At 37.0% G+C, this 60,500-nt stretch overlaps 4 protein-coding genes across 4 annotated transcripts in view; all 4 read right to left on the bottom strand.

Moving 5' to 3' along the window:
- Positions 1–11,761: 11,761 nt before the first annotated feature.
- LOC121249240 lies at positions 11,762–12,325 on the bottom strand. The gene has a single exon (XM_041147954.1). The coding sequence runs from the start codon at positions 12,323–12,325 to the stop codon at positions 11,762–11,764; it is 564 nt and encodes a 187-aa protein (XP_041003888.1).
- Positions 12,326–13,647: 1,322 nt separating this feature from the next.
- On the bottom strand, positions 13,648–18,126 carry LOC121249239 (wall-associated receptor kinase-like 3). Its single transcript, XM_041147953.1, has 3 exons — positions 17,077–18,126; positions 15,981–16,112; positions 13,648–14,834 (listed from the first exon to the last, which is right to left on the bottom strand). The coding sequence occupies exons 1-3, from the start codon at positions 17,960–17,962 to the stop codon at positions 13,648–13,650; spliced, it is 2,205 nt and encodes a 734-aa protein (XP_041003887.1). The 5' UTR covers positions 17,963–18,126.
- Positions 18,127–39,603: 21,477 nt separating this feature from the next.
- On the bottom strand, positions 39,604–42,128 carry LOC121249238 (wall-associated receptor kinase-like 10). Its single transcript, XM_041147952.1, has 2 exons — positions 41,798–42,128; positions 39,604–40,739 (listed from the first exon to the last, which is right to left on the bottom strand). Exons 1-2 carry the CDS (start codon positions 42,126–42,128, stop codon positions 39,604–39,606), a joined length of 1,467 nt encoding a protein of 488 aa, XP_041003886.1.
- Positions 42,129–59,077: 16,949 nt separating this feature from the next.
- LOC121249236 (wall-associated receptor kinase-like 8) overlaps positions 59,078–60,500 on the bottom strand; it is a 3,049-nt gene continuing 1,626 nt past the window's right edge. The window contains exon 3 of the mRNA XM_041147951.1: positions 59,078–60,282. Within this exon, the coding sequence (XP_041003885.1) occupies positions 59,078–60,282 (1,205 nt within the window). The remainder of the gene's footprint in view (positions 60,283–60,500) is intronic.

The following is a 60,500-nucleotide window of genomic DNA, read 5'->3' as shown; positions in this document are numbered from 1 at the left end:
TACCTCCTTTAAGTTTTTTGCTTCCCTATGCATCCACCCGAGTACCAAGATCAGAGTCAAAATCTTTGCCCTTGTCCCCTTCCACATCATCGTTGCCTTCCGACATGACCTCAAATCGATTAATACAGGGAACAAGATCCTAATCATCTTCTCGATTTGGCACCAGGCTATTAACTAAAGGGCTCCTTCCAGAACCAAAACCTGGTTGCTCCCCTTCTAGGGTCACTATATCATTACAAGCTGGTTCCATAACCTCCCCATCTTCAATCTCAGTCACCAAAATCCTCTCTACACAACCCCCTAACGCCTCGCCAGTTTGCTCCCTTTCCAGGGTCACTAGAGCATTACAAACAGGTTGGTGCCCTGAACCAATCGACTCCTTAGGTTCAACAACCAGCACCTGCTTTCCTTTATCACAATCTATTCCCCCATCTGACACAATCTTTGATCAAAATAGGATTTTCAGTCTCAATGTCAACCACAGCTGGAATTGAACTCTTCTCCATCTGCACCTTCTTCCTTCCAACCTCCTTCCAACTCTGATCATCCCCCTTTTTCTTTGTCGCACGTTCTCCCCTTCTGACTACCTGGCTCCCTCTCTCCCCTGCACGGGACACAACATCCACGTGACCCTGCCGAAAACACTTCTTACAGTAAAATCCAGGCTTCTCATATACAACCTCTTGCCAATAATGAGATTGTCTGACCACCACAGGAAAACCTTTAACTGGTTCCTCCTGTAAATCAATCTCAACACGGAGACTCGCCCTAGTGGCCCTGGTTCGGTATAGAGTCGCATTGTCAGTGCCCAAGTATCTCCCATATCCGGAAGCACAACTTTGGAGATACTCCACCCGATAGAGATGAAGCGGAAAACCCTGAAGGAAAATCCATTGTGGAGCAACAGACGATTCCTTAGCCGTGTTGAAATCCACAGTCCAGTTAAATAGCCAAAAATTGCATCCCGCCACCACCCTTCCTTCTCGCGCCCAAGCATGGATGTAATCCTTCTCATTAGCCAGATTGAACAAAACATGATGCTCATCCATGAAGCTGATCATACGGACCTCTGAGAAACCCCAGGTCTTAATAATTTGCAACCTCAACACGTCAAGGGATGGCCGGCTCGAAACAAATTTCAAGACCAGAGCAAACTTTAGATGCTCCCTAACCCTTTCCATTTCTGCCACCGTGAAAACGAACCCTAACTCACCTTGAATCAATTCCAGCTTACGCAACGGCAACCGAAATTTAGACTAGGGTAGAGGACGCTTCAATGCATCAGCAAAAGAACGCCTCTCCAGACCACTCGCCCCTTTCACCTTACGATCTGTATCAACGCCCCCATCAACAACCTTCTGTTTCCCAAAAGAATCCATCCCGCCGACAACAGGGGTTACTGGAGGGCCACCCAAAGAGGAAGGAACAACGAAACGCACCGTATCAAACCCTAGCAGAGCTCTAAGCGTCGTATCTTGGTTATTGTATATTTCTAAACCTATACAATCTATCACTTGTATTTCTATTTAAGCATGTTATTATCATCGATCAATAAAAAAAAATAGAATATTTATTTTCACAAAAACAACATTTAACGTCTGAGGTGTTTTTATATTTCCATTCAAAAGTCCTAGGTAAGAGCTCTGGGATTCTTCTAAATTTCTTTCAATTTTCTAATTCATTATGTGCAGAGTCGTAAAAGTTGGTATTAGAGCCACTCGATTTCGGATGGGATGATTGAATAAGGTTACACCAAGCTTAAGCTCTATTTGAAGAATAATTACCATCTTGCGATGGAGAATGAATATTTCTAATCTGTTAACAAAACAGTTCCCATCGTGAATTATTTAAGAGAGGTAAAGGTTAAAAAAGTTTGGTTCAACCAGCTTCCTATACCATATTTTTTTTAATTTTTTTTTAATTTTATGTGAAGCTAAGGTGATTGAAGATGGATATTTCGTTATGTTGCTTAATTGACACGTACGAGTGAGGGTTTAATCGCAATTGAAAAGAAGCACAAAACGTTGTTGGTTAAGCTTTGACAGACATAGAGACAAACTAGGAACATATATAGAAACACAAAACCATCGTAGATTCCCTGATTCAAAAGGATGAAAGATGACCAAAGCAAAATCACGTCTTACCAACACGCACTGGTGTTGGATCACTTTGTGTTTTGCATCCTGAAATCGATGTCAAACCACTATTACTTTTGTTTGTTTAATCAAGGATGCGTAATTGCATTTATAAATTTAGTGGTGTCACTAAATTAGGGATAGCTTGCACCCACCAAATGAAAATGAGTCATCAGAGTACCAAAATTGGCAGAGTTGATTGTTTTTTGACTCAGTGTGAACTAATATTATTATATAGACAAATAATATTTGCAATCGTTGAACGTGCAAGTGTTGTGCAATCTCTCTGAAAAATGTGATTGAATACGGACCCACATAATAAAAAACTAATTTTTTTTAATATTGACCGATACTATTTTTCAAAACAATTGTGTGGCGTTTGAGTACTTTACGACTATATGTAGTATTACTCATATATATATATATATATATCAATAGTTGCATGAGAACTATGCCAGCTTCTAATATTGAATCTCCAACATCTCCAGGTCGATCTCTTGAAAATTGTTTTGAAGAGCCCAAAAAGCCACTGCAATCGTTAATGTGGTAAATGCCAACTCCTACTTCGAAAGGGTAAGATATGCTAACATTGCACATGATTGTGCTTGATAATTAGTTCTGGAAGTATAAAAAAGTGATTTGAAGATAATTACTAATCAATCGATTCTTAAATGGAATAGATAATAACAAGAATAATTTTATTTGAAAACCTTTACATCACACACAATTTATGTAGCATAATTTGATTTATAAGATAAATTCTAACATTTGAGTCTTACAAATCAAATTATTCAATATGGATAGTATGTGCTGTAAAGCCTTTTCACATAATATTACTCTAATTTGATTTGTACTACTAATTGAAAACCTTTACACCACACACCATGCACATGGAATAATTTGATTGTAAGACTCAAGTGTTAAAATTTTTCTTTAATTTAACACCAGCCGCCCTTTTTATTTTTCACACCACACATTGGTCTAACTTTTCCAACTCACGATTCGGTTTCAAACAAAAACGCAAGAACTTGCCCCCACCCCTCCCCCCCCCGCCCCCGCCCCCCCCAAGATACAGATGATCAAACTTTTTCCAATTTCCTACATTTCATCGTTATCCAAACACCACCACCACAAACCCATGAATTTGCTAAAGCGAAAGAAAATAATAGAAACACTGTATTTCTAAGAAAGCAAAGAAGTAACCAAGTCAATTTTTTCTCTCCACCATAAATGCGCCAAAACTTTGGTGGGTGGAAAAGGAAGTGAAAGGGTCTCTAAGTTGCTGGGTTGCTTAAAAAAACTTAAATATTTTTAGGTTGCATACTAGCACTTTCTAGTGGGTTAGACTTGCTAAAGTTTCACCATTAGCTGTCTTTTTCTGGAGCTTAGCCTGGGATAGTACCAAAAAGGGGCCAATGGAAGATGGAGGGTGAGAAGAAGATTTGGGGAGAAGGATGCGGTGGAATGTGTGCGTTTTACTTTGGAAAGAAAAACTACACACTCGGGGGAGATAAGGGAGAGGTGGGGGAAGGGGGATTTGTGTCTTGAAGTAAAAGGATCTGAGATGTAGGTCATTCGCGCTGCGGTTTTGATTAAAAAGAAAAAAGAAAAAAGAAAATCCTCGCTGGAAGGAGTGTGTAGTGTAAGGGTTGCTAAGTAGAATTACTCATAAGAGTGCTATCCATCAACCCTTGAATTTATTAAAATAAAAAAATAATATATAATATATAGCTAGATGATCTAGTACTGATTAGGGATGCTCTTTTGAATTAGCAGCATCGAAATTTATGTTCCAAGTAGCAAAGGGTGGAGAGTTCTAGGTTTGATTTAGTGACATTAATCGATGCATTTTTGAACACCCATGGCTTGTCATCGTTGTTGCCAACTTGATTTACCTGGTGGGAGGGATTAGTATGCATGATCATTTTCTTAGCTAGGTTTGCCCGTAAAAGTCCTTTTTTCTTGCTATAAGGTCAATGATATTGGTTGCAAACTGATAAGGTCAATCATGAAAATGAATAGCCCTTGCATCATGCAAGGTTTCTGTATTAATTTATATAGAACTTTACATATGACAATACTAGCTATTTGCAACTAAGGTGACTGAAACAATGTTGTACATTACAGTAAGACAATGCTATACATGGAAATAAATTGCTACAATCACGTAGAGGAAAATATGGAGCAAAACATGATGCAATGATTCACGACAGTAATAGAGTAAATTTGTCTCTGCATTCCCCTAGAACTCAAGGCGGGATAGTTCCAGCACAAAACTTGTTTCGAAGAAGTGTGAATTTTGGACTGCATAGAGGCTTTGTAAATACGTTTACAATCTGGTCTTGACCAGATATGTGTTCAAGAAGAACAATCCAATAAGCTACTTGTTCCCTAACAAAATGAATATAAATTTCAATGTGCTTCATCTTGTGATGGAAAACTGGATTTTTAGCGATATTTATGGCGCTTATATTATCGCAACGCAGCATAGGAGGAGGTAAGTCATAACCCAGGTTGTGAAGAAGGTTTCTAAACCACATAAGTTTCGCTGTTGTGACTGCAAGTGTTCTGTATTCCGCTTCTATTGTTGAGCGAAAAACTGTGGTCTGCTTTTTGGCACCACGTGATAACAAATTGGTGCCCATAAAAATAACAAAACCCAATGGTGGAGCGATGATCATCCCTCGATCCCATCCAGTCAGCATTGCAAAAACCAGATAGTGCTAAGAGAGGAGTTTTGCTAAAATGGAGACCAAGATTAATGGTTCCCTTCAAATACCGAAAAATGCGTTTGACTGTTGAAGATGAGCGTCTGTAGGGTGTGCATGAACTGGCAAACAAAGTGGACAACATAAGCAATGTCTGGACGGATCATCGTTAGATATTGGAGTTAGCCCACCATTTGCCTGTACAATATCAGTTCAGATAGGAGAGAACCATCTTTTGCAGATAACCAAGCACTGGATACCAAATGTAAGATCTGGGCCGAGTAGGAAATTCGCGTCCGAATTTTTTTTATGGATGAAAAGCCCACTTGGACTTTAACGGGTAGTTTTGAGAATAGGTTTCGGTTCCCAAATATTTACTTTGGCGATTTATGAGTTTTTTTTAGATTGTTAATTAGGTTATTTTCAACTAATATTTTATGGACCAAGGATGTTTTATTTTATTTAGTTTTGGCCCGACAAGTTGTGTAAAATTTTTTTGGATGAGTGGAGACCCAAAACTTAGAGGAAAAAAAAAAAACCTATGCTTTAATCCCATGCTCGTGGAAACAATACTCCTAAACTCCTCACACGCACAATTTCACGTCTGTTTTTCCCGCACGTCTCTCTTTCTTTATTTTTCTCTAGGGTTTTATCTGTTGTTTCCTATATATATTTACACGTTCATCGTCCTCAGCCAAAATCGAGAATAGCCGTTTCTCTCGGTTTACCACTGCCGCCGCACCAAACCTTCAAGCAACCATACATAGAGTGAACCTTGCACCCCAGTTTACCATCCAACACCATCACGGAAGCCCAAAACGACGTGCATCCTTGCCGAAACCGTAAGCCAAACCACCGTGAACCACTCCCACTGCCTAGCACTTCCACTCCGCAACCCACACGACTGGCCCCTTGTACGACAGAAAACACTAGCCCGAAGCAGAACCAACCACTGCAAGCCTCCACCGGCAGCCGCACGAGCCGCAAATAAACCCTAAAAGAAGCCAAAACTACTCTGTTTTTGCATCAAGAAACAAAATACTTCCATAGCCAGACTCTCTTTCCCAAGCACGCGTTCAGCCACTGTCCTCGACGGAAGCGGCCATAACCTGGTCTTGCTACGCCCTGCACCACCTTGCTACACTGCAGCCGGCTCAAACCACCACCCTCTCTCTCGGTAACACCTCCATGCACACGTCGTGTGTCACCCTTTATAGCATGACTTGTCCCTCTCTCACCGTGTTTCTCTCTCACCTTCTCTCTCTTCTAGTGCTCCATCGAGATCACCACTGCTACGTCGCACACTACGTCGCTAAGCTCTAGCCCCTTGCTGCATCGCACGCTGCCGAGTGATTTTTCCTCCTTGTGTAAGCCCTGCCATGCAGTTTGAATTGTTTTACGCAAGTTTTGTTGGTTTGCAGAATTAAATGAAATTACCGTAATACCCTTTAACATGCTATTTAAGTAAAGATTTATTTTAATTAGTATTAGTACACTCTTATATAATTAGGATTACAGAAAATCACTTAAGTGTTTTAACATGCTATTTCAGTAAAGATTTATTTTAAGAGCAAATAATACTGGTGTAATGTTGTTTTTACACTTTAGATATGATTTAGTCTATTTAAAAATAGTTATGGTTTATTTTAAAATATTTTGGGATAATTATATTATCTAGTATTAAACTTTATAAATTGTTTTCAATAATAAATAGGTCATACTTTTAAATATTTTAGTCAAGTTATTAAATCAATATTGATGATTTTAGAAAGTGATGATTTGTAAATTTTAGATTTTGAGGAATTAAATAGGTTATTTTAGAAGTTTAGGATTAAATATCGAAACACGTGATTAATTGGAAATTTACGAGAATTACGTGGTTATTTTATAGGTGACGCTTAATTATTGTTCGACATTTTTTGAGAAAAATTTCGAAAAAGCTAAGAAGTCCAGGTAAGCGGGGTTTCTATGCTAGACTTTGCGTTAAAATAAAATGAGCTGAGGTTGACTTTTTGAAAAATATACATATTTGGTTAAGAAAAGAAATTTGAACTACCTCAGTTATTTGTTCTGCATTATTCATGAGATTCTGTTTAAGAAGAAAGTATTTTCCATCATGACTGGTGTAGACATGAGCTTATTTTTGACATTCTATTTCTGATCTATGCAAAAAGAGCGAATATGAAAATTTGTGCATAATTATGTAAATATGCTTTGGAACTGATTTGATTGTAACGATGATATGATTTTGTTCAGTACTCTGTTTGGATAAGATGTGATTTCTGAAAACCTTTGGCATGACTCTTTGATTCTGAATTTGATTATGTTTCCGCTCTGTTCAGTTACGGCCCTACCACGGATTATAATAGTGGATACGGCCTAACCACGAGTTACAATAGTGGATACAGTCTAACCACAAGTTACAATAGTGGATACGGCCCAACCACGAGTTATAGTAGTGGATACGGCCCTGCCACGTGTTATAGTAGTGGTATCTGTTTTGAGTGCATACCTTGGTGACAGAGTGGTTTATGTTCTGCTTGGCTATTTGCAGATGCACAACCCTACCACGGGAGTTATACATGACTTCTGTTTTGATATGATGTTCTGATGATGATCATCATCATTTATCCTATGCCAAAGGATATTTTTGAATGAAATTATTTCTAAATCTTTGCTCTGATATTTTGATAATATGTTTTGCTTCCACACTCCGAAAATGAAAATGTTTTGTTCTGCATTCTGATCTCTGCAAATGCTCATGTTTACACACTGGTATATGTTCTCTGCTTACTGAGTTTTTGATAACTCACCCCTTATCTTTAAACATTTTTCAGATAATCTTGATGGTTTTACTGGAGAGCATGAGTAGGCAGTATTAGAGAGATTTGATGTTTGCAGAGGAATAAGTACCCGAGGGTACAAGTATTTATTTTAGAGTCTTAGTTAGTAATTTGGTTATTTTCAGTTATTTTGATTTGATGAGTTAAGAATATTATCGAGTCTTTTGGAGAGTTTCAATTTATTTTATTAAGAATTTATGTATTGTCCTTATGAAGGAACATAGATATTTGGTTTGAGTAAATGGATTAACATTTTATGGAGTTTTCTGGATTTTATAGTTGTGTTATTGAAGTTGATATTAATATTAAGAGCTAACTCTCTGGAGCTTCGGGATCGGGGCGTTGCACCAAAGGTGTTGATGTAGGTTTAGCACCATCAAACCCAAAACACTGAAGAAGGGATAAAAGGTAGCGTGTTTGTTTGAGTGTGAGATTGGCGTCATCTGGGTAACTTGTAAGCCTAGAAAATAGTGGAGATGACCGAGTGTTGTCTTGGGTCCTTGTAATCATGAGATGAGTGTGAGTTACTGCTGGAGGAATATTGGACAGAGGTGTAGGTTGTGTGATGGGATGTTAACCAGAGGATGGTTCCAAGTTCAGCAGGGGTGCATTTTGAGCCATAGGCAATGACTCTGAAACAGAATTCCAGTTGCTTGAAGGAACCTCTGGCTGAGAGCATAAGGTGTCTGAGACAACAGCATGCTTGAGTGAATGAGGAAGTGAGCGAGTTTGAAACTGTATGAGAGACTCTTTCAGGTGTTCCTATTGACGAGCAAAAGGAAATGTAAGTTTATAAAAAAGAACAAATATAGACATATAAACTTGGCATGTGGGAACATGTAGACATCGATAACCCTTATGTTGAGTAGAGTAGCTGTGTAACACCCCGTATTTTAGTATATTTTTATTAATTCAAAAATTTATTCTCTTGTTTTAAATTTATTGGATATTTTAGATGGTTTATTTTATGATCTTTAAATTGTGAAAATTAATTTGAGATGTTTTCTTAATATTTATTATTGTGATGCATTTAAATTGTTCTTCTTTTAAATTAATTGATTGTTGGATTTAAATATTTTATTTTCATTTTATTATTACGTTTAAATTATTTTAATTGAGATGCAGTTTTGAAATAATTTTCGTTGGATCATTTTTGTGACCCAAGATGTGAGGATTGGATTTCATTTCTTTCCCTCCAATTTTCTTTTTCCTCCTTTTTCTTTTCTTCTTTTCTTTCTTTACTTTTCTCTCCTTCTCTCTCTTCTCTCCCGCGGAAGCTCTCCTCTCTCTCTCTCCCCGCGTCCGCGTCTTCCTCACCCAGCCCACCACCTTCGCGCCGCCGTGGCCGACACCGCCCAGCCCATCGCCTTCCCCTCCCTTCAATCTCAGCCTCCCTCGCGCCGCCGGTAGCCTCTAAGAATCGCCCAAAGCCGCGGCCTTCTCTTCGTTCCAGCGCCGCCGTCGCACCACCTCCAGCCACCATTTCTTCACCACTTCATCCTTGACCATCTAGCAACCCAATAGATCCAACCCCAGCTCCGATCCGTCACCGGTGAAGCCTATTTGTCTCCATCTCCGATTTCGAGATTTTTGGCCTAAAACCACCACCACCACTAGCTTAACCGACATCCCTAAGCCCTACCCTATCAATTTTGGGTCTTGGTTTGTCTCCGTTTAAAATTCAATTTTTGAGACCCACGGCCACAGTGTATTTTGCACTGTTACATTTCTGTGCCGCCACTCTAGCACCTCCGTGATCTTTCAAAATTATATTATTGCATTGTAAGTATTTTCTCAAAGAACTTTTGAGATTTAAATGTCTTTTGGTTAAATCATATTTACTGTGAATTGGTTGGTTGTGCCGGACTGAGTCCGAGGAGTAAGGGGGTCGGTCGGATTGGATTATGAAGTTGTTTGTGTGATTGGTTTATGATGTGAGATTTATTGGCGGTTTCGGGTTTAAATATTGGTGTTTTGAGTTTGATGTTGGTTACGATGGATATTGATGATTTTAGAAGTGGTGATATATTTTGGAATTATGAAGGTTTTAAGTTTTGAGGAATTAAAATAGGTTATTTAGAAGTTTAGGCTTAAATATCGAAATATGTGATTGATTGGAAACTTACGAAAATTACGTGATTATTTTATAGGTGACGATTTATAGTCGACTCGACATTTTTGAGGAAAATTCTGGAAAAGCTAAGAATTTCAGGTAAGCGGGGTTCCTATGTTAGGTTTTATACGAATTATTGAGACTGAGGTTGACCTTCTGAAAACTTTGCATATTTTGTAATGAAATGAAAACTTGAGAAAAACCAACCTCGGTCGTTTATTTGCATCACTCATGAAATCTATACGGAAAAGAGAAAATATTTTTTTAACATACATAGTGTAGACATGAGCAATATTTGACATGTTTCGAAAATATGCAAAAGAGTGAATATGATATCATTGAGATATTTTTTTTATACATGTGATATGAAATGATTTGGATATGTTTTTTATCAAATGGAAAGGATATGAATATGTTTCGCACGTGTTTTGATATGATATGGATATGATAAACCTTTGGCATACTTATCTGTTCTGGATCTGATTCTAAATATGGTTATGATATGATGATACTGGTTCACGTGATATGGTTGGTACCACCATGATATGATATGATATGAGTGCACCCACTTTGGAAACAAAGTGGTCTTTTTACGTGTTCTTTCCTGTGTGTACACTCGGAGCTCCAAGATTGAAAAAGGGGAAGTTCACCATATGATACTGCCTGGTTTGGCCACCGGGGATAACACAACCCTACCACAGTGGTTAAACATGGTATATGATATGATACGATATGACATGATACGATAAGATGAAGAGGTTCAGTTATGTTATGCCAAAACGATTTTGAATATGAAAATGATATTTAATATGTACAGTTGGTTTTCGAATATGAAAATGGTTTTTGAATGCCAAAAAGGTCTTTGATTATGAAACGGATCTTTGAATATGAACAGTTGGATGTTGAATATGAAAATGGTCTTTGAGTATGAAAATGGTCTTTGAATATGAAAAGTGTCTTTAAATATGAACAGTAAATTTTTGAGTCTAAAAAGTCTGAAAAGTCGCTCTGATTTTCTGATAACATTTTTTTGAGATCTGCATATAAAAATATAATGTTTTGTTTCTGCATACTGAATTTTCTGAAAAGGCTCATGCTTGTACGCTAATATATGTTCTCTGCTTACTGAGTTGTTGATAACTCACCCCCTCTTACCTCCAATATTTTCAAATGATTTGAATATTTCAGTTGAGGATCAAGAATATGGAGCATAGGTAAGAGGAGTTAAGAATAATGGTTTAAGTATAGGAGGTTTGCATGAGTATTGAGGATTTTGTTATTCAGTAAGTTTGTTGCGTTCTGATGATATGAATTGTTGGGAGGTTGATATTTTATTAAGACTTTGTATTATCTTGGATTAATTATACTGAAGTACTTGGTGTGAATTAATGAGTAGTTTGTGAGATAGAGAAAAATTTGATTTTGTACTATGTGGATGGAAAATGATTTTGGCGACATAAGTTAACTCTCCGGACCTTCGGGGACTGGGCGTTACAAGCTGAAAAAATCATAGTGAGTAGACTTGTAGTCCAATTTTGTTCGACCAAAAGGTTGCAAATATGGGTAGCACCCAAAAACCCGTAAATTTAGATAGTCAGGTGGTACCCCAAATACAATTTCGTAAGGAGATTTGTTCCGTGGTATCAGAGTTGACAACCGATTGATAAGGAAGATAGCTGTATGAAAAGCAGCAGTTCAAAACTTCAATGGAATTGAGGAATGTGCCATTAATGTTAGAGCTGTCTCAAGAATTTTTCAATGACAACGCTCAGACAATCCATTTTGTTTAGGTTATTCGTGGAGATGCTCCATGCTCAGCAATGCGTCTCCATGCTTTGTGATTTGGCCTAGCGTGGAGCATCTCCACGTCCATGATGCTCGGCCAATGCATTGGCGAAACAAGTTATTTGTAGGTTGAGAGCGATGACTGGAGTGTGCAGAACCACGTCCACAATTGCTTTTTTATTTCTGTTGGTGATACTGGGAGGGTGCAGAACCACGTCCACAAGAATTACGAAATCCCCTAGTATGGTTGTTAAAGTTTCCATGGTTTGTATAGAGGGCAATAGCAGAAGATGCTTCATGGGCAGATACGATACACATTTCCAAATCTTTTAGTTTGCCAATCACGCCTTCAAGTGGTGGGAAAACTTCGTGAGCATTGATGGCAGCAACAATAGGATCAAGTTCAAATCCAAGACCTCTGAGGATGCAAGTGATGAAGTCATCTTCATCCATTGGTTTGCCAGCACCATGAAGTGAAAGAGCCAATGACTTGGCTTTGTGGACATAGTCCTCCATTGAGGACGTGCCTATGGTGAGTGTTTGAAACTCGCCTCTAATTTGTTGGATCCTATCCTTTGTATGGCTTCCATACAAAGTTCTCAACACTTCCCAAGCATCTTGGGAGGATTCACTGTTGATCACCTGAGACAAGGGTGCATCTAATAGTGAGCTATTCGACCAACCAAGTATAAGTTGATCAATACGAAGCCAGCGTACAACAACATGGTTGGATTGCGACATTCCATCTACACCTAGAATGGTTGGTGCTTGTAATATGTATGTCAATAGATTTATTACTACCATTTACTTACTTATGTGTTTTATTTTTATGTGAATAATTGGATTTGATATGGCTCAATCTGGACCCTTGAAGCAATTAAGGCTGAGTTACTTGAATCACGTGGGAGATCCGTGACTGCATCTGAGGAGTAAATTGTTGAGCCGTTGGATTGCTACATGTGTTTGCATCTGTTGTACCATATATATTCGTTGCTACACATTGTAAACCCTAATCGATTTCACTTTTGTATATTACAACAGTTTTGAGAAAGAGCAGGGAAGGGGGCGATTCTTAGGGTTTTCTAGGGTTTTCTCTTAGGGAAGAAATCTGTGTGATTTCTGGTAAAATGAGAGAGGGATTTGTAACACTAAAGTGTATTGAGGCTTCTCTGTGAAGTATTGATCATCAATAAAGATCTTTGAGGCCATTCTTGCCTTGGATATAGACCATTAGGGTCGAACCACGTATATCGGTTGTGTTATTTCTTTATTTCTTTTATAGTTCGTATTTTCTTGTTTCTTATGATCACTGTTTTATATTCTTGGTGATTTGTATTCTTGATTTTTTTCTATATTGTTTATATTTGTAATCTGGTATTTTTTCTTGTGAGACTGTTGGTTCTCTGGTTGTGGTTGTTTTCAAACCAAGATTCTTGAGTTTTTGTTTTGTACAAAATCAGAAAGTTTTATAATAGTGCTGGACAAGGAATCTCATTTTTTACATAGCCTAACAGGCCATGCCCACATAACACATGTATACTTGTGCTTTCCAAATCAAGTAGTTTGTGGAGGCTAACTTTATGGATACATCAGGCAAGTTGGTTTTAGTGGAGGAAAAATCCAAGGACCCAAATTCATCCATAGGTAGGACCGATGCAAAAGAGGAGGAAGACATTTCTGGAATCTCGTTGGTGCTCTGATACCATATAAATGAATAGCCCTTGCATTATGCAGGGTCTTTATATTAATTTATATAGAACTTTACATATTACAATACTAGCTATTTATAGCTAAGGTGATAGTGAGACAATGTTGTACTTGATAGTAAGACATGCTATACATAGAAATAAACTGCTACAATCATGTAGTGGAAAATATGAAGCAAAACATGATGCAATGATTCACAGCAGTAATAGAGTAAACTTGTCTCTTCAAATCCATGTTCACAGACAGATTCATGATCAATTTATCATTAAGATACAAGGTAGAAGAAAACCATGCACCCTACAAGATGAAAATGTATACATATATATCATTACAACACAAGTGTTTTCTATACCCGATTAAGAAGAAATTGCCAAAAGATGTTGTTCGCTACTATCCACACATGATGTTAACGTTGTTGATGTAGAACCAATCCATTGATCGTACATTTGAATGCTAACATATTCAACCTCTTCATATTTTTCCTGATCAAGGTTAGAAGCGCCTTTTCTTGACTTTTGAACGGCCACTAACTCCATTGAAACTTCTTTCATTGTAGGTCGGTTTTTTCCACTCAAGTTCAAGCACCTTCTTGCAAGATTCGCAACCACACCAACCTCTTTTTCACCTTCTTTCAAAACTCGATCATCAAGAATATCAAACAAATTGTTTTCTTCCATTGAACGAATGAAATAAGAGGCTAAACCTTTGGTATATTCTGTTCTTATTGAAGAGATTGCTTTTTCTCCAGTTAATAGCTCAACAAGGACAACACCAAAACTATAAACATCACTTTTTTCTGTAAACTGACTAGTTTGAAAATACTCAGGATCCAAGTATCCAAAAGTACCTTGTACCTGTGTGGTCAGATGAGTTTGATCAATTGCAACAGATCTTGAAGTTCCAAAGTCTGCTACTTTAACTCTGTACTTTTCATCTAAAAGTATGTTTGTAGACTTGATGTCTCGATGGTAAATGGGTGAAGAAGCTGCTGAGTGCAAGTAGAAGAGAGCTTCGGCGATATCTGCAGCAATTTGTAAGCGCATATCCCATGTTGGGGGAAACTCTTTGTTTTGGTTATTGAGATATTGGGAAAGAGTTCCATTAGGAATAAACTCATAAACGAGTAGAGGAACTTCTGTCTCCAAGCAACAACCAAGTAATTTAACCACGTTCCTATGGTTAATTCGTGAAAGAATAACAACTTCATTAATGAATTCTTCAAGGTGTCGTTCATCAATTATCTTAGACTTTTTTATTGCGACAATACTTCCATTTGGTAGCATTCCTTTGTAAACCGTACCTTGTCCTCCCTGGCCAAGCATTCTGTTTACATTAAACTGGTCTGTGGCCTTCTCCAACTCCTTTGAATCAAACAATTTAGTGGTTTGAACATTGATTTCATTGGAAGATAATTGTTGTTGTAACAATAGTCCACCATTCCGTTTAAAGAACTTCTCCTTCTGCTTAATCAACTTTCTTTTATTTACTGCTTTGTAGGACAACCATCCACCAATAAGTATTACTACTAGCCCAAGACTAACTCCTGCTCAACTCAATGAAATAGTGAAAAAGATTAATACACTCGATGAAAATGGGAGAAAATGTTATTTTCTAAAAAAAAAGAGACATTATTTTCTAATTGTTAGAAAACGTACGTAAAGAACAATTATGTTTCAAAACTAGGTAATTAATCATGTAAAAATTTTAAATAAAAATTGTATTAGGGTTCAAGAAGTCGTGTATGTTAATGTCGATTATGCTCAGAGCAGAATTCATTTTCATTCAAATATTTTTCTAAGGAAACTGATCTTCTATAGTATTTTTTATTTAGGCAAACTAATGAGAATTATAAATATAAGTAGTTGATGTTTTACGAAAACCTAAGAGGGTCTTTTACATGATGCATGGGATTGAGTCAAGTTCATGGGCGAATTAGCTAGGGAGTGGAAAGCTCCGGCCTCTTGGTTGGAAGGATTGGAACCTTTACGCCAGACTAGATTATATGCTATAGAGTTGGCTGAAACTGGAAAAGGATTTCAAACATGCTAAACTATAAATTAATTATAACCGTGCATGGTTTATATTAAGTGTACAATAATGATATGAGCAAATTCTTTTTTTATCTCAAATATCCAAGCTAGATAAAATAAAATGGATCCATATAATAACGCCACGATTCGAAAGTGAATGGCCAAAAAAGAAAACATACGGCCAAATTGCATGGGTTGTGCCCAATTAATTCAGACGTCTTTCCTAATCACTTGATCATTATATGATTTTTTATTTTAGATTAATATGAGTAGAAGTTGAATTGGAAGATGGAAGTACTGATCCTGGTTTCTTTGTTAATTGGGTGACACTTCAGACCAGAAGCTAGGTAGTGGGTCGATGCTGATTACTGCAGTTCATGCTGCAAACAGCCGTGGTATAAGGCCAACAAATTATAAATAAAATAGATATGTTTGATGTTAGACCTAATTAATTAGTAGTAATCATGTGTACTGATTATATATTTCTATTAATCTCGGATTGAATATGTTACTTATGTATATCATCATGTGTATTTTTGGAATAGTTATATGCATATATAATTTGTGAGTTGCATAATTTTATCAACAAGGCAGGTGCTATATATCCATATTAAATAAGAAGACATAATTATAACGAGAGAGAGAGAGAGAAGACATACCTATAATAATGATGGCAAGCTTGGCACTCCTACGAGAAGGGATTGGGACACAATTATAAGACCCCAAAGTATTTTCACAACGTGTTTCATGACCACAATAGTTATTAGTTGAGTTTGCACATTCATCAATATCTGATATTGGAGTTATAAACACAATTAGTAGTATAGAATGTATATATACAAGATTACACAACTAGATTTGTTACAGACATAACTAGATTACACAAAAGTTAATTCATAAACTGATGTGGATTTATGGGATTTGTTAAATCTAATTTATGATAAAAGAAACTTTACAATATGACATATCACATGATAAAACCACGTCAGTTTGCGAGTTTATTTTTATATAATTCTTTTATGACTAGAATATTTTCCTATAATAAAAGTACAAATCTTATTTTCAAAGTAAGAGAGATAAAAATACAAATTAGAACACACGCATAATTATTTTTAATATTATTATTATTTCAGAATTTAAAAAAGTTAAATTTTTTATTATATTTTATATTGAAATTTGAAAAAATTATAATAATGAGTTGAGATGAGTTTAAGTTCTAAAAGAAGCGTAATTTCTTAAGACTCCACTAGTGGGATTTGATCACCATTGAGTTTTTTTTTTTTTTTTTGGTTTAAGAAAACACTTTCGAATATATATATATATATATATAACCCACCTATACACACATCAGTACTTTAAAGCTCTTTCGAACTCATGGTAGACATTATAAATATAAGAAAAATCCTATTAATCCTATTTACATGATATATTATATATAATTATTTATTCATTATTTAATTTTTTCTCAATTAATTTAGAAAAAATAAAAGAAAAATAAATTTAAAATAAATTTAAAAAATAAAAATAAATATAGTGGGTGGAAGTATTGATGAGTACTAGCAAACCTCTAAATATAGTTAAACAAACATACAATGGTGACCTGACCCCGCTGTCAGCATCCTAAAGGTTCGACATATTTTAAAACAATAATATTTTTAGACGAAAATATAATTTATATGTTAAATCTAATTAAGAGTCGATTTAACAAAAGAAATTAAAAATAGTAAATAGGCATTATAGATTGGAGAGGTTTACCTTCACATCCTTCAAGAACGTAGGGATTTCCATGGAAGCCACCATTGCACCTACATCTGGAAATGTAGGTAAAGCTCCAATCAAAAGAAGAATAACCGCCAAAGGCACAGCTACTTGGTGGCGAGTCCGGATCTACTGAAAGCAAATTTTTGGTAGTACTATCAATCACCCAATCCAATACCACTGGAAAGGATATATTTGGATTTGGCATTTCGAAATTGTTCTCAAACCACTGCCGTTCTACCAAGAATGCATACCTGCATTCTCCGACTACCTTCTCGGAATCATATGATCTTGGCTCTATTTTTGCAGTGAATGATTGGATATCTTTGGGGATTGAGGTTTGGCAGCAGTCAATGTCCTGGCACCTTTTTCCATTTCTTGATGATATTATTTTGTGATCGCAAGCGGACTGGCACACTGCACCAATTGAGACTTTCCCATCGTTGGACCACATTGAGGCAGCGTTGTTGCAACCCATGGCAACGAAAGAGTTGTCATCACTGGAGAAGACGAAAGGACTTCCAGCTAACTCTTCTTTGAGTGTGCTGCTTACATTATTAGTACTACTCGTAAATACCGGATAGTTGACCCGAACTTGGCCATTATCTAATAGAATCTCCAGCACCTCCAGGTTGAACTGCCTTAAGACAGGTATTTTGGATTTACAGTTGAAAGTGTCAGTTTCATTACATACGATTTCAAACCATTTGGAAATATAGCAACCATCACCTATTCCAAATGGGTACGGAATGCTAACATTATTCCCACTGCATTCTGCTGGACATGATGGACTTTTTGTTATGTTTGCTGCCCGTGCAAATGCATAGATTGAACATAATAACAGAAATGTCTGAAACCCCAATCTCAGTAGTATTGCTGCCATCCCTCTCTCTCTGTGATGATGATGATTGACGAAGAAGAATAGGAGTGCGGTGAAGCAGCTAATTTCAAAGCCACCATGCAATGCCCTCCCGGTTTTTATAATGATGAGATCCACATCCTTGAGATATTTCTATGGAATTTGCCTAAAACAAGATAAGTTAGTATCCAAGAAAGAGCAACCTGCAATTATTGAGCTGTGGAAATTATTACACTTGGATCAAAGTAGCCAACACAAAACACACTCGTTTCAAACAACATATTAGCCTTACAATTATATTCAAACAAGTTGCTCCCCTCTTCTTGTTCTCCTCCTCTCTTTGTCGTCTGGTCATAGAATTCAACGTACGCAAGTGGGCATTTTTCTTCTTTACACAATCGCCCACACAAGCTCGTAGCCTCGTAGAGTGCCTTCAAACATGTTTGTTCACACTGAAGAAATGATCTATGCCTTTGATCTGAGAGTCCAACCATGACGGGAGGCCGACTACACTGCCCAACAAATAAATGCAAATAATTCAAGACAGGCTGGATATACGGATACCGAATTAATTCCTTTTCTGAAACCCATCGACATAGATATTAATACGGGGAGTAAACGAAGAAAAAGAAAGAGACGTGACTAGTCTTTTTCTGAAACCCATCGACAAAGATATTAATACGGGGAGTAAACGAAGAAAAAGAAAGAGACGATGATGGAAGGGGTGGCTTTAGAGCAACGCTTCCAGCTAGCTACCGTTAGTTATATTGCTATTTTTTTTTAATATTTTTTTAATACTTTTAAATATTTTTTAAAAAAATAAAAAAATTACAATATTATTAAAAATATTTCTTTAATCATTAAATAAAAAAATTAAAAAAAAAAAGAAATTTGAGCAGAGCCACCGGCTGTAGCCCCCAACGGAAAGACTAACTTTTTCTAATGGAAAAGAGTACGACAGCGACGACGAAGACTTCCTGGGCTAGAACAACGACGAAGACCTAAAGTTTCTTTGATTATAAAATAAGATAAATAAAAATTTAAATTTAAATAAAATATTTTATGAGGATTAGATCACGTTTATTTTTATAAATTATCTTATGCCATATCATCTTATCTAATCATTATAATTTTTTTAAACTCTCATATAAAATATAATAAATAAATAAATTTTTCAAATTTTAAAATAAAAATTATATTAAAAAATGATATTCTAATAATATTTTATTCAACTTTTAATTCATCTTATCTTATCTGTATAAATAAACGAGATCTCAAAAATGAAAGAAAAGAATTTTGTGAACAATAATAAGATGATTTATGAATAACAATCACTACAAGAAATAACGCATTTTCCAGCAATTTTACTATCGCCGCCAAAAAAATCGCTGCAATTAACCCTTATTTGCAGCGATTTTCTTATCGTCGCTGAAATCTAAAGCAATGTATACGAAATCTGATGTTGCAATTACTCTTCACTCATTTGCGGCGACTATTTGATCTTTCGCGGCGATTTTTTATCGCCGCAAATAATATTAGAAACTGTAGCCATATTTTAATTGTGGCGAATGGGAAAATCGCCATAATAGCTAGTTTTGCGGTGAATAAAAAACGCTGGAAATAGTCTTCTAGAAAATTTGGGCCTTTCCCAACGATTTTAATATCGTTGCAAGAAAAATACCACTAATAAACATTATTTCCAACAATTTCTAAGTCGCTGCTTGCTTTCCTTCTCAAATTTTTCAACTGATGAAAAATAAATTACTCTTACTTTTTGCAGCGATTTTAATATCGTCTCAAATTGAACAACAGATACTATTTGCGACGAAAATACCATAATAACTGATGCATGAATACTGATCTAGATATATATCTTCCAAATGAAGAATCAGCATTAAAAATTCTAAGACGGTAAGTAATTGTCTTCTCGATAAATAATAATATATAGAAAATGAAATTGTTTCATAATTCATATCCTTGTGATACGTATCATGTCTTGCAATACAGTTATTGTGAGGATTCATCTATAAGGTGTATTGGAATGGTTAAAAGGTGAATTGTTTGGTAGAAATGAATACATCATGCTGATGCTTGGTTCTTGATCCTTGCATTAGAAAAAGAATTAGTAGCCGACTTGGTTCTTGATGATGTATTTTTATGACACATGAACCAATGCTTCTTGATCTTGTGGAGCTCAAACTGAAGGAAGTTATTGCAAGGGAGCCCACTCTCCTTGTTATGGTGGTTGGCGTTCCTAATGTTGGGAAGTCTGCTTTAATGAATTCAATCCATCAGATTGCATCATCTCTCTTTCCTAGTAAGACACTACAATGTCTAGAAAAGGAGGACTTTATCCGATAGCTCATGTCAACTACTACACTGCTTTTTTCACTCATAATTTTCTTTCGCAGGTCTGGGAAATTGTATACCCAAAGGATGGTTCAGTCAAGGAGGTTTTAAAGGCTATGCAGGTTAAAGGGCATAAGGTTGTATAGTGATAAGTACTTCCCAATGTCTTCAGAGAGCTTGTCTGCCCTTGTCTTTTCAAGCAATTTCATTTTTATTTTCCAAACTTATATTCATGAAGTTTGCTTAGCTTTAGGTTACATATGTTTTAAATGGCATAAGAAAATTCAGCTAATGTTGAGTGCAATTTCAAAAATATCTTCTTTCTATAGATTTGTTATAATTATAGCTTGATGACCTAATAATTAAATTGCTTCTTATGTCTGAAATTCCTTTCTTATTTTTTCCTTCTGATGTTCAGAGTGCAGTAACTTGGTTATGCTTCTCTCCTAAGCTCTGTACTTGTTCAGGAAAAGCTTAGTCCTTTACCTCTCAACTTGATCTAAGAATGAGTTAGAGATTGAAGGAATTGGGTTATGAGAGTAAAAATGATCCTCCGCACCTTCTAAATTGCTTGTATTGAGTCTATACTCCCAATGGGAGAAGTAAAGGAAGGACCCATGGATAAAGACAGGAGATGAGAATGTATTATTTTTAACACTTTTCTTCAAGTTAATAGCCTAGGTAAGCAACGAGGATTTTATTTGCAATTAGTAGGTTCGATTAGAATTTTCTGGTTTGTCGAGAGCTACTCTTGCTGTTTATGCTATGTTTTCACACAAAAATTATGTGAATTCTCAGGTTTTCTTCAAATCTAGTATGCTTGGGGTGATGTAGTTGAGATTGTGGTTAAATGAGGGATGCTTAAGAGCATGAATGTACCAAAGCTGCTAGTTGTCCATGGTAGTGTAGAAAACTCGGCTATGCACTCTGTTTTGCTTCTTCAACCAGTCCATTTCATCTCCATTTTCTATTTGCATCTTATTGTCAACCAAAGGTATTTGTTTGTATCCAAAGATTGAAAACAAGCCGTCAAATGCCATTTTAATAGTGAAATTTCCAGGTTTTTTATACTTCCTCATTCTCTTCCATTTCTAAGTCAATTCCTATCATTTCTACATTCTTAACCCACGATCTTCATATATCTTTCATGTAGAAAACTCAATGGCCTTTATTTGATAGCAAACATGCAATTTGTCATGTTCAATTATTCATTTAGAATGCTTGAAATAAGGAGTTTTAGGTTTAGTTCATATGTTACTTATATCATATAGTTATATATACATATATTATATATAAGGGTCTCTAATATGAAGTATAGCTTGGGTATAGTTCATCAGGATTAATTTTATGGATTTTTTTTTTTTTAATTTTGTGAAATATCTTTTCCGGCGATTAAAAGTGCGCCGACATAGATCAATACCAACGATTTTGTGTCGCCGCAACTGAGGTCACAAAACCAATAACTCAATTGCAGCGATTTTTAAATCGCTAGTATTGATCTATGCCAGCGCACTCTTATCGCCACAATTGTTATTTCAAAGACATTTAGTCAATTGTGGTGATTTCAAAAAATCGCTGGGATTGACCTTTTCCGGCGATGTTTCCTCTTTTAGCGACAGTATTAAATCGCTGGAATTAATATTTTCCAACGATTAACAACTGAATCGTATCGTGCAATTGCAGTGATAAAGGTACTATTTGCGGCGAATAAAAATCGCTGGGAAAGAAAATATTAGCCGGCGATTTTTGGCTTCCGTTGGAGTAGATCAAAAGTGGGGCTTTAATATTGGCGAACCTACAACGATTTATAAATCGCTGGGATAGGTGAGAGGCGGCGATTTTGTTGGTTTTGCCAACAAAAGTGAATCGCCGGTAAATGTGATTCTCCTTGTAGTGAATGAGATAATTTGAGTTCAATATTTATTGGTTTTAGAAAAAAGAAGAGAAAAAAATTGAAAAAAAAAATTATAAAATTAAAATATTGTTAAATATAATTTTTTAATATATATTTTTTTTAAAATTTGAAAAAAATGAATTATTTTTATGTTTTGTTTAAAAGTAAAATTGTAATGATTAATTTAAAAAATTTATGATGATTAGTTTAAAATTATTTATATTTAAGTGACGGTTGAAAAGAAAATGAAATTGAATTAGGTAAAAAAAGATAAATTTATAAGGAAAAAAAATGAGATGAAACATACATCACCAGCTGCCCTGACGAATCTTAAAGCTCTGCAAACAAATGCGAGACAGGCCGGATATATAGGCCGGAATTCATTCTTAGACTTATTAGAAAAATGTTACTTTAAGATTTATAATACTATTGATGATTTATTTATATATTTAATTTTGTCTTTTTCTTTGAAAAGAAGATAATCCTTACACCTTTTGTTATTATTGCTAATTTACTATTTACCCTTTAAATTTGAATTAAAAATCTTAAAATATGATTTTATTGCATAATTTCACGTGCTTGCCCACTTGTTGCATTCTCTCATTCTTTGAGAGGTTTGGCTAACTAATAAGAAGACAAGAGTTGAAGATAGCCAGTTAGTACTATCATTTACAAGATTACCAAGTGGTTGCATGATCTCATCCCCTTGCTTAAGCCCAAGTCCTTATTGTTCCGTTTAGATATTTCGATCCTTGAGTCTCTTGATATTTCCAGTACTACCATTAGAACTAAGGGCCATTTTCTTGTGAAGTGGATCCCCCTGGGAACTCTAAAGCTCAGCATTAATGTTGCTTTTACAAATAACCCTGGTCCTACGGGCTGTGGGGGCATTGTAAGGACCCATAATAGCGTTTTTTTTTTTTTTTTTTTTTTTTGCACTCATCACACTAACACTTTTGTAGAGCTTGCAACTTTAAAGATTGACTTCCTTTCATGTTACTAATTGAATGCTTGTGAAATAGGACTCCCTACTGGTAGTTAAATGGTTTGAATCCAATTCTTAGCCTCCTTGGTAATTTTTTGATGTTTGGAATGATATTTTGCATCTTAAAAACTCTTCTTTTTTTAGAATACATCATGTATACCTGGAGGGCAATGCTTTAGCTAGTAGTCTTGCCTCATTTAGTATGTATGGTAATACGATAAGTTTCTCTTCCCTTTTACAACTTCCTAAACATACGGTTGATCTTGTGTTTTAGATCATGTAAGTATTCACAAATTGTTTCTTTCTTTTATAAATTTATATTTATAAACATTTTATTGTTTTTAATAATTTTCACATAGTTTCTAGAATCTTGGTTTTGGCCGGATTATGAATATAACTGTTAACGTCATGCTTCGTACGTTTTTAGGCCTGGTTCCAACAACTCAGATCTTTAGAACTGGACCTGCAAAAATACAGAAGAAGGCAACTGGGCGAGAGTGGCCTTGAGGTTGGGGAGTCTCTGATGTCAAAGTTAATATCATGTTTTGGAAGTTTGCAAATAATAAAAGAGTCTAAGGATCAGAGAGAGTTTCTCGTACTTGGTAATCCATGTCCTTTGTACTTTTCATTTTGTCAAAGTCTTTTAATGTGGCGTGCTTTTGCAACAGCGTCATTAATGTGGTGTGTAACTCAGGTAGTGGTGTCATTAATATGTCGTGGTTCCTCGATTTGCTTTACCTTCGGTGGTCCATCGATGTTCCCATGTTAGAGGATCAATGGTTCTACATTTTTCCCGTTCTGCCCTGTACAAGTCCCCATGAGCGGAGTGTGGCCGAGCAACGTCAGACCTGTCCGTCCCATCAGCCATCATTGTTTACTTTTCCTTATAGGCGACTTACTTTATGGACAAGTTTGGGCCCTGGGGCTGGGTGACGGATCGAAGCCCAGTGGGCATAGGAAGTGAGGGGAAATCCCTTTACAGTTACCCTGCCAATTCCCCTTGGATGAGGCCAAGGGGAATTCTGCCTTTCCTTCCTTCGTTAATCAACTTTTGCTACTATGACTATGCAGCCTTTTCTTTCTCGAGATGGGGGTTGCAGAGTTTTTGGAGCTCATGTGTTGCACTTCGGCTCCCTAGCTATATTCGAGTGGCCTTTTCGTATTTACACTATATCTAGAAACGGTTTGCCTCTAGCTTGCATGATTGTATTTTGACGGTTCTATTCTGTATTAAATGGTGCCCCTTTGGTCCTTTCTTCATTACTTGCGTCAGGTGGTTATTTATTTCCCATGTCGCATCATTGGATACGCTCTGTTGGAATCGCAACAATTGTAGGATTCTGGTACTCTGTGGGGTGCATGGACTCCTACTGCCTCGGAATATCAGCTGTCAAGCTTGCCTATATAAGGTCCCCTTCCTTCTCAGTAACGGGTTTCTTTGTCCATTCTCTCTTCTCCTGGATATCTTGTGTTCCTCTTCCACTTTCCAATACTTTTCCTTGTGTTGTTCACTCTGATTTCTCTTCTTTCTTCTTTCCCTTTGGTTGCTAATGGCTCCCAAGAAATCCTCGCCTCCTTTCAGATTGGCTAGACCTTTCGACATTGCCCATGCCGCCGACGGTCAGGGCAACACACTCTAGAGGAGTTTGTTAGTTTCTCGTGGCGTTCGGACGTGACTTCCGTTGAGTTGGAGTTGTTGAGGAGACTTACGGGGTTCCTCGGTCAGTGTAACTCGAGGTGCCTCCTCCTACCGAAGGGGCGGTAGGTTTTGAGAGTTATGTCTTCAAAGTTGCGAGGTACCCCGCCATATTCTCTTGCTGTCTCAGGCTTCCCTTCTATCATCCAGTGCGAGAAGTGTTGGATTTTTTCGAGTTCGCGCCTGCTCAGGTCCCTCCTAGTGCATTGGAGGAGGTCGGGGCTGAATACTCGAATCTCACAGTGCGTGAGTTCTTCCTGACTCACAATCTTATGAGGTGAAGCCGTCACACTTACGGCTTCAGACCAGTCCGGGCATTGGTTCGGCTGGAGTTGCAGTATATTGTTGCGAGGGGGTGGAGATGTTTGTTCTTCTTTCTATTTGGCAAGTGATGGGAGTTCCCTGTTGGCCAGGCCAATCGACACACATTCCCTGTTCACGCCATATGGGGGCATGTAGGTGGTGACAACGGTCGTTGTCCTACTGCGACCCCGAACGAGATACTCAGGATCGAGGTCATTCGTGCTAGGGCGAAGGCCCATCCATACGACATTCTTTCAAAGGCTCTGCTGGCCGTAGGGCTGTAATCGAGCTGAGCTAAGCCGATCTTTGACTTGCCGAGCTCGACTCGACTCAAAATACTCAAGCTCGAGCCCGAGCTCGAGTTCGATATTTTTTTTTATTCTTTGCTTGAGCTCGACTTGATAAACTAAACTCTCAACTCGATCTCGAACTCGAGCTCATCCCACAAACGAGTTCGAGTCGAGCCGAGCTCGAATTGTTTATTTTTTGAAAAAAATTTAATTATTAATAAATTAAATAAATAAAAAATAAAATATCTAATATTGAATTTATATAACTAACAAGTAGAACCTCTATTAAATTATAAAATTTTAAGAAATTTATAAATAATTAATATCTAACTAATTGATATTTATCTAAAATAACAATATATTATATGCCTACATATATTATTAATACATACACTTAATATTATAGCATATATCTATTTCATATATAGTTATCACGTACTAGTATATGAAATTATTAAATTTTATTGACTAATTATTATACAAATTATAAAATATACCTATGAAGTATATTCACTATATAGACATAAATAATTAGATTATATATTATATTTATTTAATTATAAAAGTGGTATGCTTATATTATTAGCTAATACATATATATATATATGTATATATACATAGGTGTATGTATATATTTATTAATATATGAAAGAGTTTTAATCGAGTCAAGCTAACGAGTCGACTCTAGCATAAACAAGCAGGCCTTAACGAGGCTTAGCCGAGTCGAGTCGAGTTTTGTCGGGTATGTGTCATTTACAAATCAAGCAGAGAGGAGGTGGAGAGCAAGAATAGAGCAGTTTGCTCGCTCGCACAATTGGCTTTACGTTGTGCAACAGAGGAGCGGAAAAAGAAAGGAGGTTGAGGAGGCCTTCATCGACTTGTTGAAGTCCCAGGATGAGGTTGGCTTTCTTTGTCTTGAGGTGGCACTTGCCTCCGAGGCGAGGGAGGGGCTACAAAAGTCTATCGATGACTGTCTATAGGAGCTTGAGCAACTACGGGCTAAAAACTAGGAGCTTTGCCAGTGGCAAGACTCTGACTATCAGTCGTACAAGTGCCTGATGAAGCAGTTCGAGAAGGCTTCCTAGTTTCTGACAGACAAGAGAAAGACCTTAGAAGACTAAAGGAAATAGAAGAGGGATTTACTTTGCTCCTCGGGGAGGTAATTTGGACAGTGATGTGGCCAGTCTGCTCCTTTGCTGCCATAAGGATTAGGGTAAGTATTCGGGCAGCCTTGAGGCTGGACCAACACTCCTTTGCGGGAGGGACAAGGCAACATTTGGCTCAACCTGTCCCTTTATTTCCCTCGAGAGGTAGGTTGTTCGGGCAGTTTGCTACTGAACTTGCTCCCGCTTGTTGACACCGTAAGTAAAATTTTGGGTCAGGCTGGTGCTGATCCCACCAGCCTGACCAAAACTTCGTCGTAGCGGAGGTCGGGATAAGTTATTCGTGTAGCTATGGAGCTGGTCTTGCTCCCCCCCACAAGGAGACAATGCGGCCTCTGGCTCGATCCGTTTCCTTGGTCCGCGAGAAGGTGGGTTGTTCTAGCAATCTGTGTCTGGACCTACTTCTGCCTATTGATGCTTACGAGGAAGGTAAGTCTTCATCTTCGAATAGTTGAGGACTACCTGCACTCCATCGAGGAAGGGTCGGAATGGCTCAAGCCAAATCACCCATTTGCCCCCCAAGGAGGTAATTCGGACAGTGACGTGGCCGGTCTGCTCTTTCACCGTGATGGGGGTTGGGGTAAGCATTCGGAGGAATAAGATGACCTTTGGCTCAACCAGTCCTTTTGTTCCCTACGGGAGGTTGGTTGTTTGGACAGTCTGCTACTAGACCAGCTCCCTCCCGTCGACAGTGCTAGGAAGTGTAAGTTTGGGTCAGGTTGGCACTGACCGCACACTTCGTCATAACGGAGGTCAGGGCAAGTTATTCAGGTAACCATTGGGCTGGTCCTGCTCTCTGCTGCGGGGAGACGAGGCAGCCTCTGGCTCTACCTGTCTCCTTGGCCTGTAGGGAGGTAGGTTGTTCGGGCAGTCTGCTCTTGGATCCACTCCCGCCTGTTAACTCTTATAAGGAATGTAAGTCTTTCCCTTTGCGTAGCTGAGGACTAACCCACACTCCGCCGTAAGAGGGATAAAACAGCATTAGACATTACATGCATCCCGTTGGTACCCTGCGGGGGAGGTAATTCGGACAACAATGTGGCTAGTCCTCTCTTTCGCTATGATGGAGGTCTGGGTAATTTTGTCAGGATGTTAGGGGGTTTGTCCCACTCTCCCGGATGAGGAGGTTGAGCCTCCTGCTCACCTATCATCCTTAGTGGGGAGGTTGGTTGTTCGGGCAGTTTGAGACTACACCAGCTCTCGCCCGTTGACATCGCAGGAAATGGTAAGTTTGGATCAGGTTGGCACTGTTCCCACACTTTTTTCGGCAGCCTCAGGGCTGGACTCGTTCTCTGTTGCGGGAGGGACAAAGTGGCCTTTAGCTCACCCTGCCCTTTTGGCCTTGTGAGAGGTATGTTGTTCGGACAGTTTATAAATGGACCTGCTCCTGCCTGTTGACGCTCACGAGAAAAGTAAGTTTTTATCTTCGAGTGGCCAAAGGCCGACCCGCACTCCTCTGCGGGAGGGATAGAGCAGCCTCTGGCATGACTCGTCCCTTTGGCGCAGCTTGCGTGTGGTTACCACCAGCGTGAAGGCGAGTTGCTCTGTGTGGGGGTATCTGGCTTTAGCTCCACGATATGATCGGTTGGTGTAGTAGACCGGCCTCTAGATTCCATCCCTTTTGCTCACTAATGCCGACGAGATTGCCTGGGGGTAGACTACCAGGTATAGGGTAAGTGCTTCCCCACACCTGGGTTGGTTGAGGAGCGGTGGGCTCGTGAGGTATTCTTTGAGAGCCTTGAATGCCAGGTCGCACTCGACGTCCCATGTCTGTGCAGAACCTTGAAGAAAGGCAGGCACTTGTCAGTGGATCTTGATACGAACCTATTGAGAGCTGCCACTCACTAGCCCGACTAGTCTTTGCACCTCGTTTATGCTTTGGGGTGGGGCCATGTTGAAAATGGCCTCTGCCCTTTCAGGGTTGGCTTTGATTCCACATTCCGACACCATGAATTCTAGGAACTTCCCTGATCCGATGCCAAAGGTGCACTTTGCCGGGTTCAACTTCATCTGGTACTGTCTCAGTATTGCGAAAGCCTCCCTCAGATCATTCAAGTGTTGTTCCCACTCTTAACCCACAGGTCGTCCATGTAGACGTTCATGTTTCTCCCTACTTGATTTTTTAACATACGGTTGACCAGCCGCTGGTAGGTGGCTCCAGCATTCTTTAGCCCAAAAGGCATTGCCGTGTAACAATATAGGACTTGGTCGGTGATGAAGGAGGTCTTCTCCTTGTTCTCCGAGTTCATGTGAATCTGGTTATAGCCAGAGTAAGCATCCATGAAGCTGAGCATATGATGGTCTGTTGTGGAGTTGAGATTAGATCAATGTGGGGAAGTGGGAAGTTGTCCTTTGGGTAGGCTTTGTTGAGGTCTGTGAAGTCGACACACATTCTTCATTTGCTGCTCGACTTTTTTACCAGCACACATTGGACAACCATTCTCAATAGTGGGCTTCTTGGATAAATCTAGCGGCTAACAGACGGTCCACTTCCTTAGCTGTGGCAACGTTTTTTTTTTTTGCACTGACACTTTAGTGTTTCTGCCTCACTCCTTTGGCCTTTGGGTCTACACTAAGGCTGTGTTGTATGCCTTCGAGGGCTATTCTGGGTATGTCCTCGTGGCTCCAAGCAAATATGTCTTGGTGCTTGGCGATAAGTCATTGCATGGTGCTCCATGCCTCTGGTGTCAGTTCGGTGCCAATCCTTGTCATGGCTTCTGGTCGATCCGGGTTTAGAGGAATGAACTCCAACGGCTCATTTGGATCTACCTTTCTAAGCCTCTGCTCATCTCAGATTTCGCCTTCGGCTGGGGCACAGATGGGAGGCGGTGGCAAGGTGCAGTCATTTACCTTAGAGCACACCGTACTCACCCCGCCATTCGAAGGCATCCCTTCCTGGGTATGTTTCCACCTCTCTTCCGCGGCGCCTTCTCCAATCTTGGGAGTTTGGCTTTCTCTTAACGGGTCATAATGGGTTATAACGGGTTGATCCGTTATCAACCCGTTAAGCAATCGTGTCTTAACAGGTCAACCCATTTTGACCCAAACCCGTTAAGGCTAAACCCTAACCCGCTTTTATCATGTCGTGTTCGTGTTGGGTTAACGGGTCGTATCACATATTGCCACCCCTAATCAGCACTATTGATGAGCTTTCGAGTTATCTGGAATGGGTTGTCACAGGCATACGGAGTACACTCAAGATCTACGAAGATTCCACAGACGGCACTACTGTTAAAGTTGTGCCTGGTTTCAACAACTCAAGTCTATAGAACTGACCCTGTGAAAACAAAGAAGAAGGAAACTGAGAGAGGATAGCCTTGGGGCTGTGGAGTCTCCAATTCCAAATTTAGTATTGTCTTCTAGAAGTTTGCAAATAATGAAAGAATTTAGGGATTAGATAGAGTTTCTTGTACCTGGAAGTTGCCATTTATATCAGGAGTATGGGGTGGAGAACAAATCGTGTTTAACCTCGTGGAATCCTTGTCCTTTGTACTGTTCTTTTTGTCGAAGTCTTTTAATTTGGCGTGCTTCTACAACGGCGTCATTAATGTGGTATATAGGCTGGGTAGTGGTGCTATTAATGCGGTGTGGTTCTCTAATTTGTTCTACCTTCGGTGGTATGTCGATGTCCCCATGTCAGAGGATTAAAAGCTCTCCGTTTTTTCCGTTTTGTCCTGTACAAGTCCTCATTTACACATGCATGCAGTGCATGGTAGAACCTATAGGGCAATTTTTACTGCATGAAACTCAATGTATTTTATTCTTCTGAATTAATTAGGAACAAAATGAGCAAGAGTATAACGATTTTGTTGATTAAGGGCACAAGTTTCTAAATTCAAAGGTTAGGTGATTAAATGGTATAAATATTCTTTTATTGTTTCATATTTTTCTAGTTGGTAATTAATTAGGCTTTTTATTTTTTATTTTTTTTGTAATCACATAATCTTTACAATGAGTGATTACATTTTAGTTGATATTTCTCGATGAATTGTTATATAATTTTATTTTAAGCGTGTTCATGTCTTTACCTTATACAGTTATTCTTGGTGCTCTTTTAATTAACTCATGCCAAATAAAACATCTAAAACATCTATTATCTTTTTTAATTTTGACTTGTATTTCATTATCTTTTTTAATAGTATCGACACTCGACATGAATTGAAACAAAATAGATGATAACTTTCTTGGATATTATTTTGGCAATCTACATTGAGAAAAAAATTGTTGAAAAATTTAGCACGCATAATTGAATAATTTTATTCAATGAAAGAGCGATGATTAGCTCAATTAGCATAACTAGTTATATTTTATTTTTTTAATGCATTGAAGCTTGTACTTAGAAAACATGTATTTTTTATTATATATTTGGAGTTATGTCATACCTTTTATACAAATTTTTACACGTACCTTAACCTCCCAAAATTAGATTTCTATAGCTAGCTTAGTCCCTGGTCATGCATATAAAGAAAAAACCAACCAAATATTAGATCATCTGAATTCGAATTTATAGAAAGATTCAATGACATAAATTAAAGAGCTTATATAATATCCACCCTAACTAGGACGATAAAAATGGGTGGGAATCCATAAATGAGGTTACCTGTGGCGCCCCGACTCCCACGTACAAAAATAAGGGAATCGTGACGTCAGGATGATGACAACACGGGTCACGCATCCCAACGAAATGTGCGCAGGTGTGTACAACATGTAAAAGTACACAATAAAAATCGCAGCGGATAATATATATAAGTCATCGAAGTACCAGAAGTTTAAATACAAATATTAAAAAAAACTTACATTTAAAAGTTATATAGTCATCCCAAAATATATTACAAGACAAATACATAAATAATTGATAAAACGAATCTCGATAAACAGGAGCAATCCCAGATCACTCCGCCAACGGAGCCAAGCTTAAGGCTCGTCATCCTCATCTGTATCAAAATCTGCGATACCATAAAATGGTACCACAGGTAAGTATAAACCAAACAACTACGAGATAAAAACATATTCATGCAACCAACATGCATGCATATGATGAAATATGCATCAAATCCAAAATATCATTTTTCCCGAAAATGGATATTTTCAAACACACGCCAAAATCCCATTTTGGCCCAAAAACAATAATCTGTCATTTTTCCAGAAAATGACCCAAGTCAATAAAACATCATTTTCCCAGAAAATGAATAACATAAAATCTTTTTATTTAACACACGCTATTTTTCCAGAAAACAGCCCATTAATCCATTAACCAATGCACCATCATCTCCCCTAGGGATCATCCGCGCGTCCTGACTTTGTAGCGATGCTCAGTTTCGCATCCAGCGCGTTTGTGGCCAAGCACCAACCACCCAACGAGCGATGCCCAGTTCCGCGCCCAGCACGTTCGTGGCTAAGCATCCTCTAGCCCCCGCCAGCAGAGGGGCCACAGAGTCGGCACGAGACCATCTCGTCCGATCCCGTTGTCGCCCAGTGACAACCCAGGGGACGTCACTCAGTATATTCCGCTCCCGAGTGACCAGAGGAGATCCACCAATATAATGCCCCATCTCGGCTTGGGGTCGTGATACACACGCACCCAAAATCCTTTAACACATGAAAATCCAGTTTTCATGAAACACATGAACATGAATGCATGTACACGAAAATCCAGTTTCCTTTACAAACATGATCATGCATGTAATATGCCATGTACATGAACAACAACATACCAACAACCAACATTTCACAATACAAACCAAACACAAAACAACTCCGTCAACAATCCATCTGACCCCCGAACTCCTCGGACTCAGTCCGGCATAACCAACCAGTTCACAGATAAAATGAGTTAGTGCAAAAATATATTTAAATCACGAAAGTTCTTTGGAAAAATACTTACAGTGCTATATAATAATTTCTGAAGGATCACGGAGCTGCAAGAGGTGGCAACACAGCTGCAGAACAGTGCAAAATGCACTGTGGCCGTGGGTCTCAAATCCCCATTTTTGAACGGAGACAAACCAAGACCCGAAATTGATAGGGTAGGGCTTAAAGAGGTCGGTGAAGCTAGTAGTGGTGGTGGTTTGCCGTGGGTGGCGGCGCAAAGGGTGGTTGAAGACCAAAAATGTCGAAATCGGAAATGGAGATAAATAGCCTTCACCGGTGACGGATCAAAGCTGGAGTTGGGTCCATTGGGTTGCTAGGAGGTCGAGGATGAAGTGGTGAAGAAATGGTGGCCGGTGGTGGCGCGATGGTGGCGCGCGAGCACAAGAGGTGCCGCGGCTTAGTGTTGCGCGTGGGGGCTAACGAAGGCGATGGAGGAGCTGAAATTACAGTGGGGTGATCGCTGGTCGAAAGGGAGGTGAGAGGGAGGTGCGGTGCGGCTCACGAGCGACGCACAAAAAAACGGACGAGAGAAGAGAGAGGGAGGTCGTGCGTGGGAGAGAAACGGAAAGAGAAGAAAAAAAAGAAGAAAAAAAAAGAAAGAAGAAAAGAAAAAGCGAGGAAAGAGAAAATAGAGGGAAAGAAATGCGGTCCAATCCCTACATCTTGGGTCACAAAAAATGATCCAATGGAAATGATTTCGAAACAGCATCTCAATTAAAATAATTTAAACGTAATGATAAAATGAAAATAAAATAATTAAATCCAACAGTAAATTAATTTAGAATAAAAAGAAATTTAAATGCATAACAATAATTAATAATAAGAAAGCACTTCAAAATAATTTTCACAAAATTAAAAATCAGAAAAATAAACCAACTAAAAATTCAACAATTTTAAAACAAGAAAATAAATTTTTGAATAAATAATCTTTCAGTAAAAATACACTAAAATACGGGGTGTTACATCATCCCCCTTTAAATAAAATTTTGTTTTCGAAATTGGCAGGGTCAACATTAAACTAAGACAGGAATAAGATTCGACTAAGAGAAGACGTAAGAAACATACCGCCAGAGTCAATCAAACAAATATGGATACTGCTCCATCATGTCGGCTTCTCTCTCCCAAGAGAATCTTGAGCCAACAGATCACCCCATGACACTTTCACCAAAAGTATTGTCTTACACCTTAACCTTTGCTCTTTCCAATCCACAATCTGCGTCGGGGCAACTTCATAAGTAAGGTTAGGCTGAAGTTCAATGCGTTCAGGGTCGACAAAACGCGACTCTAGCTGTCCAAAACTCTTCTTCAATGACGACACATGGAATACATCATGGACATCCCCAAAATAGTCCGACAAGGCAACTCTATAAGCAACAAGCCCAACTTTCTCTATAATCTAGAAAGGGCCAACATACCTCGGACTAAGTTTTCCCTTCTTGCCAAAGTGCTTAACCCCTTTCATCAGAGAGACCTTAAGGTAAACCCAATCACCTATCTCAAATGATAAGTCTATTCTCCTTGTATCTGCATAACTCTTTTGGCGACTTTGGGCTTCCGCCATTTTAGTCCTTATAAACTGAACTTGGTCCTTCATTCTTGAATTATCTCAGGTCCAATCAATTTACTCTCGCCCACTTCGTCCCAACACAACGGTGATCTACACTTCCACCCACACAAAACTTCATACGGGGCCATCTGAATGGAGGAATGAAAACTGTTATTATAAGCAAACTCAATTAGCGGCAGATGATTCTCCCAACTCCTCTGAAATTCTATGACACAAGCTCGCAACATATCTTCAAGAGTTTGGATAGTATGCCCTGATTAACCGTCTGTTTGAGGGTGATATGTAGTACTAAATTTCAACTTAGTGCCTAAAGCTGCCTGCAACCTCTTCCAAAAATGGGACGTGAACCGCGGGTCCCGATCTGACATGATACTCTTGGGTACTCCGTGCAAACGCACTATCTCATTGACATACAATCGAGTCAACTTACCCAACAAGTCGGTATTATTAATAGGCAAGAAATGGGTACTCTTGGTCAACCGATCAACAATCACCCAAACTGAGTTCTTTCCACTAGGAGTCCTCGGCAAACCTACAACAAAATCTATGGAAATATCATCCCACTTCCACTCAGGAATCGGGAGAGGTTGAAGCCTACCAGCAGGTCTTTGATGTTTAGCTTTAACTTGACGGCACGTGTCGCATTTCTCAATAAACATAGCAATATCCAACATACTCGTATTAGTCCTCCAGCGGCACATCACGACCAATATTCCTAGGTGACTATGCTATCCAAAATCTTATTTCCTTGAGAACCTTAATACAACATTCAATAAACCCCAATGATTAGTAGCTCCATACAATAATCTGTACAAACCTTAATCGACTTCTATGCTACAACATCTAAACCTCCATTGAATTCTACCTTCGGTAACCTAATGTCCACTTCCAAAGTTAACCATCAATATCAAATTTGCACAACCAAATGATTAATCTCCAATTACAATAATCTTCTCAAAATTTCAAGTCACCACTAATTCCTCAAAATCAGCACAATCTGAACTCCTAACAACAACAAAAAATATCACGCTTCTGCTGCACACTCTGATATTCGCCACATGCATAAAGTTTATGTCCTCATAAAACTAACACCATCGAGTACAAGGTGGCTCCATTCCTACTAAACAAAACTCTTATCACAATTTGGTAAAAAAAAATACTCTCTTTCCCAAAACCACGAGTTATAACTCAAATTCCTCAATTAACTCCTGCTGCCTTGATCAAAATCAAATTCCATAAAATACATCCATGATCATAGACAGAAAACCAATATCAACCAACGTCAGCATCCCAAATTGAAAACAAGTAACCTCAACCCAAAATACATCCGTCTCATCTACAATAAGGAACATACCTTAAAAGGCTCGATTCCAACCTGGCGAACCAATAAGAGTGCCTATCAACTTCTACCTGACAACTTAGACCCAAAAACTCATCACCTACATTCTGAATAACATCTAATCTAGAGGTGACAAAACTCACTACGAACCACCATTGACTTCAGCAAAACATTATCGAAACCATCTTGGTAACTCGCCCACCTATTTCTACTCCTATAAGCTAGCATTAACACAACTAGTTCCTTCAATAGCACATCACTATTAAACCTTAAAGCAAGCCATACTGCTCAAATCTTCAATCCACCAAAAGCCATTGCAAAGCACCCATAGATCCTAATGATATAATAACTCACATACTTAACATGTTATCCACTGTTGATGCCTAAGCTTCAACTTCCAAGATCCTATCATACACCTTATATGAAGACCCGTCAATCTCTCTTTAAGTTAAATAACAATGTCCCTAATCCAGCCAATTGGACGCTCAATCTCCAAAGGAAAGTATAGCCTCAAAATTTAAATTCCTATGTGACCTTAGGTCACAATTAATTCCTGTAGATAATCACAATAATTATTGTCAACCATCATTCCATTGAGTAATCCGTTTCGACTACACACTTCGATTGACTCACCAAAAACTCCAAACCAAAATCTCTTGAATTTAATACTATTGTATTTACTCATCTTAAACACCTATCCAAGACACTTCTTCCAAGCTAAAATGAGACTAGGACCTGTACTCTCCGAAATGCTTAAACACTTACCACTAATACGTATCGATCTCATGCACCCTTAGCCAAAACAAAATATGCTCCAAATGTGCAAGTGGTCCATCACTACCATTTTCATCATCTAGACCTATATCCTCGAAATCAACAAGAATTATTTCCTAAATCTGTACCATCTATTATCCTTAAAATTGATATGGATTAAATCCTCAACCTGTCACTAACCTCGAGTTAAAAACAATCATTTTCTGAACTAGATCAACATCTTCAATCCTCAGAAAATACACAAACTAGATCATTACCTTCCATCTCCAAAGAAGTTCTCTCCTGAAAAATTATCATATTAGTAACTCAACTCTGATCAATCCCATTTTAATTCAGTCATTCAACTCTGCAATTCTAAAACCTTAAACCAGATAAAAATCATTTTCCAAAATCTTGCAGATCGATGACCTTAATTCTAAAACATTCACCTTATAAAACTTGTAAATTCTAAAACCCCAAATGTTACCAAATTGCTTATCAAGGTCGACAAGATCGAAAACTTCTAATCTAAATAATCTCTCAATTGCTTATTGAACCTACCACCTTAAATCCGATAAACTTATTTCCTAAAAACTATGGGGCCTCAAACCTTAGATGACCTTCTCAAAAATCTATCCTTGGAATTCGTTGAACTTACAACCTCTTACTCCAAAGACTCATTACATAAATTCTACGGAACCTAAGACCTCAATTATCCTAAGCAATTTAAAACTAATCCCCTCCTTAGCAGCAACTTGAGTTCCTACTCCAAAGAGTTCACCCAAACCATGTCGCTCGAGCCTCGATATTAAAAACAACCAATCACCAAGAGTTCAGACCTACTACACCAAATGTTCAAGCCTAACAATGGCATTCACAGTCGTACCATTTTCCTGCCATAGCACAATCCTTAACCCGCCTTTCAACTCCGAACAAAACAAAACAAAACAAAATAAAATTCCATAATTAAAATAACATACGACAAAATAAATAAAACCAATGAAGTAGTTTACAAAAAAATAATTAAAACAATAAAATAATTTACCATAAAATAAAGCAATAAAATAAATAAACAAACAATTATTATACAATAAACTAAATAAAACCAATAAAAACAACATACTTTAAATTAAATAATTTAACTTACAACTTTTTTAAAATTAAAAATTTCTAGTACTTCACCTAAGAGACATGTGGGTTTACCCAGAGCTGAACTGCTCTGATACTACCTGTGGTGCGTCGACTCCCACGTACAAAAATAAGAGAATCATGACGTCAGGATGATGACAACACGGGTCACGCATCCCAACGAAATGTGCTCAAGTGTGTACAACATGCAAAAGTGCACAATAAAAATCGCAGCGGATAATATAAATAAGTCATCTAAGTACCAGAAGTTTAAATACAAATATTCAAAACAACTTACCCTTAAAAGTTATACAGTCATCCCAAAATATATTACAAGACAAATACATAAATAATTGATAAAACGAATCTCGATAAACAGGAGCAATCCCAGATCACTCCGCCAACGGAGCCAAGCTTAAGGCTCGTCATCCTCATCTATATCAAAATCTGGGATACCATAAAATGGTACCACAAGTAAGTATAAACCAAATAACCACGAGATAAAAACATATTGATGCAACCAACATGCATGCATATGATGAAATATGCATCAAATCCAAAATATCATTTTTCTCGAAAATGGATATTTTCAAACACACGTCAAAATCTCATTTTGGCCCAAAAACAATATTCCGTCATTTTCCTAGAAAATGACCCAAGTCAATAAAACATCATTTTCCCAGAAAATGAATCACATAAAATCTTTTTATTCAACACATGCTATTTTTCCAGAAAACAGCCCATTAATCCATTAACCAATGCACCATGATCTCTCCTAGGGATCATCCGCACGTCCTGGTTTCGTAGCGATGCTCAGTTCCGCACCCAGCGCGTTCGTGGCCAAGCATCCTCTTGCCCCCGCTAGCAGAGGGGCCACAGAGTCGGCACGAGACCATCTCGTCCGATCCCGTTGTCGCCCATCGACAACTCAGGGGACGTCACTCAGTATATTCCGCTCCCGAGTGACCAGAGGAGCTCCACCGAGATAATGCCCCATCTCGGCTTGGGGTTGTGATACACACGCCCCCAAAATCCTTGAACACATGAAAACCCAGTTTTCATGAAACACATGAACATGAATGCATGTACACGAAAACCCAATTTCCTTTACAAACATTATCATGCGTGCAATATGCCATGTACATGAACAACACCATACCAATAACCAACATTTCACAATACAAACCAGACACACAACAACTCCGTCCACAATCTATCCGACCCCCGAACTCCTCGGACTCAGTCCGGTATAATCAACCAGTTCACAGATAAAATGAGTTAGTACAAAAATATATTTAAATCACGAAAGTTCTTTGAAAAAATACTTACAGTGCTACATAATAATTTTTGAAGGATCACGGAGCTGCAAGAGGTGGCAACACAGCTGCAGAACAGTGCAAAATGCACTGTGGCCGTGGGTCTCAAATCTCCATTTTTGAACGGAGACAAACCAAGACCCAAAATTGATAAGGTAGGGCATAGAGAGGTCGGTGAAGCTAGTGGTGGTGGTGGTGGTTTGCCGTGGGTGGCGGCGCAAATAGTGGTTGAAGACCAAAAATGTCGAAATCAGAGATGGAGATAAATAGGCTTCACCGGTGACGGATCGGAGCTGGGGTTGGGTCCATTGGGTTGCTAGGAGGTTGAGGATGAAGTGATGAAGAAATTATGGCCGGTGGTGGCGCGATGGCGGTGCGCGAGTACAAGAGGTGCCGCGGCTTTGTGTTGCGCGTGGGGGCTAATGGCAGCGATGGAGGAGCTGAAATTACAGTGGGGTGATCGCCGATCGAAAGGGAGGTGAAAGGGAGGTGCGGTACGGCTCACGAGCGGCACTGGTTGGAGAAGAAAAAACGGACGAGAGAAGAGAGAGGGAGGTCGCGCGCTGGAGAGAAACAGAAAGAGAAGAAAAAAAGTAGAAAAAGAAAAGAAAGAAGAAAAGAAAAAGAGAGGAAAGAGAAAATGGAGGGAAAGAAATGAGGTCTAATCCCCACATCTTAGGTCACAAAAAATGATCTATTGGAAATGATTTCGAAACAGCATCTCAATTAAAATAATTTAAACGTAATGATAAAATGAAAATAAAATAATTAAATCCAACAGTAAATTAATTTAGAATAAAGAGAAATTTAAATGCATAACAATAATTAATAATAAGAAAGCACTTCAAAATAATTTTCACAAAATTAAAAATCATAAAAATAAACCAACTAAAAATCCAACAATTCTAAAACAAGAGAATAAATTTTTGAATAAATAAAAATAATCCTTCAATAAAAATACACTAAAATATGAGGTGTTACATTACCCCCACTATCCGTACAAGTCATTTTTTATTTAGAAGTATCACATGATTGAATGTAAACTTCACTTCTGACAAATTCAACCTCTTCGTTATAATCTTGCTCAAGATTGGATGCGTTTCGGGACATTTGAATTGCCTCTAACTCCATTGTGACCTCTTTCATTGTAGGCCGATTCCTTCCGTTCCAATACAAGCACCTTTTTACAAGATCTGCAACCAATACAATCTCTGCCTTTTTAGCTTCTTTCAAAACTTTATTACCAAGAATATCAAACAAAATATTCTCTTCCATTGAACTAATGATATATGAGGCTAAACTTTTGGTAGCTGGAGACCTTGTTGAAGAGACCGCTTTTTCTCCAGTTAAGAGTACCGCAAGAACAACACCAAAACTATAAACATCACTCTTTTCTGTGGATTGGCCTGATCGAAAATATTCGGGATCTATGTATCCAAAAGTTCCATGCACTAATGTGCTCAAATGGGTTTGATCAATTGCAATAGATCTTGAAATCCCAAAGTCTGCTATTTTCGCTATGTGCTTACCATCTAAGAGTATATTTAAAGACTTGATGTCCCGATGATAAATGGGTGACGAAGCAACTGAATGTAAGTAAAAGAGAGCTCCTGCAACTTCTGCAGCAATTCGCAAATGCATATCCCATGTTAGTGGAAACTCCTCATTTTGGTCACTGAGGTATTGGAAAAGAGTCCCATTAGGAACATATTCATAAACCAGCAATGGAACTTCTGTTTCCAAACAACATCCAAGTAGCTTAACCATATTCCTATGATTAATTCCTGAAAGGATGACAACTTCATCAATGAACTCTTTGAGTTTTCCTTCATCCATCACTTTGGCTTTTTTTATTGCAACGATTCTTCCATCTGCTAACATGCCTTTGTAAACAGTGCCTTGACCTCCTTGTCCAAGTATTCTATTTACATGAAAATAGTTAGTGGCCATCTCCAATTCTTTTTGATTAAACAATTTAGTATTTTCAACATTGGCTTCCGCCATGGATAGTTGTTGTTGTAATAATAATCCACCATTTCGTTGGAAGAACTTCTCCCTTTGTTTCATCCTCTTCCTTTTCTTGATCACCTTGTATGACCACCATCCACCAATAATCAGAAATAATGCTCCAAGGCTTGTGCTAATACCTGCTCAACTCAATGGAATAGGAAATGTTGCTCCTTGCGCAGTAAAGATTATATATGGTAATATTAAATGGAATGAGAACAATGACTTAAATTAGAAAGATATCTTCTCGAAATAATATATGATCTTGATCATACGCATAGTGTATAACATATATATATATATATATATATATATATTGGCAATTCCCACGCATACAGCATCATATATACTGTTAAAATCTCACAAGAATATTTTTGTCAAACAGCTAGCTTTGATTAAAGGGGAATAATTTGAACCTCACTCAGGACAGTACACCATCAAAAGACTACATGCGTGCAGATGCAACTAGAGTTCAAATTAAGAATCTAATTTGAGATTGTTTTTACCAAAATGATGTTATTTCACTTAACTTAGTCAGAAATAATAAAATTAATGGGTAGACTAAACGACCGTCCCTGGCCTCTAAGATATTAGCTAGGTCCCTTAATTACATGCCGGTGACATACCAATAAGTTTTTTAAAAAACAAAAAAGAAAACTTGACTGATTGATATTATTATATAATCGTAATAATAGTACTTAATTAACTATGAAAATCTCTTCTTTCTATTTGTTTGGTTACTAAACCCATCTCAACTCATTATTACAATTTTTTCAAATTCTAATACAAAATATAATAAATAATTCAACTTTTTCAAATCTCAAAATCATAATAATATTAAAAAATAATATTCTAACAATATTTTATCATCTCAACTTAATTCAACATCTAAATGCAGCCTTAAAAAGTAGACGTACGTACCTATAATTATCAAATTTATAGTGTCTGTACAATGGTAACCCCCATCGGTATTTTTACATCGAGAATCAGTACAACGATTGAGCTCTGGATTTTCACATTCGTCAATATCTAGCATTGAAAATCAGAAAATACACGGTAGGAATATTATTATTTACATTAATTTATAACAATTTTTACAAGCTTAATTAAAATCATCATCATGGAACTATATATACCGATAAAAGAAGATCTTAATAAATGAGATCGATATACAAGATCAAGAGGAATTAATATATACCTTGACATCCATGAAGTTGAGGAAGATAGGGATTTCCCTTGTAGCCTGAAGCACAAGCACATGTATAGGTGGAGATTGTGATGTTGTGATTACCCAACATAGTAGGATAGTGGAGATCACAGCGGTACTGCTTGCGACCATGGAAAAGTTTTGAAGGGAATTTATTGCGATCAATCCCCCATTTCAATACCACTGGAACGGATAATTTTGGGTATAGAATTGTGAAATTTTTCTCGAACCAAAATTTTTCAACCAAGAACGCACTACAAGAAATCAGGTCTTTTCCAGCGATTTTAAATTCGTCGCAAAAAAACTCGCCGCAAATAGACATTATTTCTAGCGATTTCCAAGTCGCCGCTCAATTTCCAGTGTGAAGCTGGGAAATCATGAAGGAAAATGTACAATTTATTTTTTGCGGCGACTTTTGTACTTTTAACGGCGATTTATGTCATCGCAACAAACTATTATTAACTGTAGTGTCATTAGATTTCCGTCGATTAAAACAATTGCGGCAATAGATACTATTTACGACTAATATTGTCGCCGTAAAAACATATGCGCCCATTTAAGCTTAGTAGCGGCGAATCAAAAGCGCCGGAAAACCTAATAAAATTTAAAACCCCCGCGTTAGGTTTTCCGCTCATTTCGTTCCCTCAAGTCGTCTCCTCCCCCTCTCTGTCCCCAATCCATCTTCTCCCTCAAGCCTCCGCCGCGCACAGCCCGTCGCCAACGGCCCCAGCACGCCACCGCCACCTCACCTCGACGGCCACCCCCTCCTTCTCCCCCAACCCCCACGCCGATCTCTTTCTGGCCTCACCTCTCTCTGTCTCTCTCGGATTTCTCTATATCGCCGCTGCTAGGGGCTCCGTTAGCCACCACCCACACCTCGACGTCGTTGACAGTCCTCCGTCGGAGCCCTTTCTCCTCCACACCTAGACGAATAGCCCGAGGCCCTCCCTTGCTCTGTTCGCAGCCCACGACCACCAGCTCTCCTCAGCGCCGCCGTGCTCCTCCTGAGCCACCACCACGACCACCCCTTATATTGCCTTCTGGTTTCACATATGGGTTCTTTTCATTCCTTTTATCTTTGATTGATTTCTTGGTTTAGTTTCATTTGGAGATTGGGTTTTGTGTTTTGTACCTATACTGTAGAAATATCTTTGTGGTCGCTAGTTTGTATATGGGTTGTTGATATCATGCATTTTTCAGTTATGGCTTTGAACCTAGATTTGGTGCGTGCTGATGAACTTGATGTCTAATTTTCAGTTTGGGGCAAAAGGGATATATGAAGATAGATTTTATTTTTATTTGTTAGAACTTGAGAACATAAATAAGATTTTCCCATTATTAATATGAATGTTTTCTTGTTTTAATGATAGGTCCTGATAAATTCTTGTGTATTCAACGTTTGGAAAACCATGAATTATGCTAGCAATTAATGGTGTAAGGTGTAACTAGGTTTTAATTTGTACACTTCTGTTTTAATTTTTATAAAACAAAGATTTTTTTCTTAATTGGAGCTGTATAATTCATACACTATGGTTTGATTGATGTTGTATGAGTATATAATATCTTATATGAGTTACTATTAACTTGGGAGTTCTGCTGGTATGTATTTCTAGAGAACCTTTATGTTTTGATTGATGCTTTATGTTTGACACTATTTAATGAGTGGTTGGTTTTGCATAAATTTAATTGGGATCTTTTAATAGGTTTTAATGGGGATTTTGGAATAATATTCTAATTTATTGGCTTCTAAGTAGGGGCGAAGTGGTTTCCCTTTTTGCCTTTATATGGTCATTAGTACATATCTCAGACAACTCAAAACCACTACATGCACCACAAACTTCATCTGTTATGTCGTTCTGATTTCTTGGCTTCTATTTTGGTTGTTAGCCTTGTTATCGGATTAGGATTATCAACATCATATATATATATATATATGCCAACATATCTATATATATGAGAGAGAGCTCAAGTAGTACTGCATGTGGCTGTCAATGTTTTAGGAATATATACTTATCAATATGTTTATCTCAGTTTACTTTTAGTAACTACTGTCAACATGTTTACAAGTAGACAATCATGATTTGTATTTAATGTAAGGAAAAATGATATTTATTTATCATCTTTTAAATGATTGGCACATAAAAAAAAGATAGCAAATAGTGAAAGACTATGCAGCATGCATGCTATCATAGTTTCCGAGATTACAATGTTATTATAGTTTGCTAATTCCCTACTAATTATCTAGTAGGGAAATTAGTGCTTCTTTAGTGTTTGGGCCATGCATAAGTGCAGTGGAGAGTGGGACTGTGTTGCCCCTATTTCAAATAACTCAACTCTTTAACTCATAAACCAAAGTGTCAATTAATTTTTGCCATTTAGGTCACAAGAGTTATAATGTTTTGAAGTAGGGAGTCACATTTTTACTTGTTTTGTTTACTTCCATCATGCGTTGTGTGTTTATGGGGTTGTATTACTGTTTTTTCCTTGGCCTTCTTAATCGATATTTATACTTCTTAATTTTGATTCCTTGGTTGCTAGTGCAGTTTTCCAGTGATGGTTTTGTCATGCAATTTATTGCACTTGATGAATATGTACAGGGGTGGGATTTGCTTCATTTTGGTGGTTGAAAGCTTGAATCATTTGATTGCATGAACACAGCTTCTTTTATAACACCTACATAATGTTGGTTCTGGTTCTCTAGTGTCAATATGATGCTACAACTGAATTTTGCGTAAAAATAAATAAGTTTTGCACATTCAATTCCACTATTTTTACAGGTTTCTCAGATGATGTAATATATATTCTTACAGCTGTTTTTTATAAGTAAAGAAAGCACAAGGGAGCATGTTTCTCCAAGGAGCTAAAAGAGTTCATGATTTAATTTTAGAAGCCATATGTGAGCCTACAGCAGTGTACAATATTCATTTTGAAAGTTCCAACTGAAAAATTATTTGACTGTGAAATTTCTTTTTCCTCCCAAGTATATTGAACATCTGTGCATGAACATCTAGAATTATGATATGAAAGTTCATGATTTCATTTTCTTCTGGAATTATTTGACTGTGAAATTTCTTTTTCCTCCAAGTATATTGAACATCTGTGCATGAACATCTGTTTATATCTAAGTATATTTTTTCAAACCCACGTGTCTGAACTTGTACAATTCAAACAACTAAATATATTTCTTTGGTTATCTTTTCATGCTAGTGACTTTGGAGTGTTCTTTGTTGTTTGCAAGTGAATCCAACAAGTCAAAAAGGTACTTTGTTGTTTGCAAGCTACACCAAAACTTAGTGAAGACAAGGTTAAGCAGTGTGTTGATACAAGACTTAACGGAGATTACCCTCCTAAGGCAGTTGCAAATGTACTTTGTCCCTTTGTTTTTAACTTTTGAAGAAAGTTGCAACTGTACATTTGCTCATGAAGTAATTATTGGTCATAGATATTTGTTTTTTATTATTTACACTTCATACTATGGCTAATATCTCTCTTTCCTGATTTTATTGTTAGGTTTTTGGTAATGAAAAAAAAAATCTTGGGAAATTCTAGTTCAAGCACTTGAGCATGTCCAACTGTCAAAACCAATTCTTGAGGCCTCTAGTACTCTTAGTTTGTGAAAATATATGTTGGGGTCGGTGCTTCTCATGTCAAAGTACTATATTAAGAAGCAAAGGAAAATGTATGTGTTGTTTTCAGCTCTTTCATTCACTCTCTACTTGTGAATTATTTTCTTTGTGATAGGTCTGGTTATCCAATTGCACTAACATTCATTTTGCAGTTTTTAGATTTAGTTAGTTACTTGGTTGCTTCTACATTATAGTGTTTACTTAAATTACTAGCTTGTGTTTTGCAGCTCACAGGCTGAAAGTTCTTGCTTTTGCTTGATCTCAGTGCTTTTCTCTAAAGGTAACATTTACAGCTTCCAAGAATGTTGTAAGAATGTTACTATTTTCCATGGAATTGTAAGAAGTTGCCTAACTCTAATTGAGGGTAATACTACAGGCACATTGCAGGCTTGTAGCGGCAAAGCAGTGCTATGGTTATTAAATCAAGATACTTTTTATTCTCCCATTCACTTTCTTTCTTATTTGTGTGTTTTTTATTTTATTTTGTTGTTCTTAATTATTGTTTGATATAAATGTTAAATTGCAATTAGCTTGAGCTTTGTGTGGCCATCCAGAAATTTCATACTGAATATAATTTGGAATATGTATTATATTTTTTATGTATTCTGTTTTGTGCATTTTTTTTTATATTTTCTGAAACAGCATTTACGGCGAGTAAAGGTCGCCGCAAAAAATGTTTTGTCGCATAAGCTTATTTGCAGCGACATTTACTCGCAGTAAATGCTGTTTTTGGGCGACAATTACCCAATTGGAAATGAATGATCGCGACGACAACTGAAATCGCTGGAAAAAATAACGACTATTGCGGCGATTTTAACATTTTTGGCGATGATATATATCGCCGCAATTAACTTTTTTCAACGATTTAATGATAAACCAAAAGGCCATTTCCATCGATTTTTGGGACAGTTGCAACGGAAAAAAATCGTCCCAAATAGTAGTTTTTGTGACAATTTTTATCTATCGCTGAAATTGATCAAAAAAGACACTTTAATTTCGTCGAATATGCAGCGAATTAGAAATCGCTGAAAATGATCAATTGCAGCGATTATTAAGGGTATTTGCGACGATTTTGAGTGCTGGAAAAGACCTAATTTCTTGTAGTGACGCATAGTTGCATTCTGATGACGATCCATTAATGTTGGAATTATTTTTGGGCTCAATAGTTGTGATGAAAGAGTTGAGATTGTAAGGTATTTCAATTTGGCAGCAGTTAGATCTGCCATCGCAACCGCAACTTCCATTGATGAACTCAGCTTTGTCACATGGCGACTTGCACCCAACAAAACTAATGCGTTCATCCAGCGACCACATCGAGGCAGAGTTGTTGCAACCCATGGCAATGAAGATGTTGTTGTTCTCCGAGAAGGCGAAAGGACTTTTTTCAAACTCCATATTGTTCTTGGCCGTTGGACCATTAGTACTACAACTCGCAGATACGTTATAGTTGACAGTAAGGGTACTAGCTCGTGAGGAAATACCTAGCACCTCCAGGCGGCCTTTGATGCTCTTCAACAAAGGCTTGTGAGTAGTAGTGCTGCCAAAAGATTCCGTTTCACAAACAATTTCAAACCAAGGGTGTAATGCCCCGCACCCGGAAGGGTCGGAGAATTACTACCTGTCACTTACAAACCTGTCTCTCCAAGCACTTAAAACTCCAAGCACTTCATGATTAGCACACAAACTCATATTTTCCAAATAACCATAATACAAACTCCATAAGTCATCATTTCAAAAATATAAACCAAAGGGGGTCCAAAATCTCCCAATAACTTCAACAAAATTAAACAATACATCTTTAGGTCTCAATAGGTCCAAACAACATAAAATACTTCAAATACTCAAGTTAAATCCATCTACTAACAATGGTACTCTTAGGTACCCAACCTTCCATCCATATCTAGCCAGCTTCAATTCTATTCCTGACCCCCAGCTGGGTAATCAATGTCATCTGGAAATATATGAAGATAAGGGGGTGAGTTATCCACAACTCAATAAGTAGAGAACATATACTAGTATGTAAACATGAACCAATTTTAGAAAGTTTAGTATACAGAAATAAATCATTTCATTTTCATATACACATCTCAAAACGTATTATCAGGAAAAATCAGAGTGACTTTTAAAATTTTTTCATACTCATAAACCAAATTCATATTCAAAAGCTGCTTTGGCATAACGTAACTGCACATCTTCATCTTATTATATCATATCATGTCATATACCATGTTTAACCTCCGTGGTAGGGTTGTGCTATCCCCGGTGGCCAAACCAAGCAGTATCATGTTGTGAAACTTCCCATTTTTCAATCTCGAAGCCCAGAGTGTGCGTGCACACAGGAAAGAACACGTAAAAAACCACTTTGTTTCTAAAGTGGGTGCACTCATATCATATCATATCATGTTGGTACCAACCATATCACGTGAATCAGTATCATCATATCAGAACCATATTCAGAATCAGATTCAGAACAGATAAATATGCCAAAGGTTTATCATATTCATATCATATCAAAACACGTGCAAAACATATTCATATCCTTTCCATTTGATCAAAAACATATCCAAATCATTTCATATCACATGTATTAAAAAAAAAACATATATCAATGATATCATATTCGCTCTTTTGCATATTTCAGAAACATATCAAATATTGCTCATGTCTACACATTTTATGTCAAAAATATTTCTTTTCTCTTCCATACGTATCCCATGAGTGAATGCAAAGCATACACTGAGGTTGTTTTTCACTTTTTCTTTTTAAAACAACATGCACATTTTTACAAACCAATCTCAGTTCATTTCTTTTTATGCAAAACTAGCATAGGGACCCCGCTTACCTGGACTTCTTAGTTTTTTTTTCAAAAATTTCTCCAAAAGTGCCGAATAAATACTAATCTTCACCTACAAGATAATCACGTAAATTTTCATAAATTTCCAATCAATCTCGTATTTCGATATTCAAGCCTAAAACTTCTAAAATAATCCATTTTTAATTCCTCAGACCTAAAATTCTCATTATTCCTGAAATACCAACATCACGTTCTAAACTCATCACTATCCAACATCAAAAACTCCGACTAAAAACATTAAATTCCAACTTATTTACAATTGAGATCTTACTATAATTTATAAACTAAAATAACATAACTATATCGAGATCATCATAAGTAGAAAATCATACTTTTTTTTTTTAAATATTCTTTTAAAATGATTTAAAAATTAAGATTTTGCATTTGCCGATCACTTCAAAAATTCATCAATATTTATATGAAGAAAATATTCCGTTAAAATATCAGTCTCTTACAAAAACCAACTTAACAATATAAAACCACACGTCGCCGTCCAAATAAAAACATACTCTGCAACCCACGTAATATACTCATTGATTTCAAACCCAAAGTACATAATATAAACTCATTAACTTGAACACCCGAAACAATAACTCTGGAGTAATACTATAAGAGGTAAAAAGTAATATTACTTCCTACTATAGTTAACGTAATTACACATATATATATATAGACCATAAAATGAACCACTAGAAAACAAAAAACAAAAACGTAACAGCAGTGCAGCGGCAGCACTTATAGGGAGGTGGGGGCACGATGGCGTGGAGCTGGTGGTTGGCTACGGCGGAAGGGGTCGCGCTTGGTCACTGGCTGCGAGAGCAAGAGAGAGAGACGAGTAAGAGAGGCACACGGTGAGAGAACGAGGGAGAGACCTAGAGAAAAGGAAATCCAACTGGAAATGGCGTGAGCTTACCGGGGGCTAGAGGCGGCGCGCGGCGGTCTGGGATGATGGGAAGTCCTCGCCGGCAGTTTCTATGGAGGCACAACGAGGAGGAGCTCACGATGGAGGGTGATTGCAGCGGGTTGGAACTGCTCTGTTTTTTACAACTAAAACAGAGTATTTCGGGGCTGTAACCAAGGCTATGGCGTTGGGTGGCAGCACCATGTGGCTGGGTACGGTGGACCGAGGGTGGTGCGACGACAGCTTGCGGTGGCTTTGTACGGCTGAGCACGATGGTGAGGACCGGACTAAGCTTCACGGTGATGGGTGAAGACCGGATGGCTCGGGGTGGCAATTTACCAGGTGCAACCCGAGCCTTCGGTTTGGTGTTTAGCAGAGCAACGATGGCCTTCTGCGAAGAGGAAAACGAGCGGCGCTTAGTCTAGGGTTGAAGATATTTAACATATATATAAGATAAAGGTAATAAAGAGATCAAACCTAGAGGGAAAATGATGAACAGACATGCATGAAAATGAAAAAGAAACTGGACGGGAACCTGTGCAACGAATGGCGTGAACCCGTGCGAGCGATTCTGGAAACGTGAACCACGTGCATGGATGGCAGTGGCTGGGTCTTACAAAGGGTCAAGATAGCAATAATCAGCTCCAATTCCAAAAGGGTAAGGAATGCGAACACTCCCGCAGAACTCTTGGCATCCATCTTTAGTAAATAGCGTTGATGCAGGTTGTTCAAATGAATTAAATGAAGACAAAAAGAAAATGCTCTGAATTAGCGCCAAACGCACTACCATCTTTCTGATCTCTATGATCGATGATGATTGATATATCATGGGATCAGATATTGTACTGGTGAAGCAGCTAGCTAGCTAGCAAAAGACCATATATATATATATATAGTCTTGCATGGTATCATGAGAAACTATTTGTTGTAGGAATTAATTGGTGAATATTGAAATGAATTACTTGGTTATTACAATGATCATTAAGAATCACTGTACGTGAAAGTAGCTTTTGAGATTGCCGGCCATTAGTCCTTTTTTATATGTCGAAACGGGAATTCTATCGATCGTGCAAATTGAACGAGTGATCAGCTGATAAGCCTCGATCGATAATTATAATTAGTGGCCAATAGAAGTTGTTGCTTTTGTAATGATAAAAAAAAAAAAAAAAAAAAAAAAAAAAGTTATTTTGCATGTTTAGTCATTGGCCTTAAGCAATCATATCGTGCACGACATGCTTTATAAATGGTTCAAAGTTTACATATAATATATAAATGTCCTTGCACATAATTTTTTTTCAATTTTTTTAAAACTAGTGCCCTAATTTTCTTTGTTTTTTTTTTTAAACTATTTAAAGGTGGTGCAGCCGAGCACCCTTTTTTTTTTTTTTTTTTTTCAAAAATTACAAACAAATAAAATCAATATTGTATTAAAAGTAACTTTATATTTGATTAAAAAAAGTAGCTTTATATTTTATTTTTTAAAGAGGGGCAGAAACCAAAGACCTTCATGAAAAAGTAGGAAAAAAATATCTCAGCCTAAAGCTAAATCCATTAAAATATCTATTAGACCCCAAAATATCATCACAATAGATTAACTAAACTTCAAATAATTAGAATTTAGCTACGGTAACTTTTAAAATATTTTTTAAATTTAAAGATTATTGTAAATAGACCAAATACATATTTTATCATTGATTTCTTTCTCTTTCTCTCTCACAACTGCCTTCTTCGACTTCCCTCTCAAAAAACCAGAAAGTTCTTCACCATCGCAACCCTGCACCACCGCTTCTATGTCTTGCCACAACTCTCTTCTCTATGAACAACTCAGAAAAAAATGCGAACCAGGGCCGAGTCGAAGCGACCAAAACAATCTCCAGGTACCTACTTCCCTAGGCTTTACCACTACAAGAAATTTGACTTTTAGGGACAAAATTTGTTAGGGACAAAGTTTCTTCATAATGGGCTCAACGAATTCCACAAACAGAGCTCGTACCTGATCCAAAGTAGCCCCAAGAAGCTGTCTCTCAACAACGGCAGCACTACTAGAAGCTGGATCTGTGGGAGGATCACTAGGCTGTTCTGGTGTAGTCTTTCGTAAGTGCCCCTGGCTCTTGCTGAATGTGATTTTGTTAAGGGGCCCCATCTGTGGCGACCTCTGCTCAGTGGCCGACACTATAACCCTAGATCGGAGTAAGAGGCTAGATATCAGCAATGCAAATGGTAGACTACCTCCATTAGAAAAGCGTGACTCCGATCGAATGCGAATGAATAAATACAATGCCAGATCAATGTGATTCCCCCGTGCTATCCACAGCAAAAATCTGGTTTGATCGATCCCGAAATCAGTCTTGTATTTTTTCGGATCGATGTTATAGCCAACAATCAAATTAAGCATTCTAAAATATCCTATACAATCGGCTTGTCGGATCACCTTGCTCCCATCATATGGAGGAGCCGATGGGTCTCGCACTAGCTGACACACCTGATCGTCTGTGAGACCATCATTAGGTAGATCCTCATTCTCACTACCATCTGAAGTAGCATCCAAATCTACATTCGGGGCTAGCGTAGAGGATGCGGCCGGTGTGTCAGAATCAGATAGTGTAGCTGCTGGTCCCCATGTAGCCGCTGCAGGATATGCATCGGCTATGCGGGGAATGTCAAAGAACTCAACAATAATGTGTGGAGAGAAATTAATACTCACTCCCCGGACTGATATGGTGTAGAACAGAGCATCAAGGCTAAGTTCTCCCATGGCACGATAGAACTCACCTACCATCTCTGGATATGCAGTCCCTCGCTGCTCACAGATCGGTATCCATCCCCGCTCGGTGAAGATGGACTGTATGCTCCGTCCCTCCCATGAAAGATCGGAGAAGTCAGACAAAATGACTGGACACTCGACAAGTGTAGACCTCGACAAGGTGGGAGAGAGATAGGAGTCTCATCGACATTTACTATATTTTCCCAGACCGCGCGTCCCATAGGCGCACAAGAGGGCTACGATCTATGTTCGCAAGAGTTTGAAAGAGCTCGATGGTATGTTTTGAATAACTGCGCAGAGATTGATCAGTACTTAAGGTTAGTGATGATTCTCTAAATCACTATTATCTTTAAGTTTATGTATAATAATATAGTATAACAATTAAACATGGACATGAACATGCACAGCGAACATATACAACTACTTCGCTCGAATGGTATAACTGACGTAGAAAAGACGCACGAAAAGGAATATTCCTCGTGGTTTGAACATATGGTATGTTAAGCCCCATTTTATAATATGAATTTCATACCACTAAACTTTACTTTTTTTGTATATAATAATATTTATTGATATAGGTTGCATTGAAATATGGTGAAAATTCATCAGAAATCTCACCAGAACTGTATGCTCTAGCATGTGGTCCATCCAGATGGGCTTTCTAGTACTCAGGATGTTTGGTGCGTGGATATAGATTTGACACAACTGATAGAGAAAGCTATAGGAAAACTCAAAATTATAGGTTCGTAGTCGAAGGAAGCCATGGGGATGATAACATTGACTTCTACGTAATTGTGAAAAATATCATAGCCTTAAAGTATGTGGGGGGATATATGGTCTGGTTGTTTAAATGTAATTGGTGGGATATCTCAAATCCTAGGTTGGGAGTACGTAACAATGATTATTTTGTGAGTGTCAATATATCTCGCACATGGTATAAGGACGATCCTTTCGTTCTCGCTTGCCAAGCGAATCAAGTTTTTTATTTAGATGATCTGGAGTATGGAAACCCATGGCGGGTAGTGGAGAAGTTTGCACCAAGAAATGTATATGATTACATTCCAGAGGCAGACAAACCACATGAAGAAGTTGATAGTCCAGCAAATGAAGAAGCATATCAAGAAAGTGAAATAGACATCAATCTATTTGTTGATTTAAGCCAATATGATATGGTTCCATTGCGTAGAGAAGATGTTCAACCAGAAGTAATTGAGGGTGAAATATCGAAAGAAGATGAATCAACTAAAGTGTCTAGTGAGGATGAAGGCGACTGGTCTAACAAAACGGATAGTGAATGAATTTCAAACATGAATTTCTGTAAGTAATATTAACATGTAAATATCTTTAACGATTGTTTGAATAATAATTTGTTACAATTTCTAATAGATATGCCTCCCAAACGCAAAGCAACACGTGTGCCATCCCCATCAATTATTGACTTCCCTTGTGGTTCACCTGTCATCAATAGTGAGCCAACATCACCAGGCCCATAATAAGGTATTTTATCAAATTAGATATCATATTTTATACTCAATTTAAGTAATATATCTATAAAATAAATTAATTTAATTAAAAATTTATGCTTTAATTGTTGTATATATAGCTGTTGTAAACAAGTGTCGAGGTAGAGACACTACAAGGGGTGTTTGCATAGAGAAAGTAAGGAAAGTTGGTAAAATCAAAATTGACATTCCTGATGATCACACCGGTGGCTCCAAAGATTTGGCAGCGTGGCTTGCTTCTTGTGTTGGTGCACTTACTCGCACGTATGCACCGATTGCTACATCCTCTTGGTCTAAAGTTTTCCAAGATGTGAAAGACCACATAAAAAACCGTTGTTTGGTAATAACCTACATCTCAAGCAACTAAGAATATAACATGTTACTTTCAAGTTATTTTGTGTTTATAGTAATTGTTTATAATTTTCGAAAGGATGAGTTCGAGCTTAATTTTGGCCGAAGAGGATCGATTAACGATTGATGAACTGATGTCGAATGCATTTCGGAGGTACGAAGGTCAATGCCATGCATATTATAAGAAGTTCAGTGCTACAATAGAGGCGTGTCAAAATCCATTTCAAAATATTCCACCAAACAAATGGGAGAAAGTTTGTGATATGTTTGAAGACCCTACTTATCAGGTAATATCGCTGCTGTCTTTTTTTAATAATATATCACAGATGTATTATACATATAGACTAATATTTTTTTCTTTTAGCAACGAAGTACTGTGAGTGAACAAAGCAAATAGATCAAATTTAAAGATAAACCATCATGTAGGTTATCGATCTTTTCATCGTTTGTCTAACAAAATGGTAAGTTATTTTAGTGCCCGTTAAATATTAATATATAATACACATTTTCTGATTTAAGTTCTAATATAGATTTTTCTTTTACAGAAAGAAGAAAGTTCCACTGACTATGATTTAACCCAATTGTATGCTAAAACACATAAAAATCGTGATGGTGTTTGGGCCAGTCCCAAAGTAGAGGCAAATTATGTAAGTTTAAGTTTTTTTAATTTCATTTTCATATAATATTTTTGTTACTTATACTAACTTTAATGTTTTTGTTTTTGTAGGACAAGATGATATCTCTTAAGGAAACTGCTGCGGATCCATCTGATACATCATCTGTCAACGATGCTCAGATCATTTTTCAAGTTCTTGGATCACGTTCTGGATATTTGAGGGGTTTAGGACGTTGCGTAAAACCATCCTCATCATCATCCTATTCTCGAGCCAAAATGAATGACGACAAGACTAAGGAATTGGAGGAAGCAGCACTTGAGATAGAACAATTGAGGTCCAAGGAAAAAGAGTTGTTGTCCCGATTAGATCAAGCAGCGGATTTGGAGGCAAGATTAGAAGAGATGATGCATTTGAGTAACCAAAAAATGTTTGAACAATTCTAGTCAATGTCCCAAAACTCTATGCCACCACCATAGTCTTCAAATTTATATTTCTTTAATTGCTATTATGATGTTTCAAAACATTTGAACAATTGATGTTTGAATTACAAATTGTGTAATATTAATATGATATTTTTAATTAAATTCTGATCTGTATGATTAATACAGTTCGAACGATAAATAACCAGTTCGAACGGTAAATTACTATTTGTAATTTCATTCAAATCAAAACAGACCCATTTGAACGACAAAAGAGAAATACGGACGTTCGAACAATAAATTATTTGTTCGAACAACAGTTATGTGCAAAACCCCGTTCAAACGGATATAATTTCCGAAAGTAAAATTTCTTTTTGAACAAACATAATTTTTGTTCGAACACAAGTCGTTTGAAAAATTTATTAGTTCGAACGCATAAAATCTATTCGAACACTCGGTTCGTTCGAACATAATCAAATATGGACATTAGTTCGAATGAATATTTCATATTGTTCGAATGGACATCTCGATTAGGACGGAGAAATATTCCATTCAAACATTATATTGAGACGAAATCGGTTCGTCTAAAAAAAAATTATCCGTTCGAAAGGTTTCGACTGGATCCGCCCAATTTCGTCTCTAAAAATAATTTTTTGAGACGTATTTTGATTTTCGTTTTCAAAAAATTTTTGAGACGGTCTTTTTGAGACAAATCTGAAACAAAATTTTTTCGTTTCCAAATATAATTTAAGATGAAAAATTATGTTTTTTGAGACAAAATTTTTTATCTCAAAAAACACAATATCTTTTAGTGTACCCAAGTAATATATATTCGTATTCTCTTCTCTGGGATCTGCTAAAATAAAGGACAATAGAAGAAATTGCAGAGAAATTTATATTTACTTTTGTTTATTGTTGGTTTGGTTTTCGGAAAGTGAAGAAAGCCGAATTCACCTGAACCAATTTGTTGTCTTGTGTTTTCTTGAACGAGGGTCGATTGGCTTTCCCCAGGAATGAGTACGAGATTAAAACAAAAAGACGTTACATTTGCACTAAAAAAGAAAAAAAAAATTGTGGGGAATGAAGTGAAACTGAAGTTTTACATTCGCACTATGGGACTGGGCAGCCCTATGTAGTAGACTCTTTTGTGCTGATTTTATGTATGTATTTTGTGGAGATTTATTTTATATTATTTTATTATTGTATAATGAAGAAAAGTTATTTTAATATGGAGACTTATGTCAATAGAATAATTAAAAATCAAATTCATCTTTCATTTATCAAAAGTGTCCTTTAGTTTTGGCTAATCCTTTGAGGAGACTCAGGACATAGAAAACAAGATCATGTTTACGACTCATTTTCACTGACCAATTAGTCTCGTCTTTTTTCACAATTACTCTCAACTCATCTCATCTAATCATTATAATTTTTTTAAATTTTCATAAAAAATGAAATAAACAATTCAATTTTTTTAAATTTTAAAATAAAAATAATATTATAAAATAAATTTTAATAATATTTTATTTAACTTTTAATTTTAAATTTATCCCATATATGAAAACAATCGAAGCGGGATGAAGTGTAAATATAAAAGTCCATTTCCACCGACCACTTAAAGTTGTAAATATAAAAATCCTGACAATTTTATTAAGAGAGATGCTATAGGCCGGATGAGGTGGAAAAGCCACTTTTTCACCTTCCAATGATAAACGAGCTCGCCAACAGATTTCCATTATCTTTACCGTATATTCACATACAATTTATAGAACTCATTTATTACGTCTCCTCTCAATCCGTGACTCTCTCCATCCTGCCAGTCTCTCTCTAAGCCCGTCTCTCTTCCCTCAAAATAGAAAGGGATAATATGGGAAGGAAAAAGAAAATGCAATATTTTTGTTGGATTCAGTTCCAGCCCTTCGTTTCTAGGCAAAAACCCAAAACCTAGAAGCACTGTTATTGACTTCATAAAAAAGAAATGGAAGTGATCAGTGATGGTACCTAAATACAATCCTATACAAAATAGAAAGAGTATCAGGCTCCGAAAACCACCAGTAATGGCCGCTCTTGATGTGATTTCTAAGCGGAAACCCGGCGGAGACAATAGGTGCGAGGGCCAAAAGCCAAAACTTTCTTCCAATTTCACAGCCCAAAAGCCATATCTGGATGCCAAAGATACCAACATCAAAGGTTTTCAGCCATTTTATGAATATTCAGATGTGTTTTTTTGGCTATGGTGCAGAGAAGAGGGGCGCTAAACACGAAGACGAGATTTGGGAGGTGAGACTTGTAATTGAGTTTTAGGTTATGATTGGATGTTGAATTGAGTTGAGTTGAGTTGAGTTGAGATGATAAAATATTGTTAGAATATTATTTTTTAATGTTATTATTATTTTGTGATTTGAAAATATTAAATTGTTTATTACATTTTGCATTAGAATTTAAAAATATTATAATAATGAATTGAGATTAGTTTAAGAACCAAACGCTCTATCTTCAAAAGCAATGAGAGCATGAGATGTCCGCCTCTTATTGAACAGTGTAAAAAAGGATTTTACACCGAATTAGTTTTGAAGATACTCTCTTTTATCATTTATTTTCATAGATGAGATGAGATGAGTTAAGATAAAAGGAAATTGAATAAAATATTGTTAGTATATATTTTTTTAATATTATTTTTGTTTTAAAATTTTAAAAAAATTGAAGTGTTTATTTAAATTGTGTGAAAATTTAAAAAAAATTATAATGATTAAATGAGATAAGACGAGAATGATTGTATAAACAAACGAGACGCTAATATTAATCTTAGGTTGTATTTAGATGTTGAACTAAGTTAAATTGAGTTGAGTTGAGATGATAAAATATTGTTAGAATATTATTTTTTAATGTTATTATTATTTTGAGATTTGAAAAAGTTGAATTATTTATTATATTTTATATTGAGATTTGAAAAGATTGTAATAATGAATTGTGATGAGTTTAGAAACCAAACAAAAGTGCAAAGTGATCATTAAAGGTGGTTTGAACTCGGTTGAAAAGCCTCAATATTTTATTCCTATTATATAGTGACGAGGCAGCGGGGCGTGGGACTATTGGCCCCAAAGGCTTTGGGAAAAAAGTTTTATAACTATATATTATATATATATATATATATATATTAAGAAACTAAATTAAAATATAATATTTATATTTAAGGGTGACGGTATATAAAATGAGCTACATATGAATTTAGTACGAACACGATATGAGATTAATTAGCAAACTTGAGTTTTGTTAAATCGGTTCGGGTCAAAATTGATTGACCCACTCCGACATGATTAATAAACGGATCAATAACGAGTCAACCCACAATAATCTGTTTAAATTTTATTTCAAAATTACAATGTTTGAGACTGTAATATTGTTATATATTCTTTCAACTGTAACATTGATATTATTACAACGAGCCTATAACCCACGTAATGCGTGGATCGTTATACTAAATTTTATAACTCTAAAAACATAATCCCTTTCACAACTATTAAAAAAATGTATATCAAATATATATAAAATAGAAAATGAATATATAAAAGAGTTCACTTTACCAATAAATATTTCATAATCAATATATAATATTAAAAATGTAATATATATATTTATATATATATATATATTAAACAATGTAAAATTGATTTCAATTGAAAGATCCAACTGTTTCAACTGTTTATACACAGAATTCACAAATAAATGTTTATATACAGATTTTCCAAGGCTCGAATAAATGTGTATGTTTATATACATTCAATACCGAAGGGAAGAATTCTCTTTGTGACTATACATTCAATAAGAAAACCATTCAGTATTTATAGCTAGGAACTATACACAGATTTCAATATTATACATGAATTGAAACAAAATGGATGATGACTTTCTTGGATATTATTTTGGCAATCTACATTGAGAAAAAAAATTGTTGAAAAATTTAGCACGCATAATTGAATAATTTTATTCAATGAATGAACAATGATTAGCTCAATTAGAAAACATGTAATTTTTATTATATATTTGGAGTTATATATGTCATACCTTTTATACAAATTTTTACACGTACCTTAACCTCCGAATATTAGATTTCTATAGGTAGCTAATTAGTCCCTGGTCATGCATATAAAAAACCAACCAAATATTAGATCATGTGAATTCGAATTCATAGAAAGATTCAATGAGATAAATTAAAGAGCTTATATAATATCCACCCTAACTAGGACGATAAAAATGGGTGGGAATCCATAAATGAGGTTACCCCAGTACTATCCGTACAAGTCATTTTTGATTTAGAAGTATCACATGATTGAATGTAAACTTCACTTCTGACAAATTCAATCTCTTCGTTATAATCTTGCTCCAGATTGGAAGCATTTCGGGACATTTGAATTGCCTCTAACTCCATTGTGACCTCTTTCATTGTAGGCCGATTCCTTCCGTTCCAATACACGCATCTTTTTACAAGGTCTGCAACCAATACAATCTCCGGCTTTTTAGCTTCTTTCAAAACTTGATTATCAAGAATATCAAACAGAATATTCTCTTCCATTGAACTAATGATATATGAGGCTAAACTTTTGGTAGCTGGAGACCTTGTTGAAGAGACCGCTTTTTCTCCAGTTAAGAGCTCCGCAAGAACAACACCAAAACTATAAACATCACTCTTTTCTGTAAATTGGCCTGATCGAAAATATTCGGGATCTATGTATCCAAAAGTTCCATGCACTAATGTGCTCAAATGGGTTTGATCAATAGCAATAGATCTTGAAATCCCAAAGTCTGCTACTTTCGCTATGTGCTTACCATCTAAGAGTATATTTAAAGACTTGATGTCCCGATGATAAATGGGTGACGAAGCAACTGAATGTAAGTAAAAGAGAGCTCCTGCAACTTCTGTAGCAATTCGCAAACGCATATCCCATGTTAGTGGAAACTCCTCATTTTGGTCACTGAGGTATTGGAAAAGAGTCCCATTAGGAACATATTCATAAACCAGCAGTGGAACTTCTGTTTCCAAACAACATCCAAGTAGCTTAACCACATTCCTATGATTAATTCCTGAAAGGATGACAACTTCATTAATGAACTCTTTGAGTTTTCCTTCATCCATCACTTTGGATTTTTTTATTGCAACGATTCTTCCATCTGCCAACATGCCTTTGTAAACAGTGCCTTGACCTCCTTGTCCAAGTATTCTATTTACATGAAAATAGTTAGTGGCCATCTCCAATTCTTTTTGATTAAACAATTTAGTGTTTTCAACATTGGCTTCCGTCATGGATAATTGTTGTTGTAATAATAATCCACCATTTCGTTGGAAGAGCTTCTCCCTTTGTTTCATCCTCTTCCTTTTCTTGATCACCTTGTATGACCACCATCCACCACAAATCAGAAATAATGCTCCAAGGCTTGTGCTAATACCTGCTCAACTCAATGGAATAGGAAATATTGTTGCTCCTTGTGCAGTAAAAATTATATATGGTAATAAATTGAATGAGAACAGTGACTTAAATTAGAAAGATATCTTCTCCAAATAATATATGATCTCGATCATACGCATAGTATATAACATATATATATATATTTAAATATATATATATATATATATATATATATATATATTGGCAATTCCCACGCAT

This window comes from Juglans microcarpa x Juglans regia, chromosome 2D, assembly GCF_004785595.1.
Source record: "Juglans microcarpa x Juglans regia isolate MS1-56 chromosome 2D, Jm3101_v1.0, whole genome shotgun sequence".
Lineage (NCBI taxonomy): Eukaryota > Viridiplantae > Streptophyta > Magnoliopsida > Fagales > Juglandaceae > Juglans > Juglans microcarpa x Juglans regia.
Note: the sequence above shows the minus strand (reverse complement) of the source record. Positions and strands in the feature narration are given on the sequence as shown.

Excerpts from the sequence above, each read along its gene's own strand:
- LOC121249240 (XM_041147954.1), bottom strand. The coding sequence starts at position 12,325 with ATGTCGCAATCCAACCATGTTGTTGTACGCTGGCTTCGTATTGATCAA.
- LOC121249239 (XM_041147953.1), bottom strand. The coding sequence starts at position 17,962 with ATGGCAGCAATACTACTGAGATTGGGGTTTCAGACATTTCTGTTATTA. Across the intron at positions 16,113-17,076 it reads CGTTCTTGAAGGATGTGAAG|ATATTGATGAATGTGCAAAC; the intron begins GTAAACCTCTCC and ends CTCCAATATCAG. Across the intron at positions 14,835-15,980 it reads GCTTGCCATCATTATTATAG|GAGTTAGTCTTGGGCTAGTA; the intron begins GTATGTCTTCTC and ends TGAGTTGAGCAG.
- LOC121249238 (XM_041147952.1), bottom strand. The coding sequence starts at position 42,128 with ATGTCTATTTGCGGCGAGTTTTTTTGCGACGAATTTAAAATCGCTGGA. Across the intron at positions 40,740-41,797 it reads TCAACTTCATGGATGTCAAG|GTATTAGCACAAGCCTTGGA; the intron begins GTATATATTAAT and ends TGAGTTGAGCAG.